At 48.4% G+C, this 70324-nt stretch overlaps 2 protein-coding genes across 3 annotated transcripts; one reads left to right on the top strand and one right to left on the bottom strand.

Annotated features, from left to right (window-relative positions):
• The first annotated feature begins 49630 nt into the window (after positions 1 to 49630).
• On the top strand, positions 49631 to 50789 carry CLDN4 (claudin 4). The gene has a single exon (XM_063606265.1). The coding sequence runs from the start codon at positions 50152 to 50154 to the stop codon at positions 50779 to 50781; it is 630 nt and encodes a 209-aa protein (XP_063462335.1). The 5' UTR covers positions 49631 to 50151; the 3' UTR covers positions 50782 to 50789.
• Positions 50790 to 52156: 1367 nt separating this feature from the next.
• METTL27 (methyltransferase like 27) lies at positions 52157 to 60822 on the bottom strand. Of its 2 annotated transcripts, XM_055114501.2 has the most exons (5): positions 59017 to 60822; positions 58545 to 58671; positions 57595 to 57723; positions 56939 to 57074; positions 52157 to 56647 (listed from the first exon to the last, which is right to left on the bottom strand). In XM_055114501.2, exons 2-5 carry the CDS (start codon positions 58665 to 58667, stop codon positions 56253 to 56255), a joined length of 783 nt encoding a protein of 260 aa, XP_054970476.1. In that variant the 5' UTR covers positions 58668 to 58671; positions 59017 to 60822; the 3' UTR covers positions 52157 to 56252. The 2 variants fall into 2 exon arrangements, with proteins under 2 accessions (XP_054970476.1, XP_054970475.1); XM_055114500.2 differs by having other exon boundaries at positions 58545 to 60822.
• Positions 60823 to 70324: the final 9502 nt, after the last annotated feature.

Below are 70324 nucleotides of genomic sequence, written 5' to 3'. Positions count from 1 at the left end.
ATCCAAAAAACAAAACAAAGAAACAAAACAAAAACACAACTAAATATATGTTTTAAACCTTCTCGTCAGTTTCATTTGCTCTGAACTATGTTCCCAGGTCTTGGCCAGAGGTTGCAAACTGCAGCCCAGGGGCAGAATTTTATCTGCAGTAAAAAGTTTTTTATCTGCCAGTACAAAATTTTATCTGCCAGTACAAAGTTTTTCTCAAATCTGAAATAGAATGCCTCTAGGTGGGGTATGCATACTTCACTTACTACTGGCATTCCACAACTACTCTCTTTTTTTCCCTCCCTCCCTGCCTGCCTCCTTCCTTCCTTCCTTCCTTCCTTCCCTTTCTCTCTCTCTCTCTTTTTTTTTTAGACAGAGTCTCTGTCGCCCAGGCTGGAGTGTAGTGGTGCAATCTCGGCTCACTGCTACCTCTGCCTCCCGGGTTCAAGAGATTCTCCTGCCTCAGCCTCCCGAGTAGCTGGGACTACAGGCATGTAGCACCATGCCTGCCTAATTTTTGTATTTTTAGTAGAGACAGGGTTTCATCATGTTGGCCAGGCTGGTCTTGAACTCCTGCCCACTTTGGCCTCCCAAAGTGTTGGGATTACAGGCATGAACCACTGCACCCACTCTCTCTTTTCTAAAAAAAAAAAAAAGTTCTGGACTGAGATAAAACACACCTATTCTCTTTTGTGTTTTAATTAAATTCTTAATTTTGAGAGATTTGTAAATTCACCAGCAATTGTTAAAAAAAAAAAAAAAAGAAACAGATCCTGTAACCTTTACCTGGTTTTCCCCGATGATAACATCTTGGAAAATTATAGGATGATATTACCAGCCAGGTAATTGCATTGTCAGGATATTGACAATAGTAAGATATAGAACTTTCCTTCTCCGTAAGGATCCCTCCTGTTCCTCTTTTATAGCCATACCTACTTGCCTCCTAACTCAACCCCACTCAGGAGGTGGGGGTTGCAGTGAGCCGAGATGGCAGGAGATCGAGACCATCCTGGCTAACACGGTGAAACCCCATCTCTACTAAAAATGCAAAAAATTAGCCAGGCGTAGTGGTGGGCACCTGTAGTCTCAGCTACTCGGGAGGCTGAGGCAGGAGAATGGTGTGAACCCCGGAGGCAGAGGTTGCAGTGAGCTGAGATCGCACCACTGCACTCCAGCCTGGGCAACAGAGCAAGACTCCGTCTTATTGGGTTGTTTGTAACACAAAGGATAAATGCTTGAGGTGGATCCCTCTTTTACTTTGATGTGATTATTATACATTGAAGCCTGTACCAAAATATCCCACATACCTCATAAATATATACACTTACTATGTACCCACAAAAATTAAAAATAAAAATTGTTAGTGTAAATGGTCACAGTATGCCAATTAAAAGAGACTGAGGCCAAGTGCAGTGGCTCACGCCTGTAATCCCAGCACTTTGGGAGGCCAGGCTGGTCTTGAACTCCTGGCCTCAAATGATCTGCCTGCCTCAGCCTCCCAAAGTGCTGGGATTATAGGCGAGAGCCACCATGCCTGGCTTCTACTCTTATTTTTTGGAGGTATTAAACAAAAAATAATAAATGGGGTTGAAATTTGTCAAATGCTTTTCTATGTCAATTGAAATGATGTGATTTTTCTTCTTTAACTTGTTAATCACATTGACTTTTGGATATTGAGCCAGCCTTGTATGCCTGGAGCAAACTCACTTGGTCATGGTGTGTACTTCTTCTTGTGTATTGCTGAATTCTATTTGAAAACATTTTGTTAAGGATTTCTGAGCCTATATTCATGAGAGAATTAGTCTGAAGTGTTTTTTTTTTGTACTGTCTTTATCTAATTTTGATATCAGGGTAATACTGAATAAAATGAACTGGGAAATGTTCTCCTTTCTTCTGTATTCTGGAAGAGACTGCATAGAAATGGTGTATTAGGCCATTCTTGCATTGCTATAAAGATATACCTGAGACTGGGTAATTTATAAGAAAAGAGGTTTAATTGGTTCATGGTTCAGCAGGCTTTACAGGAAGCATGGTGCTGACATCTGCTTGACTTCTGGGGAGGCCTCAGGAAGCTTCCAATCATAGCAAAGGCAAAGAGGGACCAATCACGTCACATGGCAAAAGCAGGAAAAAGAGAGAGAGTGCAGGGCTATGTCACACACTTTTTCTTTTTTTTTTTTTTTTTGAGTTTTGCTCTTGTCGCCCAGGCTGGAGTGCAATGGCATGATCTTGGCTCACTACAGCCTCTGCCTCCTGGGTTCAAGCGATTCTCCTGCCTCACCTCCTAAGTAGCTGGGATTACACGTGTGCACCACCACGCCCAGCTAATTTTTGTATTATTAGTAGAGACAGGGTTTCACCATGTTGCCCAAGCTGGTCTCAAACTCCTGATCTCAAGTGATCCACCCACCTCAGCCTCCCAAAGTGCTGGGATTACAGGTATGAGCCACTGTGCCCAGCTGCCACACACTTTTAAATGACCAGATCTGATGTGAACCCAGAGCAAGAACTCATTCATTACCAAAAGGATGGCCCAAGCCATTGATGAGGAATCCATCTCCATGATCCATACACCTCCCATCAGGCCCACACCTCCAACACTGGGGATTACATCTCAACATGAGATTTGAGTGGGGACAAGCATCCTAACTATATCAAATGGTATTAATTCTTCTTTAAATGTTTGGTAGCATTTTCCAAAGAAAATTAGGCCTGTTGATTCTTTTCTGAGAGTTTTAAAATTGCAAATTTAATTTCCTCAATAGATATAAGGCCATTCCAATTATCTATTTCATAATGGATGTGTTGTTGTAGTTTGTGTTTTTGGGGGGAACTGGGCTATTTTAACTAAGTTGTTGAATTTATGCATTCCCTAATTCATAGAGTTGTTCATAGTGTTCTCTTATTATCCTTTACGTGTCTGTAGGATCTGTTGTAATAGCCTGTGTTTCATTTTTTTTTTTTTGAGACGGAGTCTCACTCTGTCGCCCAGGCTGGAGTGCAATGGCGTGATCTCGGCTCACTGCAACCTCCGCCTCCAGGTTCAAGCGATTCTCCTGCCTCAGCCTCCCGAGTAGCTGGGATTACAGGCGCCTGCCACTATGCCCAGCTAATTTTTGTATTTTTAGTAGAGACGGGGTTTCACCATGTTAGTTAGGCTTGTCCTGAACTCCTGACCTCAGATGATCTGCCCGCCTCAGCCTCCCAAAGTGCTGGGATTACAGGTGTGAGCCACCACGCTCAGGCCCATGTTTCATTTCTATTGATAAATTGTGTCTTCTTTTTTCTGTTGGTCTTGCTAGAAGTTTGTCAATTTTACTGATTTTTTCAGTTACTTTTTTGTTTCATTGATATTTTTCTATGCAAAAAAATTTCTGTTTTCAATTTCACTAGCTTTTGCTCTTATCTTTATATTTCCTTCCTTCTACTTGCTTTGTATTTATTTGGCTCTTGTTTTCTAGGTTCTTCTATTCTTTATTTAGATTTTTTATAAAGATGGAGTCTTGTCTTGCTCTGTCACCCAGGCTAGAGTACAAAGGTGCGATCATAGCTTATTACAGCCTTGGACTTCTGGGCTCAGGCAACTTCTTCTTCTCCTTCTTCTTCTTTTTTTTTTTTGAGACAGAGTTTTGATCTTGTTGCCCAGGCTGGAGTGCAGTGGTGTGATCTTGGCTCACTGCAACCTCCACCTCCTGGGATCAAGTGATTCTCCTGCCTCAGCCTCCTGAGTAGCTGGGATTACAGGCGTACGCCACCACGCCCAGCTAATTTTTTGTATTTTTAGTAGAGACGGGGGTTTCATCATTTTGGCAATGGATTTTAGGTGTGAGCCACTGAGCCCGGCCAAAGGCTTAGGCAACTTTTGCCTTGAACTTCTGCCTCAGCCTCCCAAGTGACTGGGACTACAGGCATGCATCACCACACCTGGCTTTTTTTCTAGGTTCTTGATGTGACAGATTAGATTATTGATTTGGGACTTTCCCTCTTTTCTGATGTATGCATCTAATGCTATAAATTTCCTTATCAGCATTGCTTTATGTGCGTGCCACCATTTGGATATGTTGTATTTTAATTTTCATTTACTTAAGTGTATTTTTTGAAAATACACAGGAGGAAACCTATGATTTCCTCTTGAGCTATGGATTATTTAGAAGTATGTGGTTTGGTTCACAAGAGTTTGCAGATCTTCCTGTTATTTTTCTTTTCTTTTTTTTTTTTTTGGGGATGGAGTCTCGCTCTGTCGCCCAGGCTGGAGTGCAGTGGCGTGATCTCGGCTCAATGCAAGCTCCGCCCCCTGGGTTCACCCCATTCTCCTGCCTCAGCCTCCGGAGTAGCTGGGACTACAGGGGCCCGCCACCACGCCTGGCTAATTTTTTGTATTTTGTTTAGTAGAAACGGGGTGTCACCGTGTTAGCCAGGATGGTCTTGATCTCCTGACCTTGTGATCCGCCCACCTCGGCCTCCCAAAGTGCTGGGATTACAGGCGTGAGCCACCACGCCCGGCCCTCTTTTTCTGTTATTGGTTTCTAGTTTGGTTCCAGTGTGTGACAGAATACACTCTATATGATTTCAATTCTTTTACATTTGTTGAAATGTGTTTTTTGGCCCAAGATGTGGTCTATCTTGGTATATGTTCCATGGGCTCTTGAAAAGAATGTGTATTCTGCTGTTGTTGGGTGGAATGTTCTATAAAGGTCGATTAGATCCTATTGGTTGACAGTATTGAGTTCTATACCTTTGCTCTATTCTGTCTAGTTGTTCTATCAACTGTTGAAAAAAGCGTTGAGGTCGAGCGCGGTGGCTGACACCTGTAATCCTAGCACTTTGGGAGGCCGAGGCAGGCAGATCACCTGAGATGGGGAGTTCGAGACCAGCCTGGCCAACATGGCGCAACCCTGTCTCTACTAAAACTACAAAATTAGCTGGGCATAGTGGCACATGCCTATAATCCCAGCTACTCTGGAGGCTGAGGCAGGAGAATCGCTGGAACCTGGGAGGCGGAGGTTGCAGTGAGCCAAGATCAGGCCATTGCACTCCAGCCTGGGCAACAAGAGCAAAACTCCATCTCAAAAACAAAAACAAAACAAAACAAGAGAAAAAGAAAAAAAAAGTGTTGAAGTCTCCAGCTCTAATTGTGGTTTTTTCTATGTTGTCTTTTCAGTTATGTCAATTTTTGCTTCACGTATTTTCAGCTCTATTGTTTGATGTAAATACACAAAGATTGCTATGTTTTCTGGTAGATTGGCTTTGTAATCATTATATTATCTCCCTCTCTGTCTCTGATAATTTTCTTTGCTCTAAAGCCTACTTTATCTTATACTAATATAGCTACTCCCACTTTCCTTGGATTAATGTTTGCATACTATTTCTTTTTCCAGTTAACCTACCTATATTGTTACATTTGAAGTGAATTTCTTGTGGACAGAATATAGTTGGGTCCTGTTTTTAATTCACTCTTTCAAACTCGTTTATTTATTTATTTATTTTTGAGACAGGGTCTTACTCTGTCACCCAGGCTGGAGTGCAGTGGTGTGATCCTGGCTCACTGCAACCTCCACCTCCTGGGTTCAAGTGATTCTCCTGCCTCAGCCTCCTGAGTAGCTGCCCAATTAACTTTTGTATTTTTACTAGAGACAGGGTTTCACCACGTTGGCCATGCTGGTCTCAAACTCCTGACATCAGGTGATCCGCCTGCCTTGGCCTCCCAAAGTGCTGGGATTACAGGCATGAGCCACTGCACTTGGCCTCAATCTCTTTTAATTGGCATACTGAGACCATTTACACTAACAATTTTGTTTTATTTTTAATTTTTGTGGGTACATAGTAAGTGTATATATTTATGAGGTATGTGGGATATTTTGGTACAGGCTTCAATGTGTAATAATCACATCAAAGTAAAAGAGGGATCCACCTCAAGCATTTATCCTTTGCATTACAAACAATCCAATTATAGCCTTTATTTTTATTTATGTATTATTTTTTTTTGAGACAGAGTCTTGCTCTGTCACCCAGCGTGGAGTGCAGTGGTGCAATCTCGGCTCACTGCAACCTCCACCTCCTGGGTTCACGCCATTCTCCTGTCTCAGCCTCCCCAGTAGCTGAGACTACAGGCGCCCGCCATCACGCCTGGCTAACTTTTTGCATTTTTAGTAGAGATGGGGTTTCACCGTGTTAGCCAGGATGGTCTTGATCTCCTGACCTCGTGATCTGCCCAGTTCGGCCTCCCAAAGTGCTGGGATTACAGGCGTGAGCCACCGTGCCTGGCCTCTTTTTTTTTTTTTGAGACGGAGTCTTACTCTGTTGCCCAGGCTAGAGTGCAGTGGTGCGATGTCGGTTCACTGCAATCTCCACCTCCTGGTTCAAGCGATTCTTCTGCCTCAGCCTCCTGAGTAGCTGAGATTACAGGCGCCACCATTACGCCTGGCTAATTTTTGTGTTTTTAGTACAGACGGGGCTTCACCATGTTGGCCAGGCTGGTCTCGAACTCCTGACCTCAAGTGATCCACCCGCCTTGCCCTCCCAAAATGCTGGGATTACAAATGTGAGCCACCGTGCCTGGCACTTTTAGTTATTTTTAAATGTACAATTAAATTACTATTGATGAGGCTGAACATGGTGGCTCACTCCTGTAATCCCAACACTTTGGGAGGCCAAGGCTGGTGGATAACCTGAGCTCCGGAGTAGAGGTTTCAGGTTTCTACAGAGCCTAGCCAACATGGTGAAACTCTGTCTCTACAAAAACACAAAAATCAGCCAGGCATGGTGGTGCATGCCTGTAATCCCAGCTACTCGGGAGGCTGAGGCAGGAGAATCGCTGTCACTCAGGAGGTGGAGGTTTCAGTGAGCCAAGATGGCATCATTGCACTTCAGCCTGGGTGACATGAGCGAAACTCTGTCTTAACAATAACAACAACAAAAACATAACATAAAATTTACCATCTTAACTAATTTCCAATGTACAGTTCAGTGGAATTAATATATTCGTAATGTTGTACAATCATCCCCAACATCCATTTCTGTAACTTTTTTCATCTTGTAAAACTGAAACTGTATTTCTACTAAACAATGAAGCCCCATTATCTCTGCCCCTCAGTCCCTGGCAGTTACCATTCCACTTTTTTTTTTTTTTTTTTTGCATTTGAGGGCATTAGTCTGTCAACACCATTCCACTCTCTGTCTCCACGATTAAAAGAATTTTTTTTTGTTTTACTCTTTTAAACATTTTTTAATAGAGATGGGGTCTTGCTATGTTGCCCAGGCTGGTCTGGAACTCCTGGGCTGAAGTGATCCTCCCACCTTGGCCTCCCAAAATACTGGGATAACAGGCCTGAGTCACCATGCCTGGCCTCTGCCTCTAGGATTCTGACTACTCTAAATAACTCATAGAAGTGAAATCATATAGTGTCTTTTTTTCTGACTAGCTCATTTCACTTAGCATAATGTCCTCAAAATTAATCCATGTTGTAGCATATGTCAGAATCTTCTTTATTTTCTATTTATTTTATTTTATTTTTTCAGACAGTCTCACTCTGTCAAAATTAATCCATGTTGTAGCATATGTCAGAATCTCCTTTATTTTCTATTTATTTTATTTTATTTTTTCAGACACAGTCTCACTCTGTCACCCAGGCTGGAGTGCAGTGGCTTGATCTCAGCTCACTGCAACCTGGACGGCCCAGGCTCAAGCAATTCTCCCACCTCAGCTTCCTGAGTTGCTGGGATTACAGGCACATGCCACTGTGCTTGGCTAATTTATTTATTTATTTATTTTACTTTTTGAAGATACGGGATTTCGCCATGTTGGCCAGGCTGGTCTTGAACTCCTCAGATGATCCGCCTGCCTCGGCCTCTCAAAGTGCTGGGATTACAGGCGTGAGCCACCGCACCTGGCCTCAAACTGTTTCTTTAACTTTTGAAAATTGTCCAATTTGCCTACCTTAAAGCCATTAGATTCTAGGTAAGGCCTGGCGACATGTGGAGTTAGCCACACCCCCTAGCTATGCTGGAGAGTCAGCCCTTATCTGCACTTCTGCCTGGTGTGTCCCAGGCAGGCTCCACACCCAGTACATAATTAAAATCCCTTACTTGCCAAGGTTTTCACCAAAAATAAAAGTTGCTAAGCATTAACATTGTAACATATAATTAAGACTACTGAAGAGGCTAGGTGCGGTGGCTCACGCCTGTAATCCCAGCACTTTGGGAGGCCAGGGTGGGCAGATCACCTGAGGTCAGGAGTTTAAGACCAGCCTGGCCAACATGACAAAACCCTTTCTCTTCTAAAAATACAAAAATTAGCTGGTTGTGGTGATGCATGCCTGTAATCCCAGCTACTCAGGAGGCTGAGGCAGGAGAATCCCCTTGAACCTGGGAGGCAGAGGTTGCAGTGAGCTGAGGTTGTGCCATTGCACTCCAGCCTTGGCAACAGAGCGAGACTCTGTCTCAAAACAAAACAAAACAAAAAACAAAAAGACTACTGAAGAAACAGTTTTACATGCAAGGTGTGTAAGAAAAGTAAAATATGTTTTTGGTAAAAAAATAAGATCGTAAGAAGGCATGGGAATGTGCATTTTTTTTCTGCCTAAAGTGTTAAAGGATTGTTTTAAGTAAGAAAAAAATCTAAAGGTTTAAACAAGTTTTGGAAGATTTATAAAAATTAATTGTAAGAGATTTTGTGTGTAAAATGTTGGCCAAAGTTAAAAGGGTATTATTCAGTTTTTCCGGAAACTAAACGTTGGAATAGAAGCACAGCAGGGTTTTCTTAGAGCACTCATCTGCTCTTTCACAAAAAAATGTAAAGGGTTATAAAAGGTTTATAAGAATCTTACCTTATAGTTAAACATTAAAATTGGGCCAGGTGAGGTGGCTCATGCCTGTAATCCCAGCACTTTGGGAAGCCGAGGTGGGCAGATCACTGAGGTTGGGGGATGGAGATCAGCCTGGCCAACATGGTGAAACCCCATCTCTACTAAAAATACAAAAAATTAGCCAGGTGTGCTGGTGGGCACCTGTAGTCCCAGCTAAGCACCTGTAGTCCCAGCTACTTGAGAAGTTGAGGCAGGGGAAGCTCTTCAACCTGGGAGACAGAGGTTACAGTGAACCAAGATCATGCCACTGCACTCCAGCCTGGGTGACAGGGCAAGACTCTGTCTCAAAACAACAACAACAACAACAAACACAAACATTAAAATTGGGTAAATATGTCCATAAGGTTTTATTAAAAATTGGGTTTGACATTAATAGTACATTAATATAAAGATGAAATTTGGCTAATTTGGTACAAAAATCATACAGGAAACATTGTCAAATATAAAATAGTGTTTTGCTTTATTTGGACTATGTTTGCATAAATGTGTTATTGGTATATGTTCCAAAGTTATGGGAAACTCCTATAATTCTAATATGACAGTGTATATTATTAATAATTATAATTGTTATGTAAAATTTTGTGTGCCACAGAAGTAACCAAATTTCCTTATCATTTGTGGCTTTAATAGTGGCTGTGCTAAGACTTTTTATCATCCACAGACAATTGTTGTCTTATTTTAATCCTCTTTAGAAGGTGGTTTATAATCAACTGTAGAACTCTAGCAGGTGTTCTTAAATGCAGGTTTCTAATAACTTTGGAAATTGTAACATTAGAATAGAGGAAACAACTTTCAAAACGCTCATGAAGAGCTGGAATGTTCATAAATATCAAACAGAAGTTAACTGAATTAACGGAACCAGTAGAAAACTGAAGTAATCTTTTTAACTTTGCTTAAAACGTTGCTGATCCTTTGTTTTGTTTTTCAGAGTCAAGGAAAGTTTTCTTTTAAGCTGTTTACAGCTTGTAACAATTGAGTAAAGTATACTGCTATGAACAAAATTTGGAATGTATTTGTATCTCTCTACCAAATTTCTCCAAAATTTAAAAACTAGTTGTGAGTATTCTTAACTTATGGCAATATAGTTATTGCATAAGTGCAATAAGAATCTGTTTTCTTTTGTAACAGGACACAGTTGAAAAAATTGGTTATTAAACCAAGGCTTTGACTGGAATGGTGTGTTTTCCTTTAAGGAATTATTATTATTGTTATTATTATTATTATTATTATTTTGAGATGGAGTCTCGCTCTGTCACCCAGGCTGGAGTGCAGTGGCACGATCTTGGCTCACTGCAAGCTCCACCTCCCGGGTTCATGCCATTCTCCTGCCTCAGCCTCCCAAGTAGCTGGGACTACAGGTGCCCACCACCACGCCTGGCTAATTTTTTGTATTTTTAGTAGAGGTGGGGTTTCACAGTGTTAGCCAGGATGGTCTCCATCTCCTGACCTAGTGATCCACCTGCCTTGGCCTCCCAAAGTGCTGGGATTACAGGCGTGAGCCACCACGCCCAGCCCCTTTAAGGAATTAAACTTGACTTATAAAGCCAATAAAAGCCCCATGGGGAACCGGCCTCATACCTTGCCTATAACAGTCCCTGTACAAGGCTACTGACCTGTGGTAAGTAAAGAATGTCACTTTCTAATAGGTCCAGAAGCTGCAAGTTATCTTGGGACCTCAAGAGGAAAGAAATGTACCCAACTCATAGGTATTTGAGAGTACAAACCCATGGCTGGGCTGGGCTTTAAAAAAGTCTTATCTAAAATTTCTTCTGTGGAACAGAGTTCCATCAAAGCCAATTTTAAAAGACCCTATGTGAAAAATAATTATTCTTGCTGCACTTTATACAAATAATCAGGCCAAGTATAATAAAGCAAATCAGTCTTACCATGATTTGTCTTTAGTAAAAATGGGAAACTGGAGAGAGAAATATTATGTTTCAAGAACTATGGTACACTTGTTATTAAATTCTAGTCTCATTAGTTGTTTTTAAGTTTGTTTCTGCAATTTAGGCTAACCCTGCCTATTCCTGTGAACCAACCAGTGATCTCAGTGTTGCTCAGAAAAATAAAAGAGGGGTTGGTAATATAAAAATCTGGATCAGTATTCTAATTTTGGGCAAACTAGAATTAGCTAACACCCTGTATCAGCTTAGTTCCAACAGTTGCCCACTTCATGAAAAGCCTTCTAATTTCGTTTACTTGGAATAACTTAACTTATTTTGCTTTACTCTTGTGGAATATATTGCTGTTATACTCTTTGTGTAGGAATACAGGACAATCTTACTGAATGTTTTCTTAAATTAAACACTTTTTTTTTTTTTTCGAGTCAGAGTCTCGCTCTTGTCCCCCAGGCTGCAGTGCAATGGCGAGATCTCGGCTCACCGTAACCTCTGTCTCCTGGGTTCTAGCAATTCTCCTGCCTCAGCCTCTCGAGTAGCTGGGATTACAGGCGCTTGCCACCACGTCTGGCTAATTTTTGTATTTTTAGTAGACACGGGGTTTCACCATGTTGGTCAGGCTGGTCTCAAAATCCTGACCTCAGGTGATCCACCAGCCTCAGACGCCCAAAGTGCTGGGATTACAGGCGTAAGCCACCACATCCAGCTTCAAATTAAACACTATTTAATCTTCCAGATATCACTTTTTGTCAAAACTCAACAGTTATGAATGGACCTTACCATACTGGTGCTTTCTGACTGAGCTCCTCTCTACTTGAATGCAAGAGACCCTCATAGGTAGGCAGAAATATCGCCCCTATTCAGCCGGAAGAAGTTATAGAGGATGGATCTTCGTCCCTCTGCAACCCTTAGAATTAAGGGTTCTCTTATAAAAGGGAAGGGGGAAAATGTTGGAGGCGTGTGAACCAGAGCTCCATCTTTAACAGGAGCAGGGTAAAATGAGGCTGAGACCTACCATGCAGCATTCCCAGAGAGGAATTCTATGTCACAAGATGAGATGGGAGGTTAGCACAAGATACAGGTCATAAAGATCTTGCTGATAAAACAGGTTGCAGTGAAGGAGCTGGCTAAAACTCGCCAAAACCAAGATGGTGACGAGAGTGACCTCTGGTCGTCTTCACTGCTATGCTCCCATCAGCGCCATGACAGTTTACAAATGCCATGGCAACGTCAGGAAGTTACCCTATATGGTCTAAAAGGGGTATGCATGAATATTCCACCCCTTGTTTAGCATATCATCAAAAAATAACCACAAAAATGGGCAACCAGCAGCCCTTGGGGCTGCTCTGTCTATGGAGTAGCCATTCTTTTATTCCTTTACTTTCTTTTTCCCTTTTTTTTTTTTTGAGGCAGAGTCTTGCTCAGTCGCCCAGGCTAGAGTGCAGTGGCGCAATCTCGGCTCACTGCAAGCTCCTCCTCCAGGGTTCACGCCATTCTCCTGCCTCAGCCTCCCGAGTAGCTGGGACCACAGGCGGCCGCCATCACATCCAGCTAATTTTTTGCATTTTTAGTAGAGAGGGGGTTTCACTGTGTTAGCCAGGATGGTCTGGATTCCCTGACCTGATTCGCCCGCCTCGGCCTCCCAAAGTGCTGGGATTCCACGCGTGAGCCACCACGCCCGGCCTATTCCTTTACTTTCTTAATCAACTTGCTTTCACTTTGCATTGCGGACTTGCCCTGAATTCTTTCTTGTGTGAGATCCGAGAACCCTCTCTTGGGTTCTGGACTGGGGCCCCTTTCCTGTAACAAGATCACGCCCACTTCTGTGACACTTGCACATCCTAGGTTGTGACCTGTATTTCTGACCCCCATAAATCTGGGGTTCCCATGACCCCCTCCTTGGTTTCAAGTAATTTGTTAGAGTGACTCACAGAACTCAAGGAAACACTTTACTTACATTTACCCATTTATTATAAAAGAGATATTACAGACCGGGCACAGTGGCTCGTGCCTGTAATCACAGCACTTTGGAAGGCTGAGTGGGGAAGATCGCTTGAGCCAAGGAGTTTGAGACCAGCCTGGACAACATAGCCAGACCTCCTCTCTACAAATTAAAAAATATTTGTTTTCTACAAATAGAAAACACACCATTCCAGTGCATGGTGGCACACACCTGTAGTCTCAGCTACCGGAGAGGCTGAGGTAAGAGGATCGCTTGAGCCCAGGCGATTTAGGCTGCAGTGAGCCACGATCGTGCCACTCCCACTGCTTTCCAGCCAGAGCAACAGAGTGAGACTCCATTTCAAAAAAAAAAAAAGAGTATTACAAAGGATAGAGATGAAAGATGAACAGCCAGATGGAAGAGGTGCATATGGCGAAGTGTGGGCAGGGTGAGGAGGTTCCCTGCTCTTTCTGGTATGCCATCCTCCAAGCAGTTCCACAGGTTTTGCAACCGAGAAACTCCCAGAACCCTGTCCTTTGTGGGAATGGGGTTGGGGCTACGGAGGCTTCATTACATAGGCATGATTGATTGCATCACTGGCTAATGGCAATCAGCTCAGCCTTCAGCCTCTCCTCTCCCCAGAGGCTGAGGGGTGGGGCTGAGTGGTCCAACTCTCCAATCACAGCGTTGGTTCCCTTGGCAACCAGCCCCCATCCCGAGGCTATCCAGGAATCCACCAAGAGTCACCTCATCAGAACAAAAGATGATCCTACCACCCAGAAAATTCCCAGGGATTTAGGAGCTTCTGTGTCAGGAACCGCGGGGGCAGAGACCAAATATTAGAACTAAAGATTCTCCCAGCACCCCTATCAATGAGGGTGTTAGGAGCTCTGGCTCAAGAACTGGGGGCAGAGACCAAATCTATGTTGTTTACCATGTCACAGTGTCACACCCATTGCCTTTTACCTGGCTCATTGTACACATTTCAGTTACCCGTTCAGTTCCTGTAACCATCTGGGTTTGAGATCATTTGCTGGGCCTTTGCAGTTTGGTGTTTTGGCTCTGGGTCCCTTACTAGAAAAGAAGATGAGAAAAGGAAAAGAAAGGAATCCTGGCTGGGTACGGTGGCTCACACCTGTAATCCCAGCACTTTGGGAGGCCAAGGTAGGAGGACCGTTTGAGACCAGGAATTTGAGACCAGCATGGGCAACATAGCAAGACCCCATCTCTACAAAAACATTTTTTTTTTTTTTTCAAAAAAAGAAAGAAATCCAAGGGAACCTCAGTTTGGATTGGAGTGGGGGTAGGGACAGGGGTACTGCAGGTGAGAGGGGGCTAAAAGACCTCCATCCCCAGGCTCTGTGGGGTCATATGTTCTCATCTCTCTCTTAAGTCTCCTTCCCAGGGTAATAGACAATGTTGACTTATAAGTTTATTTAAACGTGTAGGCCTTATCATATGCTTCATCCTAACAGCACAAAGTTAAACAAAGCAGCTTTCAAGGCCCAAGGAGAGAGAAGTTGATTTAAGATAGGGCCCTATCAGAGGTTACTCAACTGTTTCTGGCTCCGGCCTTATCACTGACAAAGGCCACGCTCCCTTGCCTGGGTGCGCCCTGAGCTCCAGTGGAAAAGAGAATCTCCTTGAACAGCCCTGTGGGTGTCAAGCAGCTGCCTTCTTCCCCAGCCAGCCCAGTGCCTGCTCTATGGGCTGTGACCACAGTGGCCATGGTAGCAGCGGGGGAGGCCACGCAGGGCTTCCTCTCACTGTGGCTGATGCCAGAGCCCACTGGCAGCAAAACAGTGTCAGTTCTTTTCTTTTTTTTTGTTGTTGTGAGATGGAGTCTTGCTCTGTCGCCCAGGCTGGAGTGCAGTGGTGTGATCTCAGCTCATTGCAACCTCTGCTTCCCGAGTTCAAGCGATTCTCCTGCCTCAGCCTCCTGAATACCTGGGTCTACAGGCATGCACTACCATGCCAGGCTAATTTTTGTGTTATCTCTTTTTTTTTTTTAATAGAGACAGGGTTTCACCATGTTGGCCAGGCTGGTCTTGAATTCCTGACCTCAAGTGATCCACCCACTTCGGTTTCCCAAAGTGCTGGGATTATAGGCATGAGCCATCGCGCCCGGCTGATTCGCCTCTTGATAAGCATCTAGATAGTTTCCAGTGGTTTTGCTGTGACAAATAAGGTGTGATGCACGTCCTTGCAAATACCTCCAGGTGCGCATGTGTTCTCCTAGAAGTAAAATTGCTGGGTCATCAGGTAAACACACCTCCCACCTTCCCAATATTGCCAAATGATTCTCTAAAATGGCTGTATCCATTGACACTCCCTCGGCGTGTCAGAGAGGTTGTGTTTTTGCGTATCATTCTGTGGGTGTCCAGTGGCATCTCATTTTAACTTACATTTCTCTGATTACTAGTGTTATTGAGTATTGTTTCTATGTTTATTCATTTCAATGTTTTCTTCTGTGGGCTATTTATTTGTTTTTGAGACGGAATCTCACTCTGTCACCCAGGCTGGAGTGCAATGGCAGGATCTCGGCTCACTGCAACCTCCACCTCCTGGATTCAAGTGATTCTCTTGCCTCAGCCTCCCTAGTAGCTGGGATTACAGGCGCATGTCACCACGTCCAGCTAATTTTTTGTATTTGTAGTAGAGATGGGGTTTTGCCATGTTGGCCAGGCTGGTCTTGAACTCCTGGCCTCAGGGGATCTTCCCACCCTTCCCAAAGTGCTGAGATTACAGGCATGAGCCACTGCTCCTGGGTGGTTTCCTATTGGGTTGTTTGTCCTTTTCTCATTGATTTGTATAATTTCTTTTTTTTTTTTTTATTTTAGATTCAGGGAGTACATATGCAGGTTTCTTACATGGATATATTGTGTGATGCTGAGGTTTGGGCTTTGAACCCATCATTCAAACAGTGAAAGTAGTGATTTTTCAACCCTTGCTCTGTCTCTCCAACCCCAACCCCAGTAGTCCCCAGTGTCTGTCATCCTTGTGTTTATGTCCACATGTACCCAATGTTTAACTCCCTCTTGTAAGTGAGAACATGTGGTATTCTGAGAATCTGGTATTCTCAGATTAACAGTCTTAACTTTCTGCTGAAGTGCCTGTTGTACCCCTTACCTAATATTTGTTTTTCTGTTTCTGTGTTAATTCACTTAGGATAATGGCCTCCAGCTGCATCCATGTTGCTGCAAAGGACATGGTTTCATTCTTTTTCATGGCTGTGTAGTATTCCTTGGTGTATATGAACCACATTTTCTTTATCCAGTCCACCATTGATGGGCACCTAGATTGATTCCATGTCTTTGCTACTGTGACTAGTGCTGTAATAAACATGCAAATGCATGTGTCTTCTTTTGCTTTTTTGAGATGTGCTCTTGCTCTGTTGCCCAGGCTGGCGTATAATGGCGAGATCTCAGCTCACTGCAGCCTCTGCCTTTCAGGTTCAAGTGATTCTCCTGCCTCAGCTTCCCAAGTAGCTGGGATTACAGGCACATGTTACCACGCCCAGCTGATTTTTTGTATTTTTAGTAGAGATGGGGTTTCACCGTGTTGGCCAGGCTGGTCTCGAACTCCTGACCTCAAGTGATCTGCCCACCTCGGCCTCCCAAACTGTTGGGATTACAGGTGTGAGCCACAGTGCCCGGCCACATGTGTCTTTTTGGTAAAACAATTTATATACCTTTGGGTATATACCCAGTAATGGGCTTGCTGGGTGGAATGGTAGCTGTATTTTCAGTTCTTTGAGAAATGTCCACATTGCTTTTCACAGTAGCTGGACTAATTTACACTCCCACCAACACTGTATGAGTGTTCCCTTTTCTCCCCAACCTTGCCAAAATCTGTTATTTTTTGACTTTTTAGTAAGAGCTCCCTGACTGGTGTGAGACAGTATCTTACTTTGGTTTTGATTTGCATTTCTCTGATGATGAGTGATGTTGAGCAATTTGTAGAATTTCTTTATATATTCTGAGTACTAATCATTTGTTGATTATAAGGGTTACACATATTTTCTCCCAGATGATAGCTTATCTTTGGCCATTTTGTTCTATGATTTTTTTTTTTTTTGCCATGAAGTTTCCTTTTTGAGACATAAAATATATTTGATAAGGTCCTTAAAATGCACAGTTTTATTTTATTTTATTTTATTTTATTTTTCCCGAGACGGAGTCTCATTCTGTCACCTAGGCTGGAGTGCAGTGGTGCAATCACAGCTCACTGCAACCTTCGCCTCCCAGGTTCAAATGATTCTCCTGCCTCAGCCTCCCAGGTAGCTGGGACTACAGGCATGCGCCACCACGCCCATAAAATACACAAATCTTAAAGGTACAGCTTGATAAAATTTTTACATTTGTGAATACGCATGTAACCAGCACTCAAATCAAGACCTGGAACATTTCTATAACCAAAAAAAAATCCCAAAACCCAAAGTGCTGGGATTACAGGTGTGAGCCACTGCACCCAGCTGAGTTTTTTATATATTCTGATTACTATACATTTGTTGGCATTTTAGCTTATTTTAAAACTTTAAAAATTATATGTATGGTCTTGCAATTTTTTTTTTTTTTTTTGAGATGGAGTTTTGCTCTTGTTGCTAGGCTGGAGTGCAATGGCGCTATCTAGGCTTACTGCAACCTCCACCTCCCGGGTTCAAGTGATTCTCCTGCCTCAGCCTCACAGGCATCCACGACCATGCCCAGCTAATTTCTGTATTTTTAAAATAGAGATGGGGTTCACCATGTTGACCAGGCTGGTCTCGAACTCCCAACTTCAGGTGATCCACCTTCCTTGGCCTCCCAAAGTGCTAGGATTACAGGTGTGAGCCACCATGCCCAGCTGAGTTCTTTATATACTCTGATTACTAGACATTTGTTGGCTATATGGGTTGCATTTAGCTTATTTTAAAACTTTAAAAATTATATGTATTGTCATGCAAGTTTTTTGTTTTTTTTTTAATGGAGTCTCGCTCTGTCACCCAGGCTGGAGTGCAGTGGCGCAATCTTGGCTCACTGCAACCTCCACCTGCCGGGTTCAAGCAACTCTCCTGCCTCAGCCTCCCGAGTAGCTGGGACTACAGGCGCACACCACCACACCCGGCTAATTTTTTGTATTTTTAGTAGAGATGGGGTTTCACCGTGTTGGCCAGGCTGGTCTCGAACTCTTGACCTCGTGATCTGCCCACCTCGGCCTCCCAAAATGCTGGGATTACAGGAGTGAGCCACCGCGCCCAGCATCCTGCAAGTTTTTAATATGTCCATCTCCATCAATTTTTTCTTTTTCATGTATCTTTTGTGTCTTACTTAAGAAATATTTCTCTAAATCCAAGAAATGGAGGTATTCTCCTATAGTTTCTTCTAAGTGTTTTACAGTTATTTTCTTCACATTTAGATGTTTAACGACAAAAGATTCTTTGCTTGTCCAAACTTCAGTCAGGTTTCTGAGTCTTCTCCTAAGCCCATCCACGTACTTTCTTGTAAAACTCAGTTTTGGCAAGAGCCCTGCTGGGTCAGTTCAGCAAGAACGCTCCATCCTCAATATCTGATCATCCTTAGTATCTGATCAATTCCTCACCCTCCATGATACCTCACGTGATGTCTGATTACCCTGGCCTGTCTTCAGCAACAATCCTGCTAGGTTGGTTTAGCTAGAATTCCCTTCATGCCTGATGTTTTCTCTTAGTAATTTTCCATCCACCTACTCCCACTCTGCTCCTGGGCTATAATTCCCACTTGCCCATGCTGTATTCGGAGTTGAGCCCAATCTCTCTTCCCCACTGCAAGACCCTGGTGCAGTGGTTCCTATACCTGTTGCGATGGTCCTGAAGAAAGTCTTCCTTGACATGCTTTAACATGTGTTATTGAATAACATTTTAACAGTTATGGTGCTGCAACTCAGATAGGACCAGATTCATCCCTGGACCTAGCTTCTCCCTAGGACATTAAGTGAGTGCCTTTGAAGTCTTTGTCTTCCTTCCTGACTGACTCATCAGGAAGTCAGACTCCCGAACCATTGCTCCAAATATCCATTGAAGCAGGTGAGGACAGACTTTGATTCCTTTGTTGTTGTTGTTTTTTCTTGGTTTGAGACAGGGTCTCACTCTAGAACCCAGGCTGGAGTGCGGTGGTGCAATCATAGCTCACTGCAGCCTCAAACTCCAGGGCTCAAGCAATCCTCCCACCTCAGCCTCCTGAGTAGCTGGGACTACAGGCACACCACCGTGCCTGGCTAATTTTTTATTTTTTGTTTTTTGTAGAGACGGGGTCTCACTATCTTATCCAGGCTGATCTTGAACTCTTTGGCTCAGGTGATCCTCCCACCTCGACCTCCCAAAGTGCTGGGATTATAGGCATGAGCCGCTATGCCTGGCACAGACTTTTTTTTTTGAGATGGAGTCTTGCTCTGTCACCCAGGCTGGAGTGCGGTGGTGTGATCTCAGCTCACTGCAACCTCCGCCTCCCAGGTTCAAGTGATTCTCCTGCCTCAGCCTCCCGAGTAGCTGGGACTACAGGCATGCGCCGCCCCGCCCGGCTAATTTTTGTATTTTAAGTAGAGACAGGGTTTCACCATGTTGGCCAGGCTGGTCTCGAACTCCTGACCTTCTGATCCGCCCACCTCGGCCTCCCAAAGTGCTGGAATTACAGGCATGAGCCACCGCTGGCACAGACTTTGATTCTTAAAGTATGGGTATATTTGTTGAAGCTGGGTTAGAGTCCCAGGTTTCTTTTGAAAGGTACTTTCTGGGCTGGAAGTCCTTCTTCCTGGCCCTCTGTGAGGCCTCCCTATTCTCTCTGTTCTCTCTATTAGATCCTGCTTCTCCCACGGGAAACTTTTCTGTCACCTGAAAGCTCTCTTCTCGAACTCCTGCTGACTCTATCCTCTGCCAACTGTGTACCCCACTGCCAGGCCCTTTTCCTCTCCACTCCAGCCCCTCAGTCTCTTGTACCTTAGATCCCCTACCCTTCACTGGGGGCTCTTAAGGAACTCAGCACCTCATTCCGCAAGCAAGCACCTGAAGCTGAAAAGAAAATAACAACAACAAAAATAGAACTGTTTGAAAACTGAGACTGGGTGTGGTGGCTCATGCCTGTAATCCCAGCACTTTGGGAGGCTGAGGCAGGAGACTTCCTTGAGCTTAGGAGTTTTAGATGAGTCTGGGCGACACAGCAAGACCCCATGTCTATAGCAAACTTAAAATATAGCCAGGTTTGAAGGCACACACCTGTGGTTCCAGCTACTTGGGAGGCTGAGGTTGGAAGATTACTTGAGTCTGGGAGGTCGAGGCTGCAGTGAGCTGTGACTGCACCACTGCACTCCGGCCGGCCTCAGTAACAGAGTGAGACCTTGTCTCAAAAATAAAAAATAAAAAAAGCAAAATAAAGAAAAAGAAAACTGGACAAATGAAAAAATCTTAAAAGTTGCCTTCACAGATATTGGTAAAAATTTTTAGTCCTTACTGGGTTGGTAACCTTAATTTGTCCCATTTGCATCAGAAACATAATTGGATGTGAATATAAACCAGTGAATTTATATTATCCTGGTTTACTGCCTCATGATTCAAATTTTTAAGATGAAAAGCTATAAGATCTGTTTACATCTGTCTGTATATGTATGTGTATATGTATGTATGTATGCATGTTTGTTTGTTATGTATACATGATATTTTTCTAACTTCAATGCTAATACAAAACGAAAATAGCAAATTGTCTTAGGGATAAATGCGCACTCAAACAAATTAAGTATTCATAAAATTATCAGAAAAATAAAAAACTGAACAATTTTTTTCAAGTTCACATGATCCAGGATAGTCTTTAGTAAATAAAAGTTAGTTTTAAAATTGTTGGTAAAATGAAAATAGGAATGTCTTCAGAACTGTTATCATTAAATACAGACATACAGTTTTTCCTGAGTATGCTGGTAAGATACGTTTGTGTTGTATTTGCTAGATGTTTAAGGTCATAAAGCTATAAATCTAACCTAAGAACAGAATGTACAAGAAAAATGAATTGCTTAATTGCTTTGTGCATGTCAGACATAAAAGTAAAAAAAAAAAGAACCTTGTTTAACTTTTTAGTTTCATTGCTTTTGTGATGTTTTTGATACTTACCTGACTTATTAACAGGAAAAATACTTTAAAATAGTGCCTACATTTGTTTAATGTTTCATGACATTTTTCATGAGCAATTAAACCGTAATTGCTGCGAATAAATAAATTAGGTGAATGTAGTAGAATAAAAATTTGTAAATGAACTTTTAAAAAATAATTATGCTTTAAAAGATGTCTACTTGAAAATAGTTTCAAAAATCTTTTTGTGACAACTTGCAACCTTAAAGTTGTGTTAAGTAAAATTGAGTAATTGATATTCATTAAAAATTTAGACTCAACTGTGGAAAAGAAATCTTGTCATGTGTGGTCAAAGCTGGCTAAGATTGGCTAGATTTATTTCTGAAGTTTTATTAAAAATTAGTTCTAGTAGTACATTGATGCAAAAGTAGAATTTGGTCGTCTTTCTAAAAATTACAAAGTTTCCTTGAACTATTGGTCTGAGAATGTGAAGGGTTTTTTTTTTTCCTTTAAGTAATTGGCCTAGAAAATAAAAATTTTATCTCTTATCAAGGGAATTTCTTGTGCTTGATGTTGTCTTTTATCACGTCTTTGGTTACTTAAGAAAACTAAGTCTTCTCAATATCAAAAAACCTAAGTTTTTCTTCACAACTATGTAATCTGCTATATTTGCCTTTAAAATATTTTATTGTCACCAACATGGTGAAACCCTGTTTCTACTAAAAATACAAAAATTAGTCTGGCGTGATGGTGCGTGCCTGCAATCCCAGCTACTTGGGAGGCTGAGGCAGCAGAATTACTTGAACCCAGGAGGCGGAGGTTACAGTGAGCTGAGATTGCACCACTGTACTCTAGCCTGGGCAACAAGAATGAAACTGTCTCAAAAAAAAAGTTATCATCACTTTGATTAGATAACCGAGATTATGTTTAATTAAGTGCTTTAACCCTTTTGACATTTTTTATAAACTTCCCAAAATCATATTCTAAATTAAGTCTTTTTAACTTCAAGTTAATTTTGGTATTTTCCAGTTGGGCCCCAGGATATCTCAAAAGGTACGTCTCTCACCTAGTAAAAGAAAGATATTAAAATAATTACACTTATTTCATATGTTAAATTCTATAGGAAGCATTGTGAAATGAGAAATAATGTTTAACCTTGTTTGAGTTAAATTTATATAGACATGTTATTAATATACGCTCCAGAAACTATAGGAAATTCCTAGAAATGTAGTATGTTATCAGTCATAATTTAGATTATTATGTTAAAAGGTTGTATGCCACAGAAATCAAATTTTCTTTATTGTATCACTATTATAATGAACTCTCATCAGATCTTTAACCATGCCATTTTACATCTTTATCATCCATAGACAGTTATTTTACTTAAATTATTCTGTAAAAGCATTTGCAAGACTTAGCTGCAGTTCAAAGTTGCTTCTTTGTCAAGGAAATTAATAAAAAGACTGTGTCAATTACCCTGGAATACAGGTTTCTGATAACTTTAAGATAATACCATTGGACTTGGTTAGACATTCCAGAACTCTAGTGAAAATGATGGGCTCATGAAACTGTGATCTCACGATCAAGCGGAACAAATATTAACTACATGGATTGTAGTATCATATGGCTTCATGTATTAACTACATGAATATAAACTGATGAACATAATTTTCACGTTAAAAAAAGTTATTTTTGCCGGGTGCCAGTGGCTTGGCTCACATCTGTAATCCCAGCATTTTGGGAGGCTGAGGTGGACGGATCACCAGAGGTCAGAAATTTGAGACCAGCCTGGCCAACATGGTGAAACCCCGTCCCTACTAAAAATACAAAAAAAAAATTAGCCAGGCGTGGTGGTGGGCACCTGTAATCCCAGCTACTTGGGAAGCTGAGGCAGTAGAATCACTTGAACCCGGGAGGCAGAGGTTGCAGTGAGCCAAGATCGCCCCATTGCACTCCAGCCTGGACGACAAGAGCAAGACTCCGTCTCAAAAAAAGAAAATTATTTTTATTTTCTTTATTTTTCTTTCTAACACTTCTCCCTCACCACCCATGAGTTTTTATTTGAAACATTGCTGGTTTTTTTGAATGTTTTATTTTCCAGATTTTCTTTTTTTGTTGAGACGCAGTCTTGTTCTGTTACCAGGCTGGAGTGCAGTGGTGCAATCTCGGCTCACTGCAACCTCTGCGTCCCGGGTTCAAGCGATTCTCCTGCCTCAGCCTCTCAAGTAGCTGGGACTAGACAAGCTCCACTGCGCACAGCTAGTTTTTGTATTTTTAGTAGAGACAGGGTTTCACCATGTTGGCCAGGATGGTCTTGATCTTTTGACCTTGTGATCTACGTGCCTTGGCTTCCCAAAGTGCTGGGATTACAGGCGTGAGCCACTGTGTCCGGCCTATTTTCCACACTTAAAGAAGTTTTTTTTTTTTTTTTTGCCTGGGTGCATTGGCTCATGCCTGTAATCCCAGCACTTTGGGAGGCCGAGGCGGGTGGATCACCTGAAGTCAGGAGTTTGAAACGAGCCTGGCCAACATGGTGAGACCCCATCTCTAGTAAAAATACAAAATTATCTGGATGTGGTGGTGTGCGCCTGTAATCCCAGCTACTTGGGAGGCTGAGGCATGAGAATTGCTTGAACCCAGGAGGCAGAGGTTGCAGTCAGCTGAGATCGCACCATTGCACTCCAGCCTGGGCAACAAGAATGAAACTGTGTCTCAAAATAAATAAATAAATAAATAAATAATTAAAAAGGTGTGTTTCCCCCCCCCCTTTTAAACTATCTATAGCTTACAGCAACTTGGCAAACTTTATTAGACAAAAATGGAAACATTTACTTTTTCTCCCTACCTAATTCCTCCAGAATTCAGAAGCTATTCATGAGTTTTTTTTTTCTTATCTACCTACAATCTGAACTAGCTCTTGAATTCTGTTTATTTTCCCCATCATCTGGCCACAACTCTTCAAACTAATAGTTCCAATTTTCTCCCACCCTTCTGTTTTGGAATCACTGAAATTAAAACTGCTCTTTTCCTGAAGTCCTGCAAGCTGAAGCTGACAACTTGACATCAACTTCAGAGAAGCTGCCACAACAGTTTATGTATGGCCAGCCTTCATGATAGCCAAACAGCAAACCAGGGAAATCTGTCATTTTCCACTGCTTGCTGAAGATGGTTCAGGCCCAGCATCTAGAAATCTTCTGGACCGGCTGCCCTTTGGATTTAGAAACTGAGTTTACAGTTTGTTCCCACTATTAACCTTGTTTTTCTTTTATTTTCATAGAAACTGAACTTCCCTTATTAAAAACCTGCTGGCTTACACTTACACTATCTAGGAGAGCTCCACTAACAAGTCCCAACAGATGATTTTGCTGGTCCTTAATGAACCAGCTAAGATTGGCTAGATTTATTTATGAAATTTGATTAAAAATTAGTTCTGGTAGGCCGGGCGCAGTGGCTCACGCCTATAATCCCAGCACTTTGGGAGGCAGAGGCGGGCAGATCACCTGAGGTCAGGAGTTTGAGATCAGCCTAGGCAACACGATGAAACCCCGTCTCTACTAAAAAAGTACAAAATTAGCCGGGCGTGGTGGCACATGCCTGTAATCCCAGCTACTCGGGAGGCTGAGGCAGGAGAATCACTTGAACCTGGGAGGCGGAGGATGTGGAGGATGCGGTGAGCCGAGATCGTGCCATTGCACTCCCGCCTGGGCAACAAGAGTAAATCTCTGTCTCACCAAAAAAAAAAAAAAAAAAAAAAAAAAAATTAGTTCTGGTAGCACATTGATGCAAAAGTAGAATTTGGTCTTCTTTGTTAAAAATGACAAATTTTTCTTGAACTATTTGTCTGAGAATGTGAAGGTTTTTTTTTTTCCTTTTAAGTAATTGGCCTAGAAAATAAAGATTTTGTATTTTATCAAGATAATTTATTGTACTTGATGACTGAACCAAAAACCGGACTTACATTGTTCAAAGGAAAGAAGAATGTCTCTTTCCTTTGAACAAGAAGGGGGACTGACAAAGATTCTTTGCTTGGCCAAACTTTAGTAAGATTTCTGAATCATCTGCACACTTCCCTGTAAAATCTAGTTTAAGCAAAAACCCTGCTAAGTCCGTTTAGTGAAAATCCTCATCCTTGACATCTGATCATCATCAGTATCTGATCAGGTTCCTCGGCCTCCACCATGCCCCAGGTGATATTGGATCACCGTGGCTTGTCTTCAGCAAGAACCTGGTTAAGTCTATTTAGCCAGAATCCTCCTAACCCCTGATGCTTCCTCTTAGCAATTTTCCATCTGCTGACCCCCACCCAATCTACTTCTTAAGTATAAATTCCCACTTACCCATGCTGTGTTCAGAGTTGAGCCCAATTTCTCTTCCCCAGTGCAAGACCCCATTGCAGTACCCCATTAAGTGTTCCTAATAGTGATTGCAATAATCCTAAATAGGCCAAGCATGGTGGCTCACGCCTTTAATCCCAGCACTTTGGGAGGCCAAGGCGGGTGGATCATCTGAGGTTAGGAGTTTGAGACCAGCCCAGCCAACATGGTGAAACCCTGTCTCTACTGAAAATACAAAAATCAGCCAGGCATGATGGTACATGCCTGTAATCCCAGCTACTTGGGAGGCTGTGGCATAAGAATTGCTTGAACCCAGGAGGTGGAGGTTGCAGTGATCCAAGATCATGCCATTGCACTCCAACCTGGGCCACAGAGCAAGACCTTGTCTCAAAAAACAAACAGACAAACACAAAAAACAAACCAAAAAACACAACCAAAAACAATAGTCCTAAATAAAGTCTTCCTTACTGTGCTTTAACAAGTATCACTGAGGCCGGGTGTGGTGGCTCACGCCTATAATCCCAGCACTTTGGGAGGCAGAGGCAGGTGAACCACGAGGTCAGGAGTTTGAGACCAGCCTGACCAACATGGTGAAATCCTGCCTCTACAAAATTCTGTAAAAAAATTTTACAAAATTTTTTTGTAAAAATACAAAAAAAATTAGCCCGGGCATGGCGGAGTGTGCCTGTAATCCCAGCTACTCAGGAGGCTGAGGCAGGAGAATTGCTTGAACCTGGGAGGCGGAGGTTGCAGTGAGTCGAGATTGTGCCATTGTACTTCAGCCTGGGCGACAAGAGCAAAACTCCGTCAAACAAACAAACAAACAAACAAAACCCACAACAACAAAAAAACTCAAATATTATTGAATATTTTTCCTTAACATTAGTTTATTTCATACATATATACATTCATATAGATATGTGTTCATATATAACTATATAAAATCCATCCTATAGCCAGTCTGTCCAACACCCACACTTTTTTCCTTGGCTTAAGTTAGACATTGTCAGTTTTGGTTGCTTTCCATCAAAATAATCATATCTAGTACCTCTGCTATCTTCTATATGGAGGCCTTGGTCTGATTGGAGAGACGTGGCCATGCCTTTGGGAGATGCTTCTGGAGGCAGGCCTTGCCCCAGGAAGCCTCAGCCAGAAGGGGAAAAATAAGAAGTCATTGCTGCAGGGTGCAGTGGCTCATGCCTGTAATCCCAGCACTTTGGGAGGCCGAGGCGGGTGGATCACCTGAGGTCAGGAGTTCGAGACCAGCCTGGCCAACATGGTGAAGCCCCGTCTCTACTGAAAATACAAACATTAGCCAGGTGTGGTGGTGCATGCCTGTAGTCCCAGCTATTCGGGAGGCTGAAGCAGGAGAATCGCTTGAATCTGGGAGGCGGAGGCTGCAGGGAGCTGAGATCATGCCACTGCACTCCAGCCTGGGTAAGACAGAGCGAGACTGTCTCAAAGAAAAGAAGTCATTGCATATATAGGAAGCTCCAAACAGGTTTGAATCTTGGGTGCTCCGGCTGTGTATCCAGGTGCTGGGCTGTTCTGACAACTATGGCCATGGACTCCAGGGACTTCCTGGAAGGGTGATTTTCCAGTTAACTTTTGTTATACCGACATCTAGGCTGAGACGCCGATATTTATGTGTGTTCTCAGAGACAGAGCCTAAAGTGGGGAGACAGTGTTGGGGGCAGGAGGCAGAAGAAGGAGGGGTGGGGGCAGCTGGTGCTCATGGACAGGAAATATCCTCTTAGAGCCTCCTGCAAGTGGGAAAACACCCACACCTTAGGTCCCTGTGACCATACAGTGCCTGGCCCTGGTGAGTTAAAACTCAATTTGAGGTGGGGTGCGGTGGCTCACACCTGTAATTTCAGCACTTTGGGAGGCAGAGGCAGGAGGATTGCTTGAGGCCAGGAGTTCAGGACCAGCCTGGGCAACATAGTGAGACCCCTGTCTCTATTTTTTTTTTTTTGAGACGGAGTTTTAGTCTTGTCGCCCAGGCTGGAGTGTAATGGTGTGGTCTCGGGTCCCTGCAATCTCTGCCTTCTGGATTCAAGCGATTCTCCTGCCTCTCAGCCTTCTAAGTGGCTGGGATTACAGGCATCCGTCACCACACCCAGCTAATCATTGTATTTTTAGTAGAGACGGGGTTTCACCATGTTGACCAGGCTGGTCTCGAACTCCTGACCTCAGTTGATCCACTTGCCTCAGCCTCCCAGAGTGCTGGGATTACAGATGTGAGCCACCGCACCCGGCCTGTATTTTTTTTTTTTGTTTGTTTTGTTTTTTGTTTTTTTTTTGAGACAGAGTCTCGCTCTGTCGCCTAGGCTGGAGTGCAGTGGCGCGATATCGGCTCACCGCAAGCTCCGCCTCCCGGGTTCACGCCATTCTCCTGCCTCAGCCTCCTGAGTAGCTGGGACTACAGGAGCCTGCCATCACGCCTGGCTCAGTTTTTGTATTTTTAATAGAGATGGGGTTTCACCATGTTAGCCAGGATGGTCTCAATCTCCTGACCTTGTGATCCACCCGCCTCAGCCTCCCAAAATGCTGGGATTACAGCTGTGAGCCACCCGGCCTGTTTTTTAAAAAAGAAAAATACAGTCCAGCTGTGGGGGCTCACACCTGTAATCCTAGCACTTTGGGAGGCCAAGGTGGGAGGATTGCTTGAGGCCAGGAGTTCAAGACCAATCTGGCCAACATAGTGAGACCCTGTCTCCAAAAAAGAAAAAAACAAAAAAAAACAAAAAACCACGTAACTCAATTTGTGTTTTTCTTCCTGTGCAAAAAACAAAAAAACAAAAAGCCACGTAACTCAATTTGTGTTTTTCTTCCTGTGCAGTGGGGTCACTGGCGTTCACCCCTCCCCAGTTGCCATTTCCCTGTCTCTGTTGCCCCTAGTCTCCTTCCCTTCTCTGTCCAGCTCCCTGAAGCCCCTAAGCAGCCTCTTTTTTTTGAGACGGAGTCTTGCTCTGTTGCCCCAGCTGGAGTGCAGTGGTGCCTTCTCGGCTCACTGCAAACTCCACCTCCCGGGTTCAAGCTATTCTCCTGACTTAGCCTTACAGGCACCTACCACCACGCCCAGCTAATTTTTGTATTTTTAGTAGAGACGGGGTTTTGCTGTGTTGGCCAGGCTGGTCTCGAACTCCTGACCTCAGGTGATTCACTCGCCTTGGCCTCCCAAAGTGCTAGGATTACAGGCGTGAGCCACCGTACCCGGCCCCCTAAGCAGCCTCTTAAACTGGCCATCTGAGAAGCAGAACTCTTGAGGTGAGGAGTTTGGTTTGGGGCTCGGAGGGCCGCGTGTGTGTGGCCTCTGTCTGTCCGGGGATGGGGTGGGCGTGTTTGGCTTTCGAGGTGGATTCGTGCTTGTGTGAGAGGGTGTGTGTTTCTCATTCCTGGTATCCTCAGTTCCGGGCGTGGTGTGTCCTTCCGTGTGAGTGACGGTGGGAAGGTGAGGTGAGAGTGGCCAGGGCGGGGTGGAACTGTTTTCTCTCGGCCCGTCCAGGTTGGCTGCTTTTGGGTAATTCCCAGGCTCTGAGATGTCACAGAGCCAGGATGGGAGGAGTGAGTCACCCCCACCATTCCGCCATTGCCCTGGAGAAGCTTCTTCCCTGTCCCCAGGGCCCGGTTTCACTGGGAGCCATAAAAAGGCCCTGCCCAAGCTTGGTTTCTTCCGTTTTCAGCCGGACCTGCTGAAACCAAGCCTGGGGGCTGCCTGGGAGCGTGCCAAGGGCACTGCCCAGATGGGGCCCAGCCCAGAGGGAAACCAGCCCAGCCGGGACCCAGCTCCAGCTAAGGCCAGGAACCAGAGCCCACCCTTGGGGGCTGTTCTGTTCCTGGTCTCATCTGGTTTATACATATATATATACACATACATATATATATATACACACATATACATATATATATACACATACATATATATATACACATATATATATACACATACACATACACACATATATATACACATACATATATATATATATACATACATACATATATGTATATATATATTTTTTTTTGAGACAGTGTCGAGCTCTGTCGCCCAGGTTGGGGTGCAGTGGCATAATCTTGGCTTACTGCAACCTCTGCCTCCCAGGTTCAAGTGATTCTCCTGCCTCAGCCTCCTGAGTAGCTGGGACTACAGGCATGCACCACCATGCCCTGGCTAATTTTTGTATTTTTAGCAGAGATGGGTTTTCACCATTTTGGCCAGGCTGGTCTCGAACTCCTGACCTCAAGTGATCCGCCCGCCTTGGCCTCCCAAAGTTCTGGGATTACAGGCATTAGCCACTGCGCCTGGCCACATCTGGTTTATATCTTAAGCCCCTCTGCCCACCAGGAGCCCCTTCCCCTGCAGGACTATGCCCCAGGCCCCCTCCACTCCCAGACTCCCCTCTGTAAGCTCCCCTTTCTTCCCTGAGCCCCATTCCCCTCCAAGAGCCCCCTCCCCTATCTGAAGCTCCTCTTCTCCTGGAGACCCTTCCCCTCCCAGTTCCCCCGCACCCCCTCCCTCCACTGCCCCTCCCTCTTAAAGTCCCCTACCCTTCTGTCCTGTCACTTCCCTGCGCTCTCGCTCCCTGGGGTGGGAGGGCCTGGCTTGGCGAGGCGGCTAAGAGAGGGGAAGGGGCTCAGGGTGGGGGCAGGGCATGTCTGGGGGCTAGCCAGCTTGTCTTGGCCTGGCTGGCTCTCTATTCCATTATGAACATGTGGCTGGGGTTTCTGCCATCCTCCCAGGCCCTGGTGGGGTGGCTGGGACTGAGAGGGTGATGGGGAGGGGAGGAGGAAGGGGCTGCAATGCCAATCACATCACCCCAGGGGCTCAGAACAGCTCCCGCCTCTCCTCTTCCTCCCCTTCTTTCTCGCCCCCACCCCCCTCCCCACCTTCCAGAGCCCATTAGCCCAGGGCTGCAGTGACACCTGCCTCCACTGGGGATCCTCCCCTACTCCTGGGGCCATAGCTGCTCCCCCAAGGGTGGGTTACCCTCTTGCCTTTTGACCTTCCCAGGGACCTGGCAGTCCTGCCCCTGGGTGGCCACCTCTTCAGCCTCTCCCAGAGCCTTGGCCACACTTGCTGTGCCCTCCGCAAACACCCAAGGGGGCACCGTGCCCAGTCCAGGAATCAGGCAGCCATCACCTGCCCAGCCAGACCCTGGGAAGGATAGACCCACAGCCTTAGCCATATACAGAGCACTGGGCAGCTTTTACTTTTCACCATGATGAGCAACTTGTCAAAAGAATTTGCAAACGGACAGGTGCGGTGGCTCCCACCTGGGATTATAGGAGGCTGAGGCGAGGGGATCACCTGAGATCAGAAGTTCCAGACCAGCCTGGCCAACATGGTGAAACCCCATCTCTACTAAAAATACAAAAATTAGCCAGGTGTGGTGGCATGTGCCTGTAATCCCAGCTACTCGAGAGGCTGAGGCAGGAGAATCACTTGCACCCAGGAGGCAGAGGCTGCAGTGAACTGAGAGCTTGCCACTGCACTCCAGCCTGGATGACAGAGCAAGACTCCGTCTCATTAAAAAAAAAGAAGAAGAATTTACAAATCCTACCTCTGGCTCACCATTAAAACAGCCAATTTGGGGGTGTTTGGGGCAGCCGGTTACAATTCTCCCTCTCTACCCCTCCATCTGCCACTAGCACAGGTGCGATTTTCAAAATTCCCATCAACGGGTGTGGGACACCCTGGATGCTGCAGTTCCCACAAGCAAACAGGCGAGGGCGACTCTAGGGAGAGTCACCGCAGCCGTGGGCTGGCCCAGCCTTGAGGAGAGCAGTGACACACAGCGTTTGCCAGAACCATGGCCAGGGACGCTGCCTACTTGCTGGAGGTCCCTGCTCCTTCTGGACAGGGATTTGTGGTTGGGTGCATTGCTTAGAATAGGAATTAGCTACCATTTGACTGACTTTTTGGTTTTTTGCTTTTTTCCCCATCTACGTCAAGTTCACTGACTTCATTATCTCTGTTCTACTTTTGAGCTCATTCAAGGTTTTGTTGTATTATTATTATTATTTTAGAGGGAATCTCACTCTGTCGTCCAGGCTGGAGTGCAGTGGTGCGACCTCAGCTCACTGCAATCTCTGCCTCCCTGGTTCAAGCGATTCTCCTGCTTCAGCCTCCTGAGTAGCTGGGATTACAGGCACTCACCACCACGCCCGGCTAATTTTTGTATTTTTAGTAGGGACGAGGTTTCACTATGTTGGCTAGGCTGATCTTGAACTCCTAACGTCAGGTGATCCACCTGCCTTGGCCTCCAAAGTGCTGGGATTACAGACTTGAGCCACCGTGCCCAGCCTGGCTTTGTTTTATTATTGTGGTTATTATATTGTTCAGTTCTAAACTTTATTTAAATTTTTTTATTTTCATTTATTTATTTATTTTTTATACACGGTCTTGTTCTGTCACCCAGGCTGGAATGCAGTGGCGCAGTCATGGCTCACTGCAGCCTCCTTCTGGGCTCAAACAATCCTCCCATCTCAGCTTCCCGAGTAGCTGAGACCACAGGCACAAGCCACCATGCCTGGCTAATTTTTAATTTTTTTGTAGATATGGGGTCTTGCTTTGTCACCCAGGCAGGTCTTGAACTGCTGGACTCAAGAGCTCTTCCTGCCTTTGCCTCCCAAAGTGCTAGAATTACAGACATGTAAAATTTCTGTTTGGGGCTGGGTGCAGTGGCTCATGCCTGTAGTCCCAGCACTTTGGGAGGCCGAGGCAGCAGGATCTCTTGAGACCAGGAGTTTGAGACCAGCCTGGCAACATAGCGAGACCTCATTTCTACAAAAAAATAAAATATTGACAGTGTGGTGGCTCATGTCTGTAGTCTCGGCTACTCTGGAGGCTGACGTGAGAGGATCACTTGAACCTGGGAGGTCGAGGCTGTAGTGAACTATGATCATGCCACTGTACTCCAGCCTGGGTGACAGAGGGAGACCCTGTCTCAAAAGAAAACAAAAAATTGTTTGGCTCTTCTTTACATCTTCTCTTCTTTGCAAAGACTTTCTATATTTCCATTGATTTCAAGAGTGTTGGCCTTTCTTGCAATATTTTGATAATAATTGCTTTAAAGTCTTGATCTGATATTTCCAATGTTTTGTCATCTCAACATTGACCACTGTTGATAGTCTTTTCTCCTGTGAGTTGAAATTCTCCTGGCTCTTTGTATGCTGAGTAATTTTGGAGTGTCTCCAAGATATTTTAAATATTAGGATATAGGAATCTGGATCTTTATACAATTCTATGGGGAATGTTGATATTTTTGTTTTAGCAGGCTGTGGTTTTTTTTTTTTTTTTTGGACATGCTGGACCTAGGAACCCTGAATTTCCACTACCTTGCTGTGTCTCCACACCCTTATCACAGCCCTGCGTCATCTCAGGCAGCTCTGACCACCTCCTGAATGTCCATGGCCTGACCAGAAGCCCTTGGAGAACTGCCCTATGGGTTTCTGAGTTCCTCCCTAGCATAAGTGAGTTTGGGGCTCAGTAATGTCTTGGAAACAAACTTGGGTAGACTTGATGCTTGTTATGGTTACACACCCTGGTTACACATTATGCTAAGTGAAAGAAACCAGACACAAAGCCTCTATAATATGTGATTATTGATTCCATGATTCTGGACATTTCATAGACCTATGATTCCATGCCTACTTTGAAATGTCCAGAATAGGCAAATCCATCACGACAGAAAGATTAATCACTTAGGGACATATGAAATATATGGAATAGGGATAAAGGGTTTGGAATTTCTCTTTTTGTTAAGAAACAGGGGCTTACTCTGTCACCCAGGCTGGAGTGCAGTGGCACAGTCATGGCTCACTGCAGCTTCAGGCTTCTAGGCTTGGGCCAGGCGCGGTGGCTCATGCCTGTAATCCCAGCACTTTGGGAGGCTGAGGCAGGTGGATCACCTGAGGTCAGGAGTTCGAGACCAGCCTGGCCAACATGGTGAAACTTTGTCTCTACTAAACATACAAAAATTAGCTGGGCTTGGTGGCATGTGCCTGTAATCCCAGCTACTTGGGAGGTTGAGTCTGGAGAATTGCTTGAAACTGGGAGGCGGAGGTTGCAGTGAGCTGAGATCGCACCCCTGCACCCCAGCCTGGGTGACAGAGTGAGACTCCGTCTCAAAAACAAAAACAAAAAACCCCAAAAACTTCTGGGCCAGAGTGATCCTCCCTCCTCAGCCTCCAGAATAGCTGAGGCAGCTTTATTGAGCTATAACTGTTTACCAGTGGTTCTGGGTTCAAATCCTAACTCCACTAACTGTGTGACTCTGAGTGAGTCACTTTAATCCACCAAGCTTCTGTGTCCTGCGGGTTAACAGTGGCTGTGGGGGGCCAGCCTGGCATTGGACAGGCATTCGAGAAGTGCTAATTATTATTTTTGAAGCAGCTTTATTGACATAGAAGTCACATATCATACAATTCCCCCTTTCAAAATGCACATTTCAATGGCTTTTAGGATACTCACAGAGGTGCGCAACCATCATCACAGTCAATTTTAGAACATTTTCATCACTACAAAGAGAAACTACAAACAAGAGCTGGATGTAGTGCCTTATGTCTACAATCCCAGCAGTTTGGGAGGCCAAGGTGGAAGGATCACTTGATGCCAGGAGTTCGAGATCAGCCTGGGAAACATAGCAAGACCCTGCCTCTACCAAAAAAAAAAAAAAATTTTAACTGGGCATGGTGGCATGCACCTGTGGTTCCAGCTACTCAGGAAGCTAAAGCTGGATGGTCACTTGAGCCCCAGGAGATTAGGGCTGCAGTGAACTATGATTGCACCACTGTACTCCAGCCTGGGTGTCAGAGTAAGACCCTGTCTCTAAAAAATAAAAAATAGAAAAGAGCTGGGTGTAGCAGCTCACATCTGTAATCCCAGCACTTTGGGAGGCCGAGGTGGGCGGATCACCTGAGGTCAGGAGTTTGAGACCAGCCTAACCAACACGGAGAAACCCCGTCTCTACTAAAAACACAAAATTGGCTGGGCGTGGTGGCGTGCTCCTGTAGTCCCAGCTACTCGGGAGGCTGAGGAAGGAGAATCGCTTGAACCTAGGAGGCGAAGGTTGCAGTGAGCCGAGATCATGCCATTGCACTCCAGCCCAGGTATCAAGAGCGAAACTCCGTCTCAAAAATAAAAATAAATAAATAAATAAATAAATAAATGTTACTGGCCTTGTCCTCCAAGATAAAAAGGTCTGATCTCTCCCCAGTCCATCCAGAACACAGAGAAGGGAAATAATTGGGAAGGTCATTTTGGACCAGACTCATTCACGGTGATGTTAGATGGGACAGGGAATGCCACATCCCCAAAAGCAGTGAAGCCAGATGTACAGGGTGCTGGGTCAGATGCTGGAGAGAGAGCAGGGAATTGTGGCTTTGGTGGTCACGGAGCTGGGGACATGGGGACAGGGAGAGCCTTATGTGTGTGTTCGCTGGTATGACCCAGCCCTTGGGTAGCTCTGGGGCCTGGGCAAGGATGGGCTGGATGAGGAAGCCAGGTTCAAGGAAGCAGGTCCATCCTGCCTTGAGCTGATCGTCTGCTGCCTCTGTCCCCTTGCCATCCCCGCACTGTCCCTGGGCTGGCACACCTGCACCGAAGCTCTTCTCAGCATCTCACCCTGAAGATTCTGGCTTCTCTGGATGACTTCGTCCCTTTTGTGCTGCTATAAAGGAATACTTGAGGCTGGATAAGGTTGTTTTTTTTTTTTATACTTTACATTCTAGGGTACATGTGCACAACCTGCAGGTTTGTTAGATATGTAGACGTGCCATGTTAGAGTGCTGCACCCATTAACTCATCATTTACATCAGGTATTTCTCCCAATGCTATCCCTCCCCCTTCCCCCCAAGGCTGGATAAATTTATAAGGAAAGAGGTGTATTTGGCTCATGGTTCTGCAGGCTGTACAGGACGCATGGTGCCAGCATCTGCTGCTTTTTTTTTTTTTTTTTTTGAGACGGAGTCTCATTCTGTTCCTCCAGCTGGAGTGCAGTGGTGCAATCTGGGCTCACTGCAACCTCCACCTCTTGGGTTCAAGCAATTCTCCTGCCTCAGCTTCCTGAGTAGATGGGACTACAGGTGTTCACCACCACGCCCAACTAATTTTTGTATTTTTAGTAGAGACGGGGTTTCTCTATGTTGGCCAGGCTGGTCTCGAAATCTGCCTCTTTATGAGAGACAAGGTTTCACTCTGCTGCCTGGTGGGAGTGCAGTGGTGAGATCCTAGCTCACTGCTGCCTCCAACTCCTTGGCTCAAGTGATCCTCCCACCTCAGCCTCCCAAGTAACTGGGACTATAGGTGTGCACCGGTACACCTGGCTAATTAAAAAACGTCCTTTTTTTTGAGATGGAATCTGACTACATTGCTCCAGCTGGTCTTGAACTTCTGGGCTCAAGTAATCCTCCCCAGCCTTGGCCTCCCAAAGCTTTGGATTCACAGGCGTGAGCCACCTCGTCCAGCCAGCACCCGTTTATGGTGAGAACCTCAGGAAGTTTCCAAAGGTGTTTGCAGATCACATGATGACAGAAGAAGGTAGAGAGAGTTGGCGGGGAGTGGGGGAAAGGAGGTGGCAGGCTCTCTTCAACAACCAGTTCTTGCAGGAACTAAGAGTGAGAACTCGCTCCCTTCTGCAAGAATGGCACCAAGCCGTTCATGAGGGATCTGTTCCCAGAACCCAGACACCTCCCACCAGATCCAACTCCAACACTGGGGATCAATTTTCAACACTGGGCTGGGCGAGGTGACTCAAATCTGTAATCCCAGCACTTTGGGAGGCCGAGGTGGGCGGATCACCTGAGGTCAGGAGTTTGAGACCTGCCTGACTAACATGGTGAAACCCTGTGTCTACTAAAAATACAAAAATTAGCTGGGTGTGGTGGCGCATGCCTGTAATCCCAGCTACTCAGGAGGCTGGGGCAGGGGAATCACTTGAACCCGGGAGACGGATGTTGCAGTGAGTCGAGATCACGCCATTGCACTCCAGGCTGGGCAACAAGAGCAAAACTCCATCTCGGGAAAAAAAATATCAACATGAGATTTCAAGTGGACAAATATGGAAACCATAAACCATAGCACCGGCCCCTCCACCTCCAGTTGCCCTCTCTCACCTTCTTTCAGCCACACCTCCCAGGCCCCAGGTCCTACCCCAGCTCTCCCATGCCTCCGGGCCTTTGCACACATGTTTTTCCACCTAGGAGGTGAGTTCCTCCTACTCACTCACCTGACTCTCCCCTTCTTAATTTTTCTCTCCAGTTTTTATTTTGCAAACTTAAAACCAGGCTGGCTGGGCACAGTGGCTCACACTTGTAATCCTAGCACATTGGGAGGCCAAGGTGGGTGGATTGCTTGAGCCCAAGAGTTCAAGATCAGCCTGGCCAACACGGCAAAACCCCATCTCTACAAATAATACAGAAATTAGCTGGGTGTGGTGGCATGTGCCTGTAGTCTCAGTTAGGAGGCTGAGGTGGGAGGGCCACCTGAGCCTGGGGAGGTTGAGGTTGCAGTGAGGCAAGATGGCACCACTGCACTCCAGCCTGGGCAACAGAGTGAGACCCTGTAACAAAAAAAAAAAAAAAAAAAAAAAAAGAGGAAAAAAGAAAAACTTAAAAAGCTACAGAAGCCTGAGTGCGGTGGCTTGAGCCTGTAATCCCAGCACTTTGGGAGGCCGAGGTGGGCGGATCACTTGAGACCAGTTGTTCAAGACCAGCCTGGCCAACATGGTGAAACCCCGTCTCTACTAAAAATACAAAAATTAGCGAGGCATGGTGGTGGGCGCCTGTAATCCTAGCTACTCGGGAGGCTGAGGCAGGAGAATCACTTGAACCTGGGAGGCAGAGGTTGTAGTGAGCCGAGATCACACCACTGCACTCCAGCCTGGGCAACAGAGCAAGACTCCATCTCAAAAAAAAAAAAATCTACGGAAAAGTTGCAGGAATAGTCCAGTGAACTTTCAGATGCCCTTTGCTCCGGTTCACCAAATGCTAACATTACTATGGTTGCAGTCTATCTCTTCTCTCCCTACATACACGCACTTCGCTTTTTCCTGAACCATTTGAAAGCTAGATGAATACATCATGACAATTGACTGTTCAGAACTTCAGCATGCATCTCCTGTGAACAGGACATTCTCCACCAGAGGTTCTGGAACTTGAGCAACGTTGAGTACTGAGTCCTGCCTGCTGGCTCCTTCAATGCCCCTTTACTGCCCAAGCAGAAGCCAGGAAGTCTCCCTAGAGGAGGTGAGGCTGGGGCTCAGCTTCCCTCCTTTCTTCCTTTGATTTCCTCCCTCCCTCCTTCCCTTCCTTCTTTCCTTTCTCTCTCCCTCCCTTGCTTTCTCCCTCCTCCCTGCCTCCCTCCCTTTTTCCTTCCTTCTCTTTCTCCTTCCTTCATCCCTTCCTCCCTCCTTCCTTTCTTCCTTTTTTTTTTTGAGATGGAGTCTGCTGTGTTGCCCAGGCTGGAGTGCAGTGGCACGATCTTGGCTCACTGCAACCTTCACCCCCCAGGTTCAAGTGATTCTTGTGCCTCAGCCTCCTGAGTAGCTGGAACTATGTTGAGTGCCACCACGCCTGGCTAATTTTTGTATTTTTAGTAGAGACGAGGTTTCACCATGTTGGCCAGGCTGGTCTGAAACTCTTGACCTCAGGAGATCCTCCCGCCTCAGCCTCCCAAAGTGCTGGGATTACAGGCTCAAGCCACTGTTCCCGGCCTCTTCTTTCTTTCTTCCAGCTCTTATTTTTTAATTTATTTTTTAAATTTTTATTTATTTATTATTTTGAGATCAGGTCTCGCTCTGTTGCCCAGGCTGGAGTGCAGTGGTACAATCTCGGCTCACTGCAACCTCTGCCTCCCAGTTTCAAGCAATTCTTCTGCCCCAGCCTCCTGAGTAGCTGGGATTACAGATGCCTGCCACCACGCCTGGCTAATTTTTTTTGTATTTTAAGTAGAGACGGGGTTTCACCATGCTGGCCAGGCTGGTCTCGAACTCCCGACCTCAGGTGATCTGCCTGCCTCAGCCTCCCAAAGTGCTGGGATTAGACGCGTGAGCCACTGGGCCTGGCCTACAGGCTTTATTTTTAAGAACAGCTTCAGATTTATAGAAAAATTGAGAAGATCATACAGAGTTCTGTGTATCCCCACACTTTCTCCTACTATTAAAATCTTACATTAATACTGCCTATTTGTTTCAGTTAATGAACCAATGTTGATATCAATATTGATACAATGTTATTAACTGAAGTGTATGCTTTATATGGATTGCCACAGGTTTTTTTTGTTTATTTATTTATTTATTTTTGACAGAGTCTGGCTCGGTCACCCAGACTAGAGTGCAGTGGTGTGATCTTAGTTCACTGCAACCTCCGCCTCCCGGGTTCAAGCAATCCTCCTGCCTCAGCCTCTCGAGTAGCTGGGACTGCAGGCACCCGCCACCACATCTGGCTAATGTTTGTACTTTTAGTAGAGACGGGGTTTCACCATGTTGCCCAGGCTGGTCTCGAGCTCCTGACCTCAAGTGATCCTCCCTCCTCAGCCTCCCAAAGTGCTGGGATTACAGGCGTAAGCCACCTTGCCCAGCCACACGGTTTTTTATCTAATGGTCTTTTTCTGTTCCAGGATCTCATCTGGGATCCCATATCACATTTATTTACATACAATTTACACTTACTTACATACTATTTACATTTATTTACACATATTTGCTTTCGTTTACATATATTGATTTCTATGGCTCTTCCCCAGTGTTCTGTTTCTGTTTCAGGAGCCCACCCAGGACACCAGGTGACATTTAGTCATCACGTAACGACGGCTCCTCTTGGCTGCCACAGTGTCAGCCTTTCCTTGTTATGACGATCTTCAGGTTTTAGGAGTGCTGGTCAGCTATATCGCAGATGCTCCTGTCTTGGGATTTGTCTGATGTTTTTCTCATGATTAGATTAGGATTATGGGTTTTTAGGAGAAAGATCACAGGTAAAGTGCCATTTGCTTTACATTCTATCACGAGTATAGATTATTAACATGACAAATAACTACTGATGTTGACTTTGATCTCCTGGCTGGGGCAGTGATTGCCAGCTTTCTCCACTGTAACGTTACCCTTCCTGTGCTGCACCCCTTGGAACGAAGTCACCCTGTACAGCCCATACTCATGTTATTCTCCCCGCCATGAGGGCAGAAGTATCTGCATACATTTTTTGGAGTTTAAAAACTTCTTTTAAACTAAAAAAAACACTTTTTTTTTTTCAGACAGAGTTTTGCTCGTCGCCCAGGCTGGAATGCAGTGGCCCGATCTCGGCTCACTGCAACCCCCGCCTCCTGGGTTCAAGCAATTCTCCTACTTCAGCCTCCCGAGTAGCTGGGATTACAGGCGTGCGCCACCACGCCCAGCTAATTTTTGTATTTTTAGTAGAGATGGGGTTTCACCATTTGGCCAGGCTGGTCTTGAACTCCTGACTTCAGGTGATCCACCCGCCTTGGCCTCCCAAAGTGCTGGGATTACAGATTTTTTTGTTTCTTCTTTTTTTTTCCATTTTATTTTATTTTTTTGAGACAGAGTCTCGCTCTGTTGCCCAGGCTGGAGCGCAGTGGTGCGGTCTCAGCTCAGTGCAACCTCTGCCTCCGGGTTCAAGTGATTCTCCTGCCTCAGCCTCCTGAGTAGCTGGGATTACAGGTGCCTTCCACTATGCCCCGCTAATTTTTTGTGTTTTTGGTAGAGACAGGGTTTTACCATGTTGGCCAGGCTGGTCTCAAACTTCTGACCTTGTGATCTGCCCACCTCGGCCTCCTAAAGCGCTGGGATTACATGCATGAGCCATCACACCCGGCCTCCATTTTATTTTTGTTTTATTCACAAAGACCCCAATAACAACTGTTTTAATTTTTTGTTGGTTTGTTTGTTTTTGTGACGGAGTCTCCCTCTGTTGCCCAGGCTGGAGTGCAGTGGCGTGATCTTGGCTCACTGCAACCTCCGCCTCCTGGATTCAAGCAATTCTCCCACCTCAGCCTCCCAAGTAGCTGGGACTACAGGCATATGCCACCACGCCCAGCTAATTTTTGTACTTTTAGTAGCAACGGGGTTTTGCCACGTTGGCCAGGTTGGTCTCGAACTCCTGACCTCAAGTGACCCACCCACCTGGGCCTCCCAAAGTGCTGGGATTACAGTTGTGTGGCACCACGTCCGGCCTAAAATCTTTAAAAAAATTGTTTTTTTTTTTTGTAGAGACAGGGTCTTGCTATGTTGCCCAGGGTGGTCTGGAACTCCTGACCTTAAGTGATTCTCTCACCTGGACCTCCCAAAGTGCTGGGATTACAGGCGTGAGCCACCTCGTCTGGTCCCACCAGTGATTTCTGATTCCTCAGTGTGACTGCAAGGCCAGTGAGCCCCAGGCCCTGAAGACACCACACAAACTGAAGCCTGGAGGTTTTTATGGCAGCCAAAGCTTGGCAATGGCTGATGGGACAAGTGAGGGCCTTCCCTTCCTGATGTCCTGGGACCGCATATATCCAGGTCAGAGCGGGAGCTACAGGAAGGACTGACTGTGAGTTCTCTGCCAGCCTGCTGAGATGGCAAAGAATGGGAATGAAATTGACTGAAAGAAAATAAACATGGACGCTTGTTGCACGGATGTGAGTGAGGAGAGCCAGCCTGTATGGGGACATGGGGATGGAGACTGATGCTGGGGGGGTAGTGACACCAACTGGGTGGCAGCTGGCAGGCCCCTGGGCATCCACACTCCCCCTGCTCAGTTGGAGAGAAGCAAGAAAGCATAAAGGGAGGGAGGGAGGAAGGAAAAGAGGTGGGAGATGAGTGCTGTGGGTGAGCGCTGAAGCACACTTCAAAAGCTCAAGCCACGATGCTTACGCCCTGATATAAAAAGAGCATTGAGTTGAGTGTGGTGGCTCACGCCTGTAATCCCAGCACTTTGGGAGGCTAAGGCGGGTGGATCACTTGAGGTCAGGATTTTGAGACCAGCCTGGCCAACATGGCGAAACCCTGTCTCTACTAAAAATACAAAAATTAGCCGGGCGTGGTGGCGGGCGTCTGTAGTCCCAGCTACTCTGGAGGCTGAGGCAGGAGGATCGCTTGAACCTGGGAGGTGGAGCTTGCAGTGAGTGGAGATCGCGCCATTGCACTCCAGGCTGGGTGACAGAGTAAGACTCTGCCTCAAAAAAAAAAAAAAAAATTGAAAAATTACAAAGCTCAAACCTAATCACCAGTGTGGCTGCTCCTGGCCCCACCCTGCCTCCTGCTCCCCAGGGGAGGGGACAGGTCAGAGAGGGGTGTGCCCTTCCGGGGGCCTGAGATGATCCAGACATGGGAGCTGGCAGGGAATGAGGGCTCCGGCAGGGCTGGGTCAGTAGGTACACCTGGCAATAGGGCAAAGATCTGGCAGCTGGACTTCTTGGGCTCTGAGAAGGCAAGAGATTAGTATCTGTGTGTGACAGGAGAGGGCGTGGCTGGTGTCCACCCATCCATGCTGGGAGACGTGGGAGAGATGGGGCGGGGACACGGGGCAGGAGAGAGGCCAGGCCTGGGGCCTCTGTGCCGGGAGGGATAATACGATCTCTGAGTCACCCCGAAATGGGGTGAGATGGTGCTGATGATCCCAGATTCCTTGGTTTTGTCCTGGCTCTGTCACTGCTGACTCATGGGCTGCCGACCTAGGAGTCTCCTGGTCAGCGTGCGGGTTTCTCTCAGCCTCTTGGTGTGTCACAGAAGCAGACAGCTTCTCTGTAAACCGTCATCCTCAGGGGTGTGCCCGGCTTCTGGGTTCTGTGTTCTGGCATCCTCCGATATTCCAAGAGGAAGCAGGATAGGACGATCCCAGCTCCTTGCTCTGCCTACTGGTGACAAGACCTGTCCTGGCCTGGGACCAGGGGGGCTTCTCTGGGAGTCCTGGTTGGTCCTGAGACAGGGACACCCTCCCAGTGAAGCCCTACCTCCTCTGTCCTCCATCACCCAGCCCACAGCAAGGCCACCCTCCTGACTCTCCCTCCAATTAACCCAAGCTCCTGGGTTGCGCCCTTGAGGCCCACACCGATGCTCCCAACTTACTTTCCAGCCCTATTCCCTCACCTGTCTGGCTTCCGACTCCTCAAGTTGAGTTTTCCACAGATACTTCCTCCCCACACACACACCCGTTTTTGTCCCTGCTACTCTCCTTTTGTGAGAGCTCTCTCCTCTTCATAGGTCTCTAAGCTTTTACTCACCCTTCAGGTCTCCTCTCCACCTGCCACCTCCTCCAGGAATCCTGCCTGGTGTGCCCCAGGTAGAGTTGATTTTTCACTCTCCAGTGCTCACACAGAGCTTGTTTTCCCTGCGTGGGAGCTGTTTATTTAAATTCAGGCTGGCCTGATTACACTCTGATGAGCTCCATGCCAGCCCTGGGCCTGGCCCAGTGCGCTCAGCATGTCCTTCCAGAAAGAATGAAGGTATAAAAAAAGACGAAGAGTAATAAATAGGAGAGTAGGGGTAGAGGATGAGCCCCAAAATCAGACATTAGGCAGGGTGTGGATACCAGTCTTGCCATTATTCTGGTGGCCCTGGAATGTCACATCAGTTCCCAGAGCCTTAGTTTTCTCATCTCTAAGATGGGAATGGGCTAGGCATGGTCACACCTGCAATCCCAGCACTTTGGAAGGCTGAGGCAGGAGGATCACTTCTTGAGGCCAGGAGTTCGAGACCAGCCTGGGCATCATCGGGAGAACCTGTCTCTACAAAAAAACAAGAAGTTAGCTGGGTGTGGTGGTGCACACCTGTAGTCCCAGCTACACCAGAGGCTGAAGGTGGAGGTTTTCTTGAGCCCAGGAGTTTGAGGCTTCAGTGAGCTACGACTGTGCCACTGCACTCCAGCCTGGGTGACAGAGCGAGACTTCATGTCTTAAAAACAAAAACAAGAGAATGACAATGATGCCCCTGCACTGTTTTGCAGTGAGACAAAATGATTTCCTGTTATTCAATGTTATCTGAAGGCACTTAGGTTAGTGCCTGGCCCCGAAGCAGGTGCTCAAAAAATGGTTTACTGGCTGGCTTGCTCCCTGAGAGGCCAGGGCAGAGGTGCCTGGCAGGAGGAGGCTGCCCTGGATGGGGAGAGGGAGGGGTGGGGCTGGAGAGGATTGACTCCTCCATCAGATTAGAGGGTCTTCAGGAATTCCACCGCCCTTAGGTCCTCTTCCTCCCTCGCCTCTGGGAAATTGGAGTAAAATCCAGTAGAGACAGGACTGCCCTGAAGTGAGGAGGCGGGAGCCGGAGGGAGTGGGGGAGGTGGGTGGGAAGGAGGGTTTATGGACCTCCCTGTGAAGTGGGGGAATGGCCTGTGAAGGGCTGGACAGCTGGGTAGGATGGTGGGAATGCTGAAGGTCACGGTAAATACGGGGCTTGCGAATTATTTATTTATTAGAGATGAGGTCTTGCTCTGTCACCCAGGTTGGAGTGCAGTGGCATGATCATGGCTCGCTGTAGCCTCCAACTCCTGGGTTTAAGTGATCTTCCTGCCTCAGCCTCCCGAATAGCTGGGATTACAGGTGTATGCGACCATGCCTGGCTAATTAAAAAAAAAAATTTGTTTTTGAAAAAGGGTCTCACTATGTTGCCCAGGTAGGTCTTGAATTCCTGGCCTCAAGTAATCCTCCTGCCTCAGCCTCCCAAAGTGCTGGGATTACAGGCATGAGCCACCATGCCTGGCCAGGTGTTTTGAAACTGACAGACATAAACTGAAATCGATGCACCGATTTGGGGGAAAGTAATTTAACAACGGTCCTCTAAGTCCTGTCCCCTGTGTAAGCCTCCTCCCCTTCACACAGTCATCTCTTCTGAGTCTCTCTAACTAAGCTCTCTCACCGAGTCCCCTCCCTTTGCTCAGCCCCTCTCCCCATCCTTGCCACCAGAAGTGCCAGACCCTGGGACTCCAGCCAGGAGGCATCAGTATGGTCTTTCTTCTCTTCCTTAGAAGAAACCCCAGAGGTGGCCACCGCCCCCACCCACGGCCCACGTGGTGCCCAACCTGGGGGCAGCACCCGCTCAGCCAGTCTCGCCAGACTGGTCAGCCAGGCCTGCCATCACCCAGCACCAGGCCGAGGGGGTGGATGGTCCGCTGGTGTGGGCGGTCAGGCTGAGGGCCAGGGACTCTCCTGTTCAGCCTGGTGCCAGGACTCCAATCTGAGCTCAAGGACTTCAGAAAGAAATAGGATCTTGTTGCCTAAAGAAAGAAAAAAAATCCATCCTTTACTATTTTTTATTTTTTGAGATGGAGTCTCACTCTGCCTCCCAGGCTGGAGTGCAGTGGCTTGATCTCGGCTCACTGCAAGCTCCGCCTCCCAGGTTCACGCTGTTCTCCTGCCTCAGCCTCCGACTACAGGTGCCCACCACCATGCCCGACTAATTTTTTGTATTTTTAGTAGAGACAGGGTTTCACCATGTTAGCCAGGATGGTCTCGATCTCCTGACCTCGTGATCCGCCCGCCTCCGCCTCCCAAAGTGCTGGGATTACAGGCGTGAGCCACCGCGCCCGGCCTACTGTTTTTTATTTTTTAAGAGACAGGATCTTGGTCTGTCGCTCAGGCTGGAGTGCAGTGGTGTGATCTCAGCTCACTGCAACCTCTGCCTCCTGGGTTCAAGCGATTCTCCCACCTCAGTCTCCCGAGCAGCTCCCGATCACAGGCACATGCCACCATGCCCGGCTAATTTTTAGTATAGACGGGGTTTCACCATGTTGGCCAGGCTGGTCTAGAACTCTTGGCTCAAGTGATCCTTCCAGCTCAGCTTCCCAAAGTGCTGGGATTACAGGTGTGAGCCACTGTGTCCGCCCTAGGAATCAATTTAATATACACTGGCTTCCCTGGCTTTAGTCTTCCTGTTCCCAGAAGACATGGAGTATGGGCTCTGGGAGCTAGACTGCTCAGCTCACAGAGATCTTTTTGGCTGCAGGACAGTGGTCCATCACTGGCTCTGGGGCTCAGATGCCAGCGGGAGCTTGGGGTTAGAAGGGAGACTTTGTTTTTGCCCCTTTGCTAGGGACTCCCAAGGAGCTGAACTCAGGGCAAGCTGCATGTGTGTGTGTTACAACTGGGGACTTGGGGCCAGGCGCGGTAGCTCACGCCTGCAATCCCAGCATTTTGGGAGGCTGAGGAGGGCAGATCACTTGAGGCTAGAAGTTCGGGACCAGCCTGGCCAACATGCTGAAACCCTGTCTCTACTAAAACTACAAAAATTAGCTGGGCGTAGTGGCGAGCACCTGTAGTTCCAGCTACTCGGGAGGCTGAGGCAGGAGAATAGCTTGAACCTGGGAGGCAGAGGTTGCAGTGAACCGAGATTGCACCACTGCACTATAGCCTGGGTGAGAGCGACATTCCGTCTCAAAAAAACAGAACAAAACAAAACAAAACAAAACAACTGGGGACTTGGCCAAGCCCCTGGAACTCTGGGGACAGGGGTCTGAAAAGTCCTAGCTCCCACCTGTTATGATCAGGATCCGAACTGAGCAGCAGCTGCTTTGCGTCTGGAACTTTGCTCCCTCCTCTTGCTATTAAACTTTTTGGCTCATGAAGCATTTTTACTTCCTTCTCTCATTTCATATGTATCTCAGATTGGGGAGTGGGCCCCAGTGTTCTCATTGTACAAAGGAGGAAGTTGGGGCTCAGAGATGGAATTGGCTTCTCCAAGGTCACAGGGCTGGTAGGATGGCTTATGGATACACAGCTTCCCAGCTTTTGTCCTGAGCTTTTTGGCTCATGAAGCATTTTCACATCCCCATCTCATTTCACGTCTGTTTTTGTTTTTGATCCTGGAGGGGGTGCAACATCCTCATTTTTACAAAGGAGGAAGCTGTGGCTCAGAGATGGTTCCTGGGCTGGAAAGATGGTTTACGGGGTGGGCAGAGATGGGTGAGCTGATCTGGTGGTTTTTATCCTTGATAGAAACCAGCACGTGTGGCCAGGCGCAGTGGCTCACCCCTGCAATCCCAGCACTTTGGGAGGCCGAGGCAGGCAGATCATCTGAGGCTGGAAGTTTGAGACCAGCCTGGCCAACATGCTGAAACCCTGTCTCTACTAAAACTACAAAAATTAGCTGGGCGTAGTGGTGTGCGCCTGTACTCCCAGCTACTCGGGAGGTTAAGCCATGAGAATTGCTTGAACCCGGGAAGTGGAGACTGCAGTGAGCAGAGATCATGTCGTCTCAAAACAAAAAACAAACAACAAAAACAACAAAAAACAACAACAAAAAACAAACAGAAAAAACAGCACATGATCCAATTCTGTCAGCACAAAATCACACAGTGCATGTCATAAAGAAGAAAAAGAAAATAAATGAGTGCCAACCCTGTACTCTCTGACCCCAAAACCAAGGTGATGAATGGCAGATGTCTTATAAGGTGTTCCTGTAAAAGATCTTCGGGCTTTGGGAAGAGGGCCAGATGCAGGCCTAGAGGTAAATTTCCTTGTTTTCCTCTGCCTTAGGGCTGTGGGAGCTGGACCGGAGAGGAGAGAGGCACCTTGCCTTTGCTGGTGTTTTTCCCGCAGCAGGTGGGTGGGACTGAGCCAACGGTCTCTTGGCATCAACAAAGCATCAACAAATCTCTCTCCAGCTCCACTTGTGCTGAGCTACTGGCTGATCCCCAAGGACATCCTTCTGGCCTCTCCTTCACACCTGGGTCCCCTAGCCCTGCGTGAGCTCTGTGCTTCTTCCCCTGCCCTGTGTCTGCTCTATGCCTGGAGCCTCTGTACCTACCCTCTCCTCAACCCCCAACCCCTCCCTGCTCTCAGTTCCCGATACGCGTGGCTATGCCTGGCAGGGAAGGACAGCTTCTTAGTCACTTCTGTAGGGCCACAGGTGGACTGTTGTAGGGCTTGCATGCTCCCCTCCCCCATGCCTGCTTCTCCAAGTGGCACTTAGCTGTGTCCCAGGAAAGCAAGGGCAGGAAGTGGCGGGGCGGGGGCCGGGGGGGCAGGAGGCGGGCGGGGGGTTGGGGGGGGCAGGTTCTGGCCATCTGGCCAAGTCACGTGTCTACTCAGAAAGCTTGTTAAAGGCTACCTGGCTGGGACCACAGGTAAGAGGCACCTGGGGAAGGAGGCACCCATGCTGGAGTGCCCACCCGTCCTGGGCAAGCCCCTGGCCTTCTCTGGGCTTCAGTGTACTCCTTTGAGCCAAGGCAATAAAAGTCCCTGCCCTGCTGACTGGCAGGAGGCTGTGATGAGGTCATCTCCAGGAAAGCACTTATCGCCAATCATGATGTTACTTATCTTTGGTGTTATTCAGCCCATAGACTCTGTGTGTAGAGGGAGCCTTGTAAAGAAAGCCCCAGGGAGGCGTGGTCTGGGCAGAAACCATCTCTGTTTGCTTTGGTGTGTGTGCCTATGATGGGGGTCAAGGTATAGGAGTGTGATTTGAAACTGGAGAATGCTTCGTTCTTTCCATCATCAAACATGTCTTTTTTTTTCTTTTTTTTTAGACGGAGTCTCGCTCTATCACCCAGGCTGGAGTGCAATGGCGCGATCTCGGCTCACCGCAACCTCCATCTCCCAGGTTAAAGCGATTCTCTTGCCTCAGTCTCCTGAGTAGCTGTGATTACAGGCGTGCGCCATCACACCCAGCTAATTTTTGTATTTTTTAGTAGAAATGGGGTTTCACCATGTTGGCCTAACTCCTGACCTCGTGATCCGCCCATCTTGGCCTCCGAAAGTACTGGGATTACAGGTGTGAGCCACTGCACCTGGCCCAAACATTTCTTTTTCTTTTCTTTTGAGACAGAGTCTTGCTCTGTTGCCCGTGGCTGGAGTGAAATGGTGCGATTATAGTTCACTGCAGCCTCAAACTCCTGGCCTTAAGCGATCCTCCCATCCTGGCCTCCCAAAGTGCTGGGATTATAGGCATGAGCCGCAGCAACCACTCCTCACATTTCTTGAGCATCTGTGATGTATCAAGCCAGATGCTGGGCACTGAGGTTGCAGAAGGCATTGTTCCTGTCTTCTAGGAGCCCCAGGCTAGCAGGGAAGACGGATGTGTATAGAGTTAACCACAATACCAGGCCTCAACTTCCCGTCTGTAACACAGGTGGATCATGCTAGATTGTCCCAGCCTGCCCTGTGCTTCATTAGCCGGTCAACAGATCCATCTCAAATACCTCCCATGGGTACTCACTGATTGCTTCAACCCAAACCATGGCACTCTTGAAGACTTTCCCTCAGGAAGCTCAAGGACTATGCATCCTTCTGGGTCAGAACTGGACACACAACCACCAGTGCTGGACAATGGCGGCGGCTCAGGAACACACTGGAGCCCTGGCCCCTGCAGAGCTCCCAGCATGGTTGGGAAGAGAGATGCAAAATGACCACATGGCGGGTGAGGGGGAGCTCCCTCAGTGCGGCTGGGATGAGCCCTAGACACTCTCAATCACCCCCACGATGACCCCTTCCCAGAGGTCCCCTCAGTCATCTGCCCTGAACCAAGCTCTTCCTGATCCTAGACCCTCCACCCTCCCTCTATCTTCCAGGGCTTGGTGACATTCCAGGCAGAAATTTCTGACCCTTTTACTTTGGTCCCTCCCTCCCCAGCCCAGTCTCTGGCCAAACTGGATTCCTGGCTGTTCCCAGAACGAGCTGCCTTTCCCCACCTTGCCACCTCTGCCCTTGTTCTCTCTGCCTGAATGTCCTCCTTCACTAGCCTCGCTGCCTTGCACATCTCTCCTGAGGGCTGTCATCCCAGAACGAGCTGCATTTGTCCAGCCTGGCCCACCGTCTACCAGAATGTCCTCCTTCAGCCTGTCCCACTGCCTTGCAAAACTTTTCTGGGGGACCTGTTCACGATGACTTCTGTAGCATACTCCAAGAATCTGGCGCCTCCTGGAGTTGTGCCACACAGCACCCCTTTGCAGTCAAGCTCCCTCAGCACCACCACCTCCACCCCGGAAGAGTTCCCCTTCCCTTTGAAATCTCATGGGACTTTGCACCCACTCTGGCTTTATTGGAAGGCTTTGTATGTCTCCACAGGGTAAACACCCATTTACTGGGGTGATGATGTCTCCAGGATCTAGTTCATGTTTGTCGTTGGTGACTGGCCCCACCCAGTTCTGGGCAAGCAGGCTGGATCCCGGCAGGAACAGAGCCCACCATCCTAAACTTCCATGGAAGTGGAGAGGGGACAGGCTTCTGTCTCTTTTTGGCTGAAGGTGCATCATGTCCAAGGCCCCTCTTCTAGCCAAGCAGAGAAGCTGGGTGATAAAGATGGGTGAGAGTGGGTGATGTACCCCAGAGTCCTGGCCTCCTGGCTCCTCACTCCCCTACCCGTAACTTTATCCGGCCAATGCCGCAAAGACTGCTGGTGAGGCCAGATGCATGAATGATCATACTCACAACAGTCGTGAAACTGCCAGTGATGAAACTGATAAGGACAAGAAATGACAATAATCAAGGTGGGGTTTCTTGTGGACGTTTCCAAGACTTCATTCTCAAATTCTCTCCCTCAGGGTCCCCACTCTGTCCTCCCACCTAAGCCTGGCATGAGGAGGCACTGGCCTGTGGGGACCCTGGTCTTCAGGTTCCCAAACCTGGCTGGGTCTGGTTGCCCCCTGGCCTTAACCTGTGAACATCCAGCTGTCCCTGGGCTGTGATTCAGTGTCTGTCTCCCGGGTGACCTCAGCATGGGCTTTGAGGAAGGGGAGAGAGTAGTTTCTTCTGAGACTGGATAGTGACTCAGGGACCCGGGGCTGGGGCCTCAAAAGTGCCTTTGTTGGCCTGGGCTCAGGAATCCAGAGAAACTGGTCAGGAGGAGGCCCCAGTGATGAAAACCCCTCCCTCTGCCCCCGCCCCTCTGCCAGAGCCATATAACTGCTCAACCTGTCCCCGAGAGAGAGTGCCCTGGCAGCTGTCGGCTGGAAGGAACTGGTCTGCTCACACTTGCTGGCTTGCGCATCAGGACTGGCTTTATCTCCTGACTCACAGTGCAAAGGTGCACTCTGCGAACGTTAAGTCCGTCCCCAGCGCTTGGAATCCTACGGCCCCCACAGCCGGATCCCCTCAGCCTTCCAGGTCCTCAACTCCCGCGGACACTGAACAATGGCCTCCATGGGGCTACAGGTAATGGGCATTGCGCTGGCCGTCCTGGGCTGGCTGGCCGTCATGCTGTGCTGCGCGCTGCCCATGTGGCGCGTGACGGCCTTCATCGGCAGCAACATTGTCACCTCGCAGACCATCTGGGAGGGCCTATGGATGAACTGCGTGGTGCAGAGCACCGGCCAGATGCAGTGCAAGGTGTACGACTCGCTGCTGGCACTGCCGCAGGACCTGCAGGCGGCCCGCGCCCTCGTCATCATTAGCATCATCGTGGCCGCTCTGGGCGTGCTGCTGTCCGTGGTGGGGGGCAAGTGTACCAACTGCCTGGAGGATGAAAGCGCCAAGGCCAAGACCATGATCGTGGCGGGCGTGGTGTTCCTGTTGGCCGGCCTTATGGTGATAGTGCCCGTGTCCTGGACGGCCCACAACATCATCCAAGACTTCTACAATCCACTGGTGGCCTCCGGGCAGAAGCGGGAGATGGGTGCCTCGCTCTACGTCGGCTGGGCCGCCTCCGGCCTGCTGCTCCTTGGCGGGGGGCTGCTTTGCTGCAACTGTCCACCCCGCACAGACAAGCCTTACTCCGCCAAGTATTCTGCTGCCCGCTCTGCTGCTGCCAGCAACTACGTGTAAGGTGCCACAGCTCCACTCTGTTCCTCTCTGCTTTGTTCTTCCCTGGACTGAGCTCAGCGCAGGCTGTGACCCCAGGAGGGCCCTGCCACCGGCCACTGGCTGCTGGGGACTGGGGACTGGGCAGAGACTGAGCCAGGCAGGAAGGCAGCAGCCTTCAGCCTCTCTGGCCCACTCGGACACCTTCCCAAGGCCGCCTCCTGCTAGCAAGAACAGAGTCCACCCTCCTCTGGATATTGGGGAGGGACGGAAGTGACAGGGTGTGGTGGTGGAGTGGGGAGCTGGCTTCTGCTGGCCAGGATGGCTTAACCCTGACTTTGGGATCTGCCTGCATCGGTTTTGGCCACTGTCCCCATTTACATTTTCCCCACTCTGTCTGCCTGCATCTCCTCTGTTCCGGGTAGGCCTTGATATCACCTCTGGGACTGTGCCTTGCTCACCGAAACCCGCGCCCAGGAGTATGGCTGAGGCCTTGCCCACCCACCTGCCTGGGAAGTGCAGAGTGGATGGACGGGTTTAGAGGGGAGGGGCGAAGGTGATGTAAACAGGTTTGGGCAGTGGTGGGGGAGGGGGCCAGAGAGGCGGCTCAGGTTGCCCAGCTCTGTGGCCTCAGGACTCTCTGCCTCACCCGCTTCAGCCCAGGGCCCCTGGAGACTGATCCCCTCTGAGTCCTCTGCCCCTTCCAAGGACACTAATGAGCCTGGGAGGGTGGCAGGGAGGAGGGGACAGCTTCACCCTTGGAAGTCCTGGGGTTTTTCCTCTTCCTTCTTTGTGGTTTCTGTTTTGTAATTTAAGAAGAGCTATTCATCACCGTAATTATTATTATTTTCTACAATAAATGGGACCTGTGCACAGGAGGAAATTTTATTGTCTCTGATTTCAACTGTGGAGGTGGGTGGGGAAGGGCTGGAGGCCTGGGTGCGGGGGTGGGGGGTGGGGTCAGTCAGGGGCAGGACCACTGTGTTTTGGCCGGGACATAAACACTTAAAAAAAAAAAACAAACGAGATCCAGGGAATTGTGAAAAATTGGAGCTGGGCCGGGTGCGGTAGTGAGCACCTGCAATCCCAGAACTTTAAAAGGTCGAGGTGGGAGGATCGCTTGAGGCAGGAGTTTGAGACCAGCCTGGGGAACATAGTGGCACCATCTCTACAAAAAGTTTAAAAAATTAGCTGGGTGTGGTGGCTCATGCCTGTAATCCCTGTACTTGGGGAGGTCAAGGTAGGCGAATTGCTTGAGCCCAGGAGTTTGAGGCTGCAGTGAGCTTTGATCGCACCACTGCACTCCAGCCTGGGTGACGGGGCGAGACCTTATCTCTTAATGAAAAAAAAAAAAAATCGAAATGGGCCTCCAAGGTATCACCTTAAAAAAGAAATTAAATGGGCCCCCAAGGTATCACCTTGTCCACTGTATATGGGTTGGAGGGTAAACCCATATACAGGAAACAGTGTATGCCTGGGACCCCGGTGAAGGGTTGGGGACCCCAGGAGGGACGTCCCCACGTGGGTTCCCAGCTCCGAGGTATGGGCCACCTGCCACCCCCACCCCGCTGTTTTTCCAGCTTTGTCTGGGCAGCCAGGCTGGTCTGTTCCTCTTTGCTGAGTCACCCTACAGGTCCCCCTTCCCAGCCTTTGCACAGCCGGTCCCTGCTTCCAGCCTGGAATGTCCCTTTTCCCTTCTCCACCCTTCTGGATCCTGCTCATCCTGAAAGCCCAGCTCCCAGCCTCCTCCCCCATGAAGTCTTCCCATTCTCTTGGATGGAGAAATTATTATCAGCCCTGTTCACATCCCTGAGGTGCTGAGGGTCACCAAATGCCTTTCACCTGGAGGGCAGCCTTCAAGCCACGCCCAGAGCTCGGCATTCTGATCCCTTGATCGATGAGGAAACCAAGTGTGGCCCAGGCCCAGACCTACAGCTTGGGATTTTGGACTCCGAATTTGGGTGGGGGAGCTGTCCAGGACAGGACTTGGGCCTCAGCAACCACTTGGGCTTGGCCTTGGCCTTGAGTCTCTGCCCTGCCACTGTTGTGCAAAGCATGTTCCAAGCTTGCTCAGGCTTCATTTTCTTGTCAGTAAGTTAGAGGTGAGCGGATCCAGCACTCTGGAAGGAGGGATCCAGGGAGGCCCCAGGAAGGGGTCTTCTCCATCATTTCTTGCTTTTTTTCTTTTCTTTTTTTTATTTTTTTTGACACAGAGTCTTGCTCTGTTGCCCAGGCTGGAGTGCAGTGGTGTGCTCTAGGCTCACTGCAACCTCTGCCTCCCAGGCTCAAGTGATTCTCCTGTCTCAGCCTCCCAAATAGCTGGCATGCACCCACGGCACCTGGCTGATTTTTCCAATTTTTTTTTTTTGAGACAGAGTCTCGCTCTGTCACCCAGTGGCACCATCTCAGCTCACTGCAACCTCCGCCTCCTGGGTTCATGCAATTCTCCTGCCTCAGCCTCGCAACTAGCTGGGATTACAGGGGTGTGCTACCATGCCCAGCTAATTTTTGTATTTTTAGTAGAGACAGGGTTTCGCCATGTTGGCCAGGCTGGTCTCGAACTCCAGACCTCAAGTGATCCTCCCGCCTCGGCCTCCCAAAGTGTTAATTTTTACTATTTTTCTTTAAGATAGGGGTCTCACTATGTTGCCCAGGCTGGTTTTGAACTTGTGGTCTCAAGAGATCCTCCTGCCTTGGCCTTCGAAAGTGTTGGGATTACAGGTGTGAGCCACCACACCCTGCCACGTCTCGATTCTGGAACCCACAGGAACAGATGCCACTGTTTTCTGGGAGCTCATTTAATAGGCAGGGCATTTCTGAGGGGCAGGGTTGGTTTGGAGGTCCCATTTTACAGGGGAGGCAGAGGAGGCCCAGCAGATGGGCCCAGCTAAGGCCACATGGAGTCAGGGGCCAGCTGGGGGCTGGGGGCTGGATCTCACTTCCTCAACCTGGGTCGCCTTCCGCTTTCGGTACAGGTAGACAATGCCGGAGATGAAGCCATCCTTGGCAGAGATGCCAGATACCACCTCCAGCTCGGAGGTAGCCAGCTCCCAGCGGTCCACAGGCCAGGCCACCAGGCCCTCCCACGTCCCAGCCTGCTCCATCCTGTCCAGGGTGGCCTCCAGAGCCTCCTTGTACTGAAGGTTGGACGAGTTGGTCCTGGTGGTCAGACACACCAGCCCACCTGGGGGAGAGGGGTAGGTGAGGTCGGGGAGGGGCAGGAGCCACAGTCCTGGGCCATCTCTGCTGGGGATGGTTGTCCCTTCAAGGCAAGAAATTCTTCCAGCTTCCTTCCCAGGGCAGTCTTTCTGTGTCTTTTACATCGGGAATTCCTTTTTCTTTCTTTCTTTTTTTTTGAGACCCAGTCTTGCTCTGTCACCCAGGCTGGAGTGCAATGGCATGCTCTTGGCTCACTTCAGCCTCTGCCTCCTGGGTTCAAGTGATTCTCCTGTCTCAGCCTCCCTTGCAGCTGGGATTACAGGCACGCGCCACCACGCCTGGCTATTTTGTATTTTTTGTAGAGACGGGGTTTTGCCATGTTGGCCAGGCTGGTCTCGAACTCTTGACCTCAGGTGATCTGCCCGCTGGGGATTATAGGCATGAGCCACTGTGCCTGCCCACCCCCCCTTTTTTTTCTTTCTTGAGATAGGATCTCACCCTATTTCCTAGGCTGAAGTGCAGCAGCGCAATCATAGCTGACTGTAGCCTCCAACTCATGAGCTCAAGCAATCCTCCCACCTCAGCCTCCTGAGTAGCTGGGACCACAGGTGCTCACCACCACGCCTGGCTAATTAAACATTTTTTTTGTAGAGATGGGGTCTTGCTATGTTGTCCAGGCTGCTCTTGAACTCCTGGGCTCAAGGGATCCCCCTGCCTCGGTTTCCCAAAGTGCTGGGATTATGGGTGTGAGCTACTGTGCCTGGTGGGGAATTCTTGATGTAATTCTCCTGGATTGAGGAGACACCCTCCTCACCACTCACCCACGCCTCTGCTGGAGGATGTGACTGTGTCTGAATGGACAGGAAGAAAGTTCCCATGTGGGCTTTGGATCTTGGGCTATCCCTTCACCTCTCTGGGCCTCAGTTTCCCAGCTGGCACAGAGAGGATGATTATCTAACATCACAGGAAGGCTGGTATGTGTGTTTGAAGTGCCCTACAGTAAGTGCTGGCTGAATGGCCTTGTCACCTCAGTTCCAGGCACCTATCGTGTGCCCAGGGTGGCCTCAGGTGCACTGAGAAGGAGAGATGGGGAAGCCCCAGTGACTGGTCTGGGAAGGTTTCCTGGAGGAGGGGGTAAGGAGAAGCAGGGTGTTGCTGATAGAAGGGAGCGCGGTGAGAGGAGAGGCTCCGGAGCAGGGGAGACTGTCACCCATGGGCAGCCTGATGGGGCTGAAGGGTTTAGCAAGCACAGGTTGGGCTAGGAAGTCCGATCCTGGCTGCTTTACCCAGTAGAAAGTTCCTGTCTTCTTGGGCCCAACTTTGACCTTTCCAGCTAACCCCATCCGTGTCCCTGCATTTGTCAGCCTTCAGGGCTCCCCGGATGCCTGCCCAGACCTGCCCAGGCTTAGCCACAGCCTCTGCTGGGCTTGGCAAGGGGTGCAGAGATGGGAGGGAGAGGAAGCATTTTTACCTCTATGATTTCCTGTCCTGCAGCCAGCCAGCGCCTCCTCGTTCTCATGCTCAGCCCCTCTCCTTTCTGCCTTAGGGTGCGCCCCACGTGGATTCCTCACCTGGTCTCGGAAATGCCTCTCTTCTCTACATTCTTGGAGCAGGACCAGGCACAGTGGCTCATGCCTGTAATCCCAGCACTGTGAGAGGCCAAGGCGGGCGGATCACTTGAGGTCAGGAGTTCAAGACCAGCCTGGCCAACATGATGAAACCCCGTCTCTATTAAAAATACAAAAATTAGCTGGGTGTGGTCGTGGGCTCCTGTAATCCCAGCTACTTGGGAGCCTGAGGCAGGAGAATCTCTTGAACCTGGGAGGTGAAGGTTGCAGTGAGCTGAGATTGTGCCACTGTACTCCAGCCTTGGTGACAGAGCAAGACTGTCTCAAATTAAATAAATAAATAAATTCTGGGAGCAGTGAGCACTCACGGCTCTCGTGGGGCCACCTCTGACCAGGCCCTGTGCTCTCTGGCCCCTTCCTGGGCCCCAGTGGGTTGGAGATCAAGGCCCAGAGGGCAGGGTCTGAGCCCTCTGCCCAGAGCAGAGCAAAGCGCTGAGCAAGAACACAGCAGGAGACGGGAAACACACCTGCCCGGGCAGCGCAATGTGCAAAGTTTACAAACGGTGCTCACAGCTCTCATCTCCCCTGAGCAGCCCCATTTCCCAGATGAGAAGACTGAGACCAGCAAAGAGAAAGAGACGCCCCAAAGGCAGTCTATGAATGAGTGAGGAAGCAGGGAGAGGAAGGAACAGAACTGAGCCCTCACTGTGGGCCAGGACCAAAGCAAAAACCTTAGAGACAGGATTTCACCTGATTCTCACTGCAGTCCTACGGGGACTGGATTGTAGCATTTATACCACCTGACTCCCAGGCTGGGAAATGGAGGCTGCAGAGGAGGGTGGAGTTGCTCCTGGTCGTCCATGGATAAGAGCCGAGCTGGCCACCTGTCTGCCCCGCCTGTTTGCCTGGGTCTGCTGTTGGTGGCTGGGATGTTAGGCTAGGCTGTGTGTGACGCTGGGCAGGACGCTGCCCCTCGCTTAGCCTGAGGGGCTCTGGGGCCTGTGTCTGCACTATGCACAGGAGAAGGTATATGGTGACGGGGGTTGGGGGTGGTTGGCTGGGCTGCTCCTCACCTGGCTTGGTGACACGTAGCTCAGGTATCGCATTGCAGGGCACCTGGCTGTCACTGAGGGCACCGACTATCAGCACCGCGTTGAAGGTCCCTGTGTGTGTGTGGGGGGGTGGGGACATGGTGTGATGCTTGGAAGGTACTTTGTCTATGGTGTGGCCTCAGACCACCCTAGGGGTGGGACGAGGCTACTACCCGCATCTGCAGGACCCAGGTCCCCTAGAGGATAAGGTAAGTATGGCCCAGTTCTGGGCTGCAGTCAGATCGTGGGGTGCAGGGTTGAGTGAGGGACTGGGAGCTTAGTGTGGGAGGGGGATGGAGGATCAGCAAGGGAAAGGGCTTCATGAGGGTGGGCCTCGGGGTGTGGAGGTGGGAGAGAAAGTACCTTCCGGGCTGGGCAGAGGCTCCTGGCCCAGGGTGCAGAGGCTGAGGCGCTGATAGAGGCCGGGGGCCCGGGCCTGTTCCAGCATCCCTGGGCTCCCATCCACCCCATGCAGCTGGAGGAAGCCTGGAGCCCGCAGCTGGGGTAGGGGTGGGAGACTCAGTCATGGTTCACACCTGACACTTCCCGGCTGGGTCCCTGCACCTTGGCAGGGCAGTGGACTCTGCACTGAATGTGGCCCATGCGTTTGCTTTTTTTAAATTTTTGAGACAAGGTCTCTCTCTGTCGCCCAAACTGGAGTGCAGTGGCGTGATCATAGCTCACTGCAGCCTTGAACTTCCGGGCTCAAGTGATCCTCCCACATCAGCCTCCCATGTAGCTGGGACTACAGGCGTGCACCACCCTGCCTGGCTAATTTTTAAATTTGTTTGTAGAGACAGGGGTCTTGCTATGTTGCCCAGGCTGACCTCAAACTCCTGGCCCCAAGCTGTCCTCCTGCCTTGGCCTCCCAAAGTGTGAGCCACAGTATGCCTGGTCCTGTCTCATGCATTTGAAACAGTGAGTCTGAGGTGCGGGGCAGGGTTCTGGGGCCAGGGGCAGTAGGAGATTTGAGGAAGTGCGGGGCTAAGGAGTAGGCAGGGGATCCGGAAGAGCCTCACCTCGGCAGCCACTAGGCCTGTGACACAGGCCACGTCCAGGATCAGGGCACTGTGGGGCGGGCCTGGAAGGGCTTGTGTGAGGCAGTCCACTGCGAGGCGGGGCGCATGGTACTGCAGGGTGGCCACATCCTGGGGAAAGAGTGCCGGGCCTACAACACCAGTGCCCCAGTGTTTGTGGAATCTCCCTTATGGGGTGGTCTCAGAGTCTGCCAGGCTAAGCTGTGTGTGTTGGGGATCAAGCCTGGCTGGGGCTAGCATGAGGGGACGCCCAGGCATGAGGTGCTTCCCATTGCTAAAGGGCCAGGACTGGAGAGTTAGCCCCCAGCCCACTGTACAGTAGACTCAGCCCTCCAGGGACCTTCTCTCCTGGCCAAGCGGCTCTCTCTGCTGAGTCCACATGACTTTTTTTTTTTTTTTTTTTTTTGAGACAGAGTCTCCCTCGTCACTCGGGCTGGAGTGCAGTGAAGAGATCTTGGCTCACTGCAACCTCTGCGTCCCGGATTCAGGCAATTCTCCTGCATCAGCCTCCCGAGTAGCTGGGATTACCAGGCGCCTGCCACCACGTGGGCCTGGCTAATTTTTGTATTTTTAGTAGAGTCAGGGTTTCACCATGCCGGCCAGGCTGGTCTCGAACTCCTGACCTCAGGTGATCCGCCCGCCTCGGCCTCCCAAAGGGCTTAGGATTACGGCGTGTGAGCCACCGCACCCGGCCCCACAGTGACTTCTCAATAGCACCTCCTCCAGGCAGCCCCCCTCAGGAGGTCATGGCCCCTGATGGGGCTGCCAATCCAGAGCTGTGGGGCGGGTTCTGGAAGGGGTAGGACTGTAGGGTTCTTAGCCAGGCCTCACTTCGTTCTCACAGCCGCCCCCGGGTGCAAGGCTGATTCCCCACTTTACAGGTAGAAAAATGGAGGCTGGTCTAGTGGAGGCAAGGCCCCAGATGAGTTTACCTGTTCGTAGTCCGGAGCCCAGCGGTCATAGAAATGGAGCTTTTGGGCCAGGTCGGGGATGCCATGCGCGGCCCTGACCCGCGCCCGCACCTCGGGCAGGCTCCCACCCTCCTCCTGGGCCATGCTCCTGTGGGGACACCGTTGCCCTGTCTCGAGGTCCACCTCAATCGCCCATCCCCTCCTTTCCCCCTTCCCTCCTCCCCCTGCAGAGGAGGCTGCCAGGCCTCCTGCCAGCGCGACCCCTATCCCGGCCCCTATCCCAGATGGGGACACTGAGCGCAGAGAGGGCGGGCTTGGATATTTACACTCTGGGGCTGCAGGGCTGGGGGAAGGGCAAGGTGGGAGAAGGGGGTGCCCCGCGGCTGGAGGAAGGATCTGTCTTCCTCTTTCCCGCCCTCCGACTGGGAGAGGGTCGGAGGTGGGCGACATCCGGAGCGAAACGGTCTCGAAGGAGGCCGGAGTCAGAACTCACCGCCAATCCAGCGCGCCCGGGGCGTGTGGGCAACGGGACTCGGGGCGGGGCCTGTGTTGCGACCCTGGCCACACCCTCACCGCCTGCACGCAATGATTGGCTTTCCGCTGAGAGAAAATAGCCAGTCAAAGGAAGGCGCTGGCAGTCCGCCCCCACCACCTGCCACCGCCAGCCAATGAGCTCAAGGCTTGTGGCCCTCCTCCAGCCTTGGTAGAGCAGGGACTGCGGAGATGTTTTCCTGCTGTGCGGGTTTAGGGGCTTCTCGGTGGTCTGGCCCCGGCCTCCCCCTCCACCGTCAGGTAGCAGCACCTCCACCATCCCCCTCCAACTGCCCTCCTGCCTCCTGAAGTCCTTTATGCTTCCTAAAAGCATGAGGTTTGTAGGCACTGGGGAGTCTCTGAATTCTTATGGGCAGGAGAGGGACCTAGGATTAGCTTTCATTTTTACTTTGTATTTGTATTTACTTATTTTGTTTTATTTTTGTTTTGTTTTATGAGACAGGGTCTCACTCCGTCGCCCAGGCTGGAGTGCAGTGGCTTGACCATAGCTCACTGCAGCCTTGAACTCAAGCTCAAGCCAGCCTCCTGCCTCAGCCTTCTGAGTAGCTGAGTAGCTGGGACTACAGGTGCATGCCACCTTGCCCGGCTTTTTAAATTTTTATCTATTTATTTTTATTTTCGTAGTTTTTGTAGAGACAAAAAATGTTGTCCAGGCTGGTCTTAAACTCCTAGTCTCAAGCGATTCTCCCACCTCTGCCTCCTGGCAAATTTTATTTTAATAATTTTATTTTAAAAAACCGTATTGGCACATTTTATTTTAATAAGTTAAATAGCCACATGTGGCTAGTGGGTACTGTATTGGACAGCAGAGAGAGTCTTGCGGCTGGAAGTGTGACCTGAAGATATGCAGCGTCAGCCTCCGTAACATCTTGGTTTCCTCTAGGAGATGCCTTAGGGAAGCTTGTGAGAAATGCAAAAATTAGGCCGGGGCGCGGTGGCTTACACCTGTAATCCCAGCACTTTGGGAGGCTGAGGTGGGCGGGTCACTTGAGGTCAGGAGTTTGAGACCAGCCTGGCCAACATGACAAAACCCCATCTCTACTAAAAATACAAAAATTAGCTGGGCGTGGTGGCGGGCATCTGTAATTCCAGCTACTCAGGAGGCTGAGGTGGGAGAATAGCTTGAACTTGGGAGGCACAGATTGCAGTGAGCAGAGACTGCGCCACTGCACTCCAGCCTGGGTGACAGAGCAAGACTCCATCTCAAAAAAAAAAAAAAAAAGTAAAAATTCTCAGTTGACCTGGGACCTTCTGAATCAGAATTAGATTGCTGGGAATGCAGCCCAGAGTTTCTGTGTTTCTGCAAACTCTGCAGGCGATTTCTAGGCAGCTGAATGTTCAGAAGCTCTGGTCTAGAGGACCTGTGTTGGAATCAAGGGTTTGGGCAGGCAGAATTTGGCAGGCTGTTGCAGCTGTCCAGGCAGGAGGTGATGGTTGCATGACCTTGGGTAGAGGTCATGACTGCGGAGAGGAGTGGGTGATCTTCAGAGATGTTTAGGGGGTAGAAGTGTCGAAGTGTCAGAGATGTTTGAACCAGAGCAACTCCATCTTGAATAGCGGCTGAGTAAAATAAGACTGAGACCTACTGGACTGCATTCCCAGATGGTGAAGGCATTCTTTTTTTATGAGACCGGGTCTCGCTCTGTCACCCAGACTGGAGTGCAGTGGCTCAGTCTCAGCTCATGCAACTTCCACTTCCTGCCTCAGCCTGCTGAGTAGCTGAGATTACAGGGGAAAGGCTTATCAGAAACTCAAAGAATGCGACCATTTGTCTTTCACCTTCCTGTGACCTGGAGCCCCCTCCCTGCTTCGAGTTGTCGCCACCTTTCTAGACAAAACCAATGTACTTCTTACATATATTGATTGATGTCTCATGTCTCCCTAAAATGTATAAAACCAAGCTGTGCCCCGACCACCTTGGGCACATGACGTCAGGACCTCCTGAGGCTGTGTCACAGGCGTGCGTCCTCAATCTTGGCAAAATAAACTCTCCAAATTAACTGAGACCTGTCTTAGATTTTCTGGTTTTACAGGGTGATGAGTAGAAGGAACCCTGTAGCGTTGGAGGAGAGTGGGAGATATTAGAGTAAACTCATGGGTTTTAACATAAATAAATGGAAAGATATGTAAATAGACATACATGTATGTGTGTGTATTTGTGAGTTTCCTAGCTTTGTCTGCCAAAATGACCTAAACACAATTAACGCTTCAGTAGTAATCACCACAACGAGCATCCAGATCTGGTTCTAAAAATGCATTCTTGCCAGGTGCAGTGGCTCATGTGTGTAATTCTAGCACTTTGGGAGGCCGAGGCGGGTGGATCACTTGAGGTCAGGAGTTCAAGACCAGCCTGGCCAACATGGTAAAACCCCGTCTCTACTAAAAATACAAAAATTACCTGGGAGTGGTAGCACACGCACCTGTAATCCAGCTACTCGGGAGGCTGAGGCAGGAGAATCGCTTGAAACTGAGAGGCGGAGGTTGCGGTGAGCAGAAATTGCACCACTGCACTCCAACCTGGGCAACACAGCGAGACCCCATCTCTTTAAAAAAAAAAAAAGCGTTATCAACTAAAAGGAACCAGAGCTCCTTAGAGAAACAGCTGATTAAATGACTGAAACGCTTGGGGCAGGAAAAGTATGAGATGTGCCTGAAACATCTTGAAATACCTCAAAGCACAAGCCTCCTCCAGTTTTTCTCCTCCTTGGCCCAGGAGCCTGTTCTAGCCTTGGGGCTGGAAGGCCTTTCTCTGACTCATCAAGCTTTATTTTTTTTTGCCTCTAATCCTTTACTCCCCTCAAGTCTTAAGTTTTTGGAGCCTCAAAGCCTTTTCTGTGTCTTTTGCTGAAAATGACCCTCTCACTCCTGTGGGCGGAGGATTACCTAGGTGCCGAGGCAAGAGACTGAAGGCACAAACTGTTTCAGTATAATAAAGAAAATAGAATAAGAATAGTCATAATACAAATTAGATGTAGAGATGATCATGGACAATTATCAATCATTATTATAAACATTATTAATCATTAGCTTTTAATTACTAATATAACCTAGGAATAACCGGCGGGTATAGGGTCAGGTGCTAAAGAGACATTGTGAGAAGTGACCTAGAAGGCAAGAGGTAGCCTTCTATCACACCCACATAAGGGCTACTTGAGGGCTCCTTGGTCAAGCGGTAACGCCAGTGTCTGGGAAGGCACCCGTTACTTAGCAGACCACGAAAGGGAGTCTCCTTTCCTTGGAGGAGTCAGGGAACACTCTGCTCCAGCAGCTTCTTGTGGAAGGCTGGATATTACCCAGGCCTGCCCGCAGTCATCCGGAGGCCTAAACCCCTCCCTGTGGGGCTGTGCTTCAATAGTCACGCTCCCTGTTCACTTTCATGTTCCTCCTCTACTCCTGGTTCCTCTTTGAAGTTCGTAGTAGACAGCGATAGAAGAAATAGTGAAAGTCTTAAAGTATTTGGTCTTTCTTATGAGTGCATAGAAGAAAACGCTGACGTATGCTGCCTTCTCTCTCTGTTTCGGCTACCTAAGAGGGAAGGGCCCCCGTCCTATGATCACGTGACTTGCTTCACCTTGTCAATCACTTAGAAGATTCACCCTCCTTACCCTGCCCCCTTGTCTCCTATGCAATAAATATCAGCACTTCCAGCCGGTTCAGGGCCACTACCAGTCTCTGCATCTTGATGGTAGTGGTCCCCCGGGCCCAACTGTTTTCTCTTTATCTCTTTGTCTTGTGTCTTTATTTATTACAATCTCTCATCTCCGCACACGGGGAGAACACCCGCTAAGCCCCATAGGGCTGGACCCTACATACTACGGGCCGTGGATATCAAGCTTCCCCTCCCACCAAGTCTAGTTGCTGCCAAAGTGACAGAGGGAGCTTGGGGGCTTGGGGAAGAGAAAACAGTTTGGGGTGGGAGATGTATTAAAATGATCCATTGGCTGGGTGCAGTGGCTCACACCCATAATCCCAGCACTTTGGGAGGCCGAGGCTGGAGGATCGCTTGAGCCCAGGAGTTTGAGACCAGCCTGGGCAACATAGGAAGACCCTGTCTCTACAAAAAACTTCAAAAATTACCTGGGTGTGGTGGTACGTGCCTGTGGTCCCAACTGCTCAGGAGGCTGAGGTGGATCGCTTGAACCCAGGAGGTTGAGGCTGCAGTGAGCTAGGACTGTGCCACTGCACTCTAGCCTGAGCAACAGAGCAGACACTGTCTCAAAAAAACAAAAACAAACAAACAAACAAAACAAAACAAAACAAAAAAAAAAACACGACAAAAACCAACCCCAAGTGGTTTAAATATTAGGGGTTTGGTATTTTTCTTACAGCAAGAAGGCCAGTGGTCAGCAGCACAGGGGCCAGGCCAGGGGCCCACTGATCTCACAAGGACCCTGGTGCCAACCTCTCACTTGCCACATTGTGTGTTTGCACTGTTGGCTCCTTCTGGTCACAAATGGTGGCAGCAACTTGAACATTCCTTGCATCCTTACATTCAAAGCCCAAGGCAGGCCAGGTGTGGTGGCTCATGCCTGTAATCCCAGCACTTTGGGAGGCCAAAGTGGGTGGATCGCTTGAAGTCAGGAGTTCGAGACCAGCCTGGCCAACATGGCGAAAACCTGTCTCTATTAAAAATACAAAAATTAGCTGGGCATGGTGGCGGGCACCTGTAGTCCCAGCTACTCGGGAGACTGAGGCAGGAGAATCGCTTGAACCTGGGAGGCGGAAGTTGCAGTGAGCCAGGATTGCGCCATTGCACTCCAGCCTAGCAACAGAGCGAGTCCATCTCAAAGAACAAAATACAAATAAAACAAAGCCCAAAGTAGGCTAGGAATGGCAGGAGCTTTTCCTTGTTTCTCCTTCCCTCCCTCCCTCCCTCCCTTCCTCCCTCCCTCTCTCTCTTTTGTCCTTTATATTTTTAATTTTAATTTTATTTTTTTGAGAGGGGTCTTGCTCTGTTTCCAGGCTGGAGTGCAGTGGTACAATCCTAGCTCACTGCAGCCTCTACGTCCTGGGCTCAAGCAATCCTTCTGCCTCAGCCTCCTGGGTTGCTGGGACTACAGGTGCTTGCCACCAAGCCTGGTTAATTAAAAAAAAAAAATTGTAGAGATGGGGTCTTGCTATGTTGCCTAGGCTGGTCTCCAATTCCTGGGCTCAAGCCATCCTCCCTCCTTGGCATTCAGAATGCTGGGATTACATGTGTGAGGAACCTACCTGGCCTTTCTCTTTCTTTCTATGGGAGGAGGGTATTTCCAGAAGCCACAGAAGCTGGGAAAGTGTGGTGATCTGGCACTTTGAGGCTCAGGTGTGGGGTGTGAGCTTTCCATCCAGGAAGGAGGGAGGGGAGAATGGCTTGTGGTACTGTTCCCAGACCAAACTGAGGGTCGGGCTGCTACTTCTTGTGGCCCAATAACGAGATGCACACAAACTGGGGAGGAAAAGAGTTTTTATTTCTGTAACCGTTTACAGGGAGAAGGCGTGGAAATTATCACCCGACTAACTCAAAGTTACAAAGTTTTCCAGAGCTTATACACCTTCTAAGCTATATGTCTATGTGTAAGTGTGCATTCATCTGAAGACATAAGTGATTAATTTCTTTTAATCCATGACTAAGGTCTGAGTCCCGAAGCTCTTCCTCTGGAACCTCAGTAAATTTACTTATCTAAATGGGTCCAGGTGCTGGGGTGATTCCTGTTATCTCCTGCTAAATCATGGAGGTTTGAGGAGTTCCTTCAGACCGCCAATAAATTTGTTTGTGGAGGCCTGGGGAGTTTCTTCAGACCCAAAATAAAACTTGCTTAATTCTAAATGGTCCTGTTAAGAATTCCTTCATTATTTTGTCGTGATTTAAGGCCCAGGAAAGGCCTGGGCAAAACTCTTGGTGGGCTTTTGTTACATCCCAGCCTTTGTATAAGGGTACTGGCTTTTAATATTTAAATTAACCACTCAGTCAGTACTGAAACAGTTGTTGGGGAGACCTGGCCTGCCACAGTGCGGGCTCCTGTGCTGCTCCTGGGGTGTGAGGGCGTGTGTTCCTTCATGTGCACCTGTGTGATGAGCGGGGAAAGTTACAGGTGTCCATTTTGATGTGTGCAGGACCCAGGCCATGGAGAGCTTGGTTCCCAGGCTATGGACTCCCTCCCTTCCTTCCTTCCTTCCTCCCTTCCTTCCTTCCTCCCTTCCTTCCTTCCTCCCTTCCTCCTTCCTTCCTCCCTCCCTCCCTTCCTCCCTCCCTCCCTTCCTCCCTCCCTCCCTTCCTCCCTCCCTTTCTCCCTCCCTTTCTCCTTCCTTCCTTCATTCCTTCCTCCCTTCCTCCCTTCCTCCTTCCTTCCTTCCTTCCTCCCTTCCTCCTTCCTCCCTCCCTTTCTCCTTCCTTCCTTCATTCCTTCTTTCCTTCCTCCCTTTCTCCCTTCCTTCCTCCCTTCCTCCCTCCCTTTCTCCTCCCTTCCTTCCTCCCTTCCTTCCTTCCTCCCTCCCTTTCTCCTTCCTTCCTTCATTCCTTCTTTCCTTCCTCCCTTTCTCCCTTCCTTCCTTCCTCCCTTCCTCCCTCCCTTTCTCCTCCCTTCCTTCCTCCCTTCCTTCCTTCCTCCCTTCCTCCCTCCCTTTCTCCTTCCTTCCTTCATTCCTTCTTTCCTTCCTCCCTTTCTCCCTTCCTTCCTTCCTCCCTCCCTTTCTCCTTCCTTCCTTCTTTTCTTTTTCTTTCTTTCTTTCTTTCCTTCTTTCTTTCTTTCTTTTTCTTTCTTTCTTTCCTTTCCTTTCCCTCCCTCCTTCCCTCCCTCCCTCCCTCCCTCCCTTCCTTCCTTCCTTCCTTCCTTCCTTCCTTCCTTCCTTCCTTCCTTCCTTTCTTGATGGAGTCTCACTCTGTTGCCCAGGCTGGAGTGTAGTGGTGCAATCTTGGCTCACTGCAACCTCTGCCTTCTGGGTTCAAGCAATTCTCCTGCCTCAGCCTCCCAAGTAGCTGGGACTACAGGCATGTGCCACCACGCCCAGCTAATTTTTTTTGTATTTTTAGTAGGGATGGGGTTTTGCCACGTTGGCCAGGCTGGTCTCAAACTCTTGACCTCAGGTGATCTGCCTGCCTTGGCCTCCCAAAGTGCTGGGATTACAGGCATGAGCCACCACACCTGGTCTATGGATGTGCTTTCTAACCCTGAATGTGTAATGGGGAGTTGTGGCTTCAGATTTGCATTTTACCAAGATGGCTCCAGAAGGCGGCAGGGAGAGCCAGCTGGGTGAACCGCAAGTTCCGAGGCTGTTGCAGTTACTTGGCAAGAGCTGGAGTGTCAAGAGTCAGGGACTGCTGAGGAGGGGTGACCTTGGTGCTGATGGGGTGTGGGGGCTGTTGAGGACCAGATGGCAACTTCCCTTCCTTGGAGTTTTCTTCCTACCTCATCTTCTTCACTGCCTCCTCCTTGCTCTTCTCCTACCTCTAAGCTTAGGAGAGGCCCCTGGCTCTGTCCTGGGTCTTCTTCCTTCTCTGTGTACACCCACTTCCTAGGTGATCTCATCTAGTCCCGTGGTTTTAAATACTGTTTATTTGTGGGTGACTCCCAAATTGATGACTCCTAGTCTTGGCTCTCCCCTGAACTCTGGACTTGTTCACCCAGCCATGAAACTGACATCTCCTTGGAGGCCACAGGTCTGGCAACAAGCCCAGACCCGAGAGTGATTCTTTCCACTCCCAAATCTGCTCCTCTTCAGGGCCCGTCTCTGCAAATGCCCCTGAACCACCTTGCACTCAGGGGCTCAGCTCAAGCTGTTTTTCTCCCATCTCGCACCCTGTTCATCAGCAAATCCTGTGGACTCAAACTACACCAGCCAGGTGCGGTGGCTCACACCTGTAATCCCAGTACTTTGGGAGGCCAAGGTGGGTGGATCACTTGAGATCAGGAGTTCAAGACCAGCCTGGCCAACATGGCAAAACCCTGTCTCTACTAAAAGTACAAAAATTATCCAGGGATGGTGGTGCATGCCTGTAATCCCACCTACTTGGGAGGCTGAGGCAGGAGAATCACTTGAACCGGGGAGGCAGAGGTTGCAGTGAGCCAAGATCACGCCATTGCACTTCAGCCTGGGCAACACAGCAAGACTCTATCTGAAAAAACTAAAAGAAAAAAAAGAAGAAGAAAATCTCAAACACACACAAAAGAAGAGACTAGTGTAATAACTCCCCATGTATTTCTTCATGAGCGTTTCAATAGTTAACAAACTGAGCCCAGCCAGAGTGGCGTTTTTACAGTATCCATCTGATGAGTTTACGCCCCTGCTTAAAACCTAAAATCCAGCTTCTTTCCTCTCCTTATCTGTAGCGTCTCTTTTCCTCGATCCGCCACTCTGGCCTCTGCTGTTCCTGGACTGTGCCAAGGCTATCACAGGGCCTTTGCACTATTTTCCAGCCGGGAAAATCCCCTCACCTCAGCCTCCCGAGCAGCTGGGACTACAGACGTGCACCACCACACCCAGCTAATTTTTTTTTTTGTATTTTTCGTAGAGGTGGGGTTTTGCCATGTTGCCCCACTCTTCCTTCAACTCTGCTTCAGTGGCTTTTTTTTTTTTGAGATGGAGTCTTGCTCTGTCGCCCAGGCTGGAGTGAAGAGGCGCGATCTCGGCTCACTACAACCTCCGCCTCCTGGGTTCAAGCGATTCTCCTGCCTCAGCCTCCCGAGCAGCTGGGACTACAGGCATGCACCACCAGGCCCGGCTAATTTTTTGTCTTTTTAGTGGAGATGGGATTTCACCAAGTTACCCAGCTGGTCTCAAACTCCTGACTTCAAGTGGTCTGCCCGCCTTGGCCTCCCAAAGTGCTGGGATGACCAGCATGAGCCCCCACGCCCGGCCATTTATGAGCTCTTTCTGTGTTGATGCTTGCGGACTGGGTTCGTTTTCACCACCGCTTAGTCATCCCTCAAGCCTCAAGCTGACACACCCAGCTGATACAGCTCCCCTTTCCTGGGGATAGGAAATAACGTTGCCATGCACATGTCTCTTTGTTCACAAGTGGATGTTTCTGGAAGGAATGCTTTAACCCACTGGAGGGTAGTGAAAACAATTCAGCTGGTTGTGAAATAGAATGAGTAGATATTAGAAGAGCACACTGCATGTAGTAGGAGTAATTATTGTTTTGTTAGCCTCTTGCTTCAGTTTCACATGTGTGTTTAATGAACAGCTTTGTGCAATACTTTTTTTTCTTGTTTTTTCTTTTTAGAGACAAGATCTCACTCTGTCGCCCAGGCTGGAGTGCAGTGGCACAATCCTAGCTCACTACAGTCTCAACCTTCTGGGCTCAAGTGATCCACCTGCCTCAGCCTCCTGAGTGGCTGAGTTGACAGGCATGCACTATTATGCTCAGCTAATTTTTAAAAATATTTCATAGAGACTGGGTCTCCCTATGTGGTCCGGGCTGGTCTCCAACTCCTGGCCTCAAGCGATCTTCCCACTTTGGCCTCCCAAAGTGCTGGGATTACAGATGTGAGCCACTGCGTCCAGGCTGTTTAATACAATTCTTACCATGGGTGGCACCCAGAGACTAAAAACCAGAAGGGCACTACTGAATCAGGGTACAGGCAGTGTCTGAGACTCTGGTTAGCCTACAGAGTCATCAACGCACGTGTGCTGTAGACTTTTTTGTTTTTGCAAATGAGGGTGAGATCATATCTCACTGTGGTTTCAATGTGCATTCCTCCCTAATGACTAATGAGGTTGAACCTCTTTCCATCGGTTTATTGGCTCCTGGAGTTTCCTTTTCTGTGAATGGCTTTTGCTGTTGTATTCCATTGGGTCGTTTGATTTTTTTCCCTTTCCCTATTTTTAACTGACAAGGAACAACCGTATATATTAATGGTGTATGACATGATGTTTTGATGTAGGGATGTATTGTTGAATGACTAAGCAAGCCCTTTAACATATGCATCACCTCACATACTCATATCATTAGTTTGCAGTGAGAACATTTAAAATCTACTCTCTTGGCAACCTTCCTTCCTTCCTTCCTTCCATCCTTCCTCCCTTCCTTCCTCCCTCCCTCCCTGCTTCGCTCCTTCCTTCCTTCCTCCCTTCCTTCCCCCTTCCTCCTTCCCTTCCTCTCTCTCTTTCTTTCTTTCTCTCTTTTATCCCTCCCTTCCTTCCTCCCTCCCTCCTTTCCTTCTTTCTTTCTTTCTCTTTCTTCCTTTCCTTTCCTTTCCCTCTTTCTCTCTCTCTTTTCCCTTCCTTCCTTCCCTCCCTCCCTTCCCTGCTTCCCTCCTTCCCGCCTTCCCTCCTTCATTCTTTCCTTCCCTCCCTCCCTCCTGCCTGGATCTTGTTCTGTTGCTCAGGCTGGAGTGCAGTGGTGCAATCTCCACTCACTGTAACCCCTGCCTTCTGGGCTTAAGAAATCCTCCTACCTCAGTCTTCCAAGTAGTTGGGACCACAGGCGCGTGCCACCATGCCTGGCTAATTTTTGCGTTTTTTTTTTAAATAGAGACAAGGTCTCAATATGCTTCCCAGGCTGGTCTCCAACTCCTGAGCTCAAGCAATCCACCTGCCTCGGCCTCCCAAAGTGCTGAGAGAGATTACAGGCTTGAACAATAGTGCCTAGCCAGCAATTTTCAAGTGTACATGAGATTGTTATCAACTATAGTTAGCGTGATGTACAACACATGTCTTGAAGTCACTCCTTCTGGCTAACCAAAATTCCATGTGGGTCATTTAATTTTATCTTACTGATTTGTAAGAGTTCCTTGGATACTTTAGATTGTGGATACTGTTTGCAGCGTTGCAAACATTTCCCCCAGGCTCTCACAGCTTTTGGCTTTGCTTGGTGACTTGGGCCAGGGCAGTGGCGGTGGCTGGTGGTGGCCGTGAGGGGCTGCAGGACTTCTTTCAACAATATGATTTACTATTTATTTATTTATTTATTTTTCTGAGACACAGTCTTGCTCTGTCACCCAGGCTGGAGTGCAGTGGCGTGACCTTGGCTCACTGCAAACTCCGCCTCCCAGGTTCAAGCGATTCTCCTGCCACAGCCTCCTGAGTAACTGGGATTACAGGCATGCACCACCACACCCGGCTAATTTTTGCATTTTTAGTAGAGACAGGGTTTCGCCATGTTGGCCAGGCTGGTCTCGAACTCCTGACTTCAGGTGATCCACCTGCCTTGGCCTCCCAAAGTGCTGGGATTATAGGTGTGAGCCCCTGCGCCCGACCCACAGTATGGTTTAAACAGAGAGGTGAGGGGGCCTTGAGGAACATTTTATTTTTTCTTATTTTATTTCTAA

Source organism: Pan paniscus, chromosome 6 (genome assembly GCF_029289425.2).
Source record: "Pan paniscus chromosome 6, NHGRI_mPanPan1-v2.0_pri, whole genome shotgun sequence".
NCBI lineage: Eukaryota > Metazoa > Chordata > Mammalia > Primates > Hominidae > Pan > Pan paniscus.
Note: the sequence above shows the minus strand (reverse complement) of the source record. Positions and strands in the feature narration are given on the sequence as shown.

Coding starts and splice junctions, on each gene's coding strand:
- METTL27 (XM_055114500.2), bottom strand. CDS start 58,973: ATGTCGCCCACCTCCGACCCTCTCCCAGTCGGAGGGCGGGAAAGAGGA. Junction 57,724..58,544: donor GGGCTCCGGACTACGAACAG/GTAAACTCATCT, acceptor CTCTTTCCCCAG/GATGTGGCCACCCTGCAGTA. Junction 57,075..57,594: donor CAGGCCTAGTGGCTGCCGAG/GTGAGGCTCTTC, acceptor CCCCTACCCCAG/CTGCGGGCTCCAGGCTTCCT.
- CLDN4 (XM_063606265.1), top strand. CDS start 50,152: ATGGCCTCCATGGGGCTACAGGTAATGGGCATTGCGCTGGCCGTCCTG.